The sequence below is a fragment of the Nomascus leucogenys genome, chromosome 5 (genome assembly GCF_006542625.1).
Source record: "Nomascus leucogenys isolate Asia chromosome 5, Asia_NLE_v1, whole genome shotgun sequence".
In the NCBI taxonomy this organism is placed as follows: domain Eukaryota; kingdom Metazoa; phylum Chordata; class Mammalia; order Primates; family Hylobatidae; genus Nomascus; species Nomascus leucogenys.
Window position 1 is genome coordinate 81,621,022 of NC_044385.1, and position 72,089 is coordinate 81,693,110.

A 72,089-nucleotide genomic window follows, 5' to 3' on the forward strand; every position below is an offset into this window, starting at 1 on the left:
TGATTTAATTTATTCCTATTCTCAGAACATTTAGAAGACAAGAAAGACAAAAACACAAAAAGCTTCTATTTCTCCAGCTGCAACTCAATACAATTTGTTCCTCTTTTTCAGATCCTCAGCCTTCATTCCAATGTCTTACCACAAACATCCTGGTTTTTATTTAGAAAATTTGAAAAAACTAAACAGGCTTACTCTCAGACCTGCATTTAGACATAGCCATGATCTTTGTGTCATGGTGATTTTCACTTAAGGAAAACATGTTTGTAGCAAGCCACTCGCACTTAAGAAAAATATATTTATTATGTTTAATTGTAAATAATTATGTAAAGGTAAAAAGTTAACATTAGTGAGATTGGCTTAAATAACCCTCACCATTATGAAGTAGTAAACTTGAACTTACACTCACATTTATTAACCTGAAGCCAGTTGGCTTTCCTTTACAGGATAACTAAATGCCACACAATTCTCTGAGAATGGAAATGAGAATGCCTGGGTATAGCACTAAAGCGGTTTTGAGACTGATACATAAAAACGTCGATGAGGTTAATTCCTGAGGACCAATATTTTCTAAATGTTATCTGCCAAAGTCATGAAAAAAAGAGTGGTATGAAGTAACAATATACAATTTTAGAAAATTTTTTGGGAAATGTAAAAAGAAGGTTCTAAATTGTGTTCAAAATCATGTCAAGTCATCTCTGTTTTTTAACATTGTTAATTTGATAAATGTTTCTCCAAATTTGATAGTTGTTTTATAGTAGTTTACCAATATATTTGAAATCATAGTTTGGCCAATGATCCCAAAGACACAATTAAAAATAGGAAATATTTAAATATATGCTAATCCCCAACTCACAAAAAATATAATTATACACTATAAATGTATCTACTAACTCATGATTGAGATTTCATTTACGTTAGGTTTGTATCTTCTCTCTTTAACAGCTTTATTAATTTCATTTAAAAATTTTCTTAAAACTAAGATAATGAAATAAAATCTAAATGCTCCAAACACAATAATATTAAGATATGTGCCGCTATTTATTTAATGAATTATATAGACAGATTGTGTAGAAAGCACCCCTTAGGGATGTGAGTTGACTGTTTCATTTTCAACTTGATTGAAATACCACATAAAAGTAATATGAGTAGAACAGGCAATAAAATAAATAGAGATCTCTATTCAGCTCTCATTTTTTGCTTAGTCATTTGCAGCACATCATAGTTCTTTAGAGTATTACCTTACTTAAGGCCAGACCTCAGGTTATACATAGAAAATGGCTTAAAGAAAATATATTACATATAGATTAAAGTTTGCTCATTTCCCAGATTACATAATAGCTAATTACAAAAAAGCAATGTCAACCATTAATACACAGATCCTCTAATAAGCTTGGTTCCTTCAACATCATTTGTTATAATGATACGAAAAAAATGAATTTCTGGCATGGGGCCACTGCCTGTGTGGAGCGCGCAAACACTCGCTATAGCTGTATGGTCTCCCTATAGCTGTATGAGGGAGGTACTCAGGTTTCCTCCCACACCCCAAAGATGTGCACATTGGTGTGTCCACAGGGTCTCATTCTGAGTGAGTGTGGGTGTGAGTATGAGTGTGCCCTGCCATGGACAGCATCTTGCCAGGGCAGGTGCCCACCTTGCATCCTGAGCTGCCAGGATAGGCTCTGGCCTCCCATCACCCTGAACTGGAATCAGCAGGTTGGAAAATGAGTAAATGGGTAAATACAAATTATGGTCAAATAAAAATTTGTAAAGTATAGATAATCATATAAAAGCATGACAATAAACGGTGTGGTGGGAACGTGCTCACTAATTGCACCATATTTGTTACTGTTTGATTTTGAACCACATGGTGGTAAGAGGTGCTCTTTACAGTTTTGCTTTGAAAACTTTGATTCCTTGATTTAACCCACCACCAGTAAAACAACCATCACTCTTTCATTCACCAAAAATTGGGTAAAGTATTATCTCACTCGCTTTTATTAACATTTTTAAAATGTGTTTGTAGCTGACATTAATTCAATATTTAATATTAGATGTTTTTGTGACTAGAAATATGCCTGATGAACTTAATGCTTGTTTATATCAATTAGCCTATGGTCAAAATTGTTTTATTATGGGTGATTTTGCATAAAGTCACAGTTTTCAAGAACCTATGAAGGTATTTGATAATAACTTACTGTATTTCTATGTAAACAAATATTTGAACACATCAAGAATTTATAAAACAGAAAATAAAAATATAATTTAAAAGTTCAGTATTTGTCTCTTCCAGAAAAAAAAATAGCTTAGTGGGGTATTTATGATTTCTGGTCATTCCAAATTTCTTTCTTGAAAGAGATATTTTTTAATTCTGTATTTGATCCTAGTTAGTAAGTATCAGTGTGTAGACAGAGAAAGAGAAAGAGAGAGAGATCTGTATAATTTCAGGAAATTTCAAGATATTAATAGATTACCATTCAAATTTCCTTTCAGTTGTGGGTAACATAACTGCTACTTTATGTTACTTATTCAACAACTATTTTTGTTTTGTTTTGTTTTGTTTCAACAACCATTTTTGAGTTGGTACTATGGGACAGTAAAATATGAAGATCTGGCTATATTAAAATAAAAATGATAATATTTTATGTGCAACTAAACATGAAAATATAAGTAAAATAAAATACAAGCACTGCAATAGTCAAATTTTGAATACATTGAAGCCAATTCTAAATTAGTCATATTTTTAGATAGATACCTTTAGATATGTTACCTTTTACTAGAAAATTCAGAATTCTAAAAGTAAACCTGGTATATTTTTCTTGTTAAAAATAGATCTTCAGAATTTTCTTCAAATGTGAAATACAATAAATGATAAAAATTCACAGCAATCCAATTCTGAATATAGTAAACATATTAATATGGCTTTCACAGATGTTCTTGTTACATGAGTTCTTACTGTGGAAAAATGACAACTTAAAAAAAAAAAAAAAGCTTGTTCTCTGACTTTGTGCCTATTGAGCAATAGAATCTAGCATGTTTCTGAGGCCCAGAGCACAAGATCTGTGTGAGACTGGGGGATGTGGTGTCATCTGCGATATGGAAAAGTGAGCAGGGCAAGGTAGAGGAAATAAAGTACACACAGGATATAACTTTGACTTTCAGAATAAAACACTTCGTGTAATTTATTTTACTTGATTTCTCCTTCCCTTTTTCCCATTCCAATTATCTCTCTTATTCAACTCCTATTATAGTTCTCAGCCGCTGGCAAAGTGGCTCACAAGAATTATTCCTTGGAGGCGGACACTCACGCTCATCCCCGGATTGCCCAATAGCCCCTCTAAATTTTGTGGCTTGAGTTCCCAAAGCACATCGCCCTTACAATAGCAGCTGGTGACCCCAAAATGATAAGTAGAAGCAAAATGTCCCAATTGCTTATGGTAACTTTACTTGCCCAAGGTCAGAACAACCCAGTTATCTGTTTAGAAATCCCTGGTGAGGAATTGTACCAATTTTCCCATTCTTGTGAATGAGTCTGAAACTCCAAATGCCTTGTGAAACCGGAACTGTGAATTTGAAAATGCGAATCATCTTCCTGGCAGCAGTGTCTTTAACCTTAAATACTAAACTGAGCATTCTTAAAACTCTAAGGTAAACAATAAAGTATTTGAGTAAAATAGCTAAAAAGAAAATGAACTGAAAAAAAAAGCCCTCTGGGGTTTGGCCCAGTTCTGTATAAATAATAAACCCAAATAGAAGTTACTAGTAGGAGTGAATAAATAGGGAACAACATATTGAGGTGGATATAAACATCACACTAATCAAATAAATGGATTGAATTTCTCTTATCATTCCTGTAGGATGGCAGCCTCTCACTTAGAAAACTCCTAATCATTATAAATGTCATCCTTACCCAGCAAAAATTAGTGACTACCCAACTAGTAAGTTGCTCTGCTGCTAAGGTGTTTAATCAATGATGTTTGAAATAATTTCTTGTTCTTAGGTATAGAATTTTGATATTTGAAGATTGATATTGAAAAGTCAGCTGATGCAGAATACTACTCTTCTCTGTCCGTCTCAACCTCCCCCTAGCCAAGTAGCTGAGACAAGCTCCTATCAATTATTATAATAGCCACCAATGATTGCATGCTTACCATGAGGCATGCATTTTGCATGCATTCATTTAATTCTCCAAAATTCAGAAATTTTCTATTATTTTGCTATTATTTTCTGGCTATGCAGATAAATACGGTGAGGCTTAAAAATATGGCATAATTATCCTGAAGTAATCAATGGAAACTAGGTATTTAAAACCCAGAGGTTCCTGACTTGAAGGTTCAATGTCTGTCCAGTATAAAAGTATGATTCTCTGTTCTATAATCAACTCAATCTTGTGGGCAAGGTATGCATTATAATAAAGAAGAAATTCAGGCAGAATTCAGGCCAGGGTAGAAATTTAGGGGTCATTAGAAGGGGAAATGGCCAAATTTCTGAATTATTTCAAAATTTCAATCCCTATATATAAAGCACCCACTAAGATACTAAGATATTAGAGCTGCATTAGAATGTATACATACTAATGGAATTTATGGAGAAAAATGAAAAGAGAAGGAATCAGAAACACCTAATTTGTAGATTGTTATACATACATATATATATATATATATATATATATATATATATATACACACACACACACAAATATAAACATACATACATATGAAATTTGGTATATATATAATATATATACTTTTCATATAGTGCTTTGATATTGTTCTACTTGGCTGTATAATTTGATAATAAGAAACATGGTACACAATTACTGAATTCATGACTTATATTGCAACACAGCACTCAGGCTAATCAATATAAATAAATAAGTAAATCAATGACGGGCTTGCATATTTTAACACACAAAATATATAAGAAATCTCTAGTTTCTATTATTTTATTTTATTCAGTAAGATTTCCAAAGGTCATTATTATAAGTAATTGCTAAAAAGAAAACATTTTGTTTTAAATTATCATATGTTGCTTTTTGGGAAAATAGAGGATATGCCTAACAATGTGAAGTATTGCTATCCAAAACCATACACATTTTTGTTAACAAATTGCTGTACCTTGCTTTTGTTTTTCTTGAAACACCAGTGCTGCGCTGGAACATAGTTTTCAGTATTTTTGAATAATGAATGACAATATCTTTATATTTTAAAGGCCTTATAGTTTATTTTTAATGTAAAGGGGCATTAATATAACAGTGTGTAGCATACTATATAATATAAATTCATAAGAACCTTATGTCAGCTGGAAACATTTGGGGTGAACCGTTTTGAATTTATCTATTTTTTACTGCTCTTTCTATACCTTATTTTTTGAAAAGTTTCTACTCTGATTTATACACCACTGTATGTTTATAGGTCATCATGCTATCCTAACCTTAAATTAAGGCTATATTTGTGGGGAAAAAGATGCAAATTTTAATTAAAAACTGCCTAATAAAGCACCTAAATAAAGCATTACCTTTGTAGAAAATGTGAACCCTTTTCTGAAAATCAACAACAGAGAAACGCTTCAAATCTTTTAGCATATTTCAATATACTTTACATATTTCAGTATGCTTTGTTAGAAAACCATTCTTATAAAAAATCTCATTATTATTTTGAGATTTTGAAATATCATTCAGACATTTTGATTTAACAACATATAAAGGTTCACAAAAGGAAGTAACTGGAGACCTGGACATTCAGTAGTCTTAGTTTAGATACATGTTCAGTGTGCTACATTGAATTAGTCTGAATTTATTGCTGTGTAAGAAATCCCCAAATTACTGACTTAAAACAAAAATATGAACTTATTATCTCTCATGCTGCTTGTGGATCAAAAATTCAAGTTGTTGGGGCAGAAATATTCTCAATTTATGAGGCCTTAGGTGGAGGATTCAGAATTTGGTGACTAAGTGCTAACTGTAGGCTCATTCACTCACACATTTGGTGGTTGGCCCTGGCTCTAGGCTGGCACCTTAGTTGGAGAGTTGGTGGGAATAATTACACATGGATTCTCATTGTGGCCTGCTGATCCTTACATGTCAGCTAGGCTCCAGGGGCAAGAATCTCGAGTCAGAGAGTGAGAGAGCCAGGTAGAAGCCACATTTCCTTTTCTGTTCAAGCTTTGGAAGTCAAGCCATAGCACTTCTGCCCCATTCTATCCCTTTGACAGTTGCACAGTTCTGCTCAGGCTTAGTGGGAAGGGACAAAGAGCTCCTAACACTTGACAAGTGCTGTCAACATCACATTCTAAGATTATGGAGGGTGACATACATTGTGTAATTGTAGTTTGCTTTTGGGGGCTATAAAAATTCAAATAATCTCAATTAATTTTCTCCTATAAACCCCCAATGTTCCTTCCCGTTGTAATATCAGCTTATAGTCTAGCATCTCATCATATAAAGTTGAGATGCAGATGAATTTCCTCTGCTGCAGTTCCTGGAGTACAACTCTTCAAGTATAGTTCTGTGCATTCTGAAGTTTCATGAAATTAAGAGAAAAGTAAATATGTCCTCCATATCCAATATATAATAGTTGTGCAGAAATGGCATAATTTCCAAACATCACAATTCAGTGAGGGAAAAAACTGAAGGAACACACGAAGTCACTGGTCTACACAAATTGTGGAATTCAGCTGAGCACATGATGCCTGCTGATTACTTGAGTAGAAATCAGTCTTATTTCCTGGGAATGATTGTCCACAGCTGTTTGATACAAACTCCGGCTTCCTGGATACCTTTTGCATATTCCATCTCCATAAGAAATGTCCAATGTTTTAGCCTCAGTATTTTTCTCTGTCTGGTTCTGCTTGCTATTTGGAATCCAAAAGCCTCTTTATATTTTATACTATCTCCACCTTTAATTCTGATCTTGTCATGTTTCTGTAAAATTATCTTTAAAATGTGTGTCTGTGAACCTATAAATTATATAAAAACTAAAAAAGAAAAACCTCCATGAGTTTTCTATGGAACTTACGGGGGTTTGCTCCATTAAATAAAAAAAAAAGACACATATACAAATTTGGGTGGAATATACTTTTCTGTACTTTGGGCTTTCCATAAGGCTGTTGTAAGATGGCACCATTAAGATTCTCAGAGAAATACATTTTTGTTTGAGACACAAACTTGAAATTTTCTGGGATCTTAACAAAGGCACTTATAGCCAAGCCCTCAGCTTGATCTTTAGATTATACTTTCTAACAATGCCTTTGATGTGAGATTAGCTCAGAAGCCATTTTATAATTTTAGCATCATTTACCGTCTAGAGATGCTAAGGCAAAAAATCATTTTCAGACAAAGAAAACTATAGCTCCTTTATGTTTATTCATTCATTCTTTAGCTTATCTCTCTGCTTTTGCATTTTACTAAATGCATTTAGAAGAAGCAAGCCAACATGATCAACACTTAGCCAGGAAATATCCTTAGCTATACCATCCACTTTCTTAGATTGATTTTCTTTTTTTTTGTTATTACAGGTAATAATTTTGTTAAATTTTTTTTACCACTACATAATGATATTGATAACATCCTCAAGAGTCATCAAATTTTTGCTAACATTTTTGAAAGGTCATTTCAATTTCTACCTTCCACTTGGTCTCAAAATCACTGACTCAAATTTCACTATTTGTACATGTGTGGGTGTTTGTGTATGTGTAGGTGTGTGGAAGAACCATACTCTTACCTATGTAGCAATAGACAGTTAAACTCTGTTAGATCAATATATAATGAATTAACCTGAAGTTTAGTTACTTAAACAGTAATGACGTAACAATTTCTATGAAGCAGGAATACAGACAGAATATAGTAAACATTGCTTTCTTCTGTGATGCAATGCCTAAGACATGCATATCTTGTTGAATTGTGCTTTGCTTTTATTGCACTTAGCAAATACTACACTTCCTATAAGTTGAAGGCTTGATATAACCTTGCCTCCAGCAAGTTCATCAGCGGCATTTTTCCAACAGCATGTGTTCACGTCTTGCTTTGGTTCACATTTTGATAATTTTCTCAATATATCAAACATTTTCACTATTATTATATTTGTTATGGTTATCCATGATCAGTGATATTTGATGTTACTATTGTAACTGTTTTGAGGTTCCACAAAACACGTCCTTATAATATGGCAAACTTAATTGATAAGTGTTGTGTATATTCTAACTGCTCCATCGACCAGTCATTCTCTGCCTCCCTCACTCTCCTCATGCATCCTGATTCCCTGAGACAAAACAATATTGAAATTAAGCCAGTTAATAACCCTACAGTGGCCTCTAAGTGTTCAAGGGAAAAGAAGAGTCACACATCTCTCACTTTAAATCAAAAGCTAAAAATAATTAAGCTTAGTGAGGAGCACATGTCAAAAGTAGAGAGAGGCCAAAAGCTAGGCCTCTTGCGGCAGTTAGCCATGTTGTGAATGCAAAGAAAAGTTCCTTGAAAAAATTTTAGAAGTGGTACTGTAGTGAACAGAAACATGGCAAAAAGGCAAAACAGCCTATTGCTGATATAGAGGAAGTTTTAGTGGCTTGCTTAGAAGATCAAACCAACTACAATATTCCCTTTAGCCAAAGTCTTATTCAGAGCAAGGCCCTAACTCTCCTCAATTTTTATGAAAGCTGAGAGGTGAGGAAACTGCAGAAGAAAAGTTTGAAGCTAGCAGAGATTGTTGGTTCACGAGGTTAAGAAAAGAAGCCATCTCTATAACACAAAAATGCAAGGTGAAGCCACAAGTGCTGATGGAGAAGATGCAGCAAGTTATCCACAGTTCTAGATAAGTTAAGCTAAGTTAATTGATTGAGATGGCTACACTACACAACAGATTTTCAGTGTAGATGAAACAGCCTTCTACTGGAAGAAGATGCCATCTAAGACTTTCATAGCTAGAGAAGAGAAGTCAATGACTGGTTTAAAAGCTTCAAAGGACTGGCTGACTCATTCAGACTTAATGCAGCTGGTGAGTTTAAGTTAAAGCCAATTTTCTTTTACCATTGTGAAAATCCTAGGCTCCTTAAGAATAATGCTAAATCCACTCTGCCTGTGCTGTATAAATGAAACAATAAGAGATGACAGCACACCTGTTAGCAGCATGGTTTATTGAATTTTTGAAATAATTTCAACTTTTATTTTTAGATTCAGGGAGTACACATGCAGGTTTGTTACATGGGTATTTTGAGTAATACTGTGGTTTGGGATACAAATGATCCCATCACCCAGATAGTGAGCATAGTACCCAACAGTTAGTTTTTCAGTCTGTGTCCTCCTCCCTCTCTCTCCCCCTTAATAGTCCCCAGAGTCTACTGTTGCCTTCTTTATGTCCATGAGTACCCAGTGTTTAGCTACCACTTATTAGTGATAACACGTAGTATTTGGTTTTCTGTTCCTGCACTAATTTGCTCAAGATAATGGCTTCCAACTGCATCCAGCCCATCCTTGAGACCTACTGCTCAGGAAAAAAAGACACCTTTTAAAATATTACTGCTCATTGACAATACACGTCATCATCTAAAATCTCTGATGGAGACATACTATTGGGGGAACCAGCCCCCAATATTTCAGCATAGGTTCTTTCTATTTTCCCTAAGTGTTGGGTGGTCTGAGGAATAAAGAGAAAGAGTACGAAGAGAGAAATTTTACAGCTGGGCCTCCGGGGGTGTCATCACATACTGGTAGGACCATGATGGTGACCTCGAGCTGCAAAACCAGCAAGTTTTTATTAGGGATTTTAAAAGGGGAGGGGGTGTATGAACAGGGAGTAGGTCACAAGGATCACATGCTTCAAAGGGCCATAAAGATCACAAGGTGAAGGCAAAATTAGAATTACTGATGAGGGTCTATGTCCCACTGTGCATGCATTGTCTTGATAAACATCTTAACAGGAAACAGGGTTCAAGAGCAGACAACTGGTCTGACTAGAATTTACCAGGCTGGAATTTCCCAATCCTAGTAAGCCTGAGGGTACTGCAGGAGACCAGGGCATATTTCAGTCCTTAACCACATAAGACAGACACTCCCAGGCCAGCCATCTATAGACCTACCCCCAGGAATGCATACCTTCTCCAGGTTTGTTCCTTGCTAGGAAAATAATTCAGTGATATTTCTCCAACTCACACATCCTTCTATAGGCTTTCTGCAAGAAGAAAAACATGGCTGTATTCTGCCCGACCCCACAGGCAGTCAGACCTTATGGTTATCTTCCTTTGTTCCCTGAAAATTGCTGTTATTCTGTTCTTTTCAGGGTGCACTGATTTCAAATTGTTCAAACACACGTTTTACAATCCATTTGTACAATAGTGGTCCTGAGGTGTTGTACATTCTCAGCTTATGAAGATAACAGGATTAAGAGATTAAAGTAAAGACAGTCATAAGAAATTGTAAGAGTACTGATTGGGGAAGTGATAAATGTCCACGAAATCTTCACAATTTATGTTCAGAGATCACAGTAAAGACAGCATAAGAAATTATAAAAGTATTAATTTTGGGAACTGATAAATGTCCATGAAATCTTCACAATTTATGTTCTTCTGCCTCGGCTCCAGCTGGTCCCTCTGTTCGGGGTCCCTGACTTCCCACAACACATACAAGAAGCTTAATGCTGTTTTCATGCCTGCTGAAACAGCATGCATTCTGAAGCCCATGGATCAAAAAGTAATTTTGACTTTTAAGCCTTATTATTTAAGAAATATATTTCATAAGTTTATAGCTTCCATAATTAGGGATTTACCTGATATGTCTGGGCAAAGTAAATTGAAAACTTTCTGGAAAGGATTCTCCGTTGTAGATGCCATTTGTGATTCATGGGAAGGCATCAAAAGATCAACATTTACAGGAGTTCAGAAGAAGTTTATTCTAGCCTTCATGGATGACTTTGAGGTTCAAGACTTCAGTGGACAAAGTAACGGCAGACATGGCAGAAATAGCAAGAGAACTAGGATTAGAAGTGGAGCCTGAAGATGGGACTGAATTGGTCTAATCTCATGATAAAACTTGAATGGATGAGGACTTTCTCTTAAATAATAAGTAAATAAAGTGGTTTCTTAAAATGAAATCTGCTCCTGATGAAAATGTTGTGAATATTGTTGAAATGACAACAAAGGATTTAGATTATTACATAAAAAGCTGCCAGCAGGGTTTGAAAGAATTGACTCCATTTTGGAAATAAGTTATAATATGGGCAAATGCTACCAAACAGCAGCAAATGCTATGGAGAAATCTTTCATGAAAAGAAGAGTCAATAAATGTGACAAATTCCATTGTTGTCTTAAAGATATTGCTACAGCCATTCCAATACACAGCAGCCAACACTCTGATCAGCCAACAGCCATCAACATCAAGGCAAGACCTTCTACCAAGAAAAAGTTTACGCCTCTCTAAAGGCTCAGATGATCATAAGTATGTTTGAGCAAGAAAGTATTTTTAAATCAAGGTATGTACATTTTTTAGACGTAATTCAGTTGCACACATTGTAGACTACAGTACAGTGTAAACAATATTTTTATATGCAGTGGTGAACCAAAAATTTTGTGTGACTTGCTTTACTGCAGTATTTATTACTTTGAAGTGACCTGGAACTGAACTCTCAATATCTACAAAGTATGCTTGTACCTCATTTGGGAGTCTTGAAGGCTCAGGATGGGAATTGTTTGAAGACTTGTTCACTTAGAAATTTGGTGGCTGATGAGACACACAAGGAATCAACATGTAGCTTGTGATTCTTACAACATGTTGATTGGGTTCATGCCAAGTATACTTAGAGAAAGAGAAAAAGGCAGAAGCTGCATTGCCATTTGTAATGTTTTATTATCTTTTAGCATTATAAATAATGCAAAATTACTTCTGCCACATTTTACTGGGTAAAGCAGTTACTATGCCCTGTTTAGTTTCAAGTAGAATGTAGGGCATTCCCTCACCTTTTGACAGAAATGTGTCACTATCATAATGTAAGAAGAACCTATAAGATTGGATGTATATTTGTGTGGTCATCTTTGGAAAATACAGTCTACAGTATTGAGTAACATGACTTGGTTAAAAAAAAATACCACGAAACAGAGGAATTCCAAAAGTATGATAAGGAACTTCTAAGAATGGAAAGTTATGCAATAAATAAAATAAAGTACCTTCAATCATATCACCAATATTTTAGAACATATCGAATTATGAATTAGCTTTCTATAACAATTATATAAATAGTACTCTTTATGGTCAAAGATAAATGCATAAGATAATATGTACATTCTTAAATTAGTCACAGTAAAATTATACTTTACCAAGTGATTCCTAGCTACTATATAGAGATTGGCAAATAAAATATTTGCCCATTTCAACAAAGGTATAATTTCACAGGTAGATAAATACTATATATGCTTAATAGTGATTGATCACAAATTGGGCCTAGCAATGATTAGTAATAAAACTGTCAAAAATAAATTCTAAATGAGATGGTTTGATTAAAAAATTTTTTGTAAGGTATCAATACAAATTATCATAATTTACCTGATTCCTTGACAGCAAAACTCTCCATTCTGTGTAACTGGGGTCACAGAGTCACAGTCTTTAGCTAAAGGTTTGAGAAAGTAAAGGTAAAGTAAGAGTGAAAATAATGAATATCCAAGGTTTTAAAGGTATGCAGGAGCTTCACTATTCATTGCTTTTTTTCTATAATCTCTGGTGTATTTCCTGGTGCTTAGAGAAAAGGCAATGAAATTATGGACGAAAGAAAGTTCCAGAAGACAGGAATGTATGCCACTTGTCCCCAGATTTTTTGGCAAAAGACCAAAAATTTTGGATGCTATAGTATCTGAAATGTTATATTCTTATAGAAAATGTAGGATGCAATATAATTTCCCATGAAGTCTGTATACTTGTATACATGCATACCTAAAAATAAAATCCTCCCTCAAAAAAAAAGTAACAAAGAATAAAGACAACAGGTATACACTCTAAGTGAACTGCAGATAAAGAGTGCTTTCCCAGTGAGAAAGCCACATTTTTCTTACTAGAAGTTTTAACAGTACTTATAATTTATTGCATCCTTGGCAGTTAAGATAGGTGAACGGCAGGCAGAAGAAAAATCAAGTAGTCATTATAATTACCATCAGTCTCATTCATCAGCAGCATATCAATGCTTTGTGCAAATGTTGAATAAAAACAATCCACTATTAAGTGTGGATTGATAGATTATTTAACTACCTCACAGCTTTCCCAGTGAATGACCTGGTAGAAGACTTTGGAACTCAGCACAATTTCCATCGTTAGTGTCATCAGTAGCATTCCATTACATTTGCTGCTTATGTGTCAAATATGTCCCAATTAAAGCTGTAAAAATTGTCTCCCACCAGTGCTCAATAAGTCATTAGTCAGTCACATCATGAATGATGGACCAATGGGGATAAAGTAGACAAGATAAGCAGCATTCTGTGTTCTTCCAGAATAGTGAGTAGAACTCTACAGTAATTACCTGGGCTTATTTTTTTCCTGAAATATTTTGAAATTTTCCACAAGTGCAGTGGGATAGAATTATTTTCATGTTGCATGCCTAGACAGTATTGGTAAAGCTGGCGGTTTTTAACTGTTTTTCTACCTGCTGACTTGTCAAAAGGCTCCAAATATCTTTTTCTAATTTTCCAATGGTCCATGTGGGAGTGTAAATGAGAACTATGAGTTAGTGGAGTTTGCTTGAGACCTGCTGTGTACTATGGTATCAGTGGTTATTTTGAAGTCCAGCATTAATAAACATTCAACTCTATTTCCTATTAATGATAGTTCTTTAACCTTCACAACAGGCCTCAGGAATGAAGGAGAAAAATTCAGTATTTCTGACTTTGAAATTGAACAGAGGACATTAAAATTTGAAGCTAAACTGTGTGTGGGCAAATTTATATTTAAGTGGAGGTAAAATATCTCTTTTAAAAAGATTTTCCTGCTGTTATTTTTTTCCTTTTCTTCTTATTATTCTATGTTCCTACACATACTGAAAGCACAATACATGCAGATGTGGGCCATTTGAGATTAATATCAGCAAAGAGGCAAAAGCTCTCAATAGTTCATCATCCTTACTCTACCCTCATGAATATACAAGGAAGACAAAGTCAGGAATCTTGCTTGAGATATTATAAAACTGATTGAAAATCAGTGGATTCTGATTAATCTTCTGTATTTCAGTATTTTTGTCAAAATAAGTTATTTCATATATTTATATTTTTGGAGGAATATTTGGGGTTATGTGTAAAGGAATATTAATCAATATTGCCATGTGTGCTATGTTATCTGGATAAAAAGATGTATAAGAATGAGACACTGATATTGCTGATAACTATATGGATAAGTCATCAGTTAAACTGAATCAATAATTTCATCATGTGTCTGGAATACTTCCAAGCAAACACAGTGTGAAATGCCTTAACGCCAACTGAATACAAACGAGAATTCCTGTGTAGCATTTATGATGTTACAAACAAAAACTACATTGAGGAACTCTTCCCTTTCAAAGTTGTATAAAGCAAAACAACTCCCTTAATGAAATATTAAAGTTAACTGATGTAAGCCTATGAAAATTAAAGTCATTACAATAGTAGTATTATCTGTTTTTCTTAGCTCCACTTCATTGGAGTATATTATGTGTGATTGTTTTCCCTTGATGAGTGAGAGCTTGACTCTGGGAACTATTCCATGGCTTTCACAGAATGATGGGTAATAGCTCAGTGTTAACTAGCTCACTGACTATAAATTTAAAAATCTAGTATATCATCTCTTTCAGTTTGAAGCATTCATCAATGTGGTTCCTAAAATCTTGTTGAAGATAAACATTTTGCCATATTATGTAAATAAACTTAGATTTTCTAAAATTTGTGTCCAAGCACTGGATTTCAAAGCTACGTAGAAAGATTTTGTTGGAACATGTGGTAGGCAGAATAATGAGCCCTTCTGAAAGATGTCCACATACCAATTTCCCAAACGTGTGAATATGTTACTTTACATACCAAAAGGGATTCGGCAGATCTAATGAAGAATTTTGACACAGAAAGGTTATTCTAGATTGTCCAGGTGGGAAGAATATAACCAAAATGGTTTTTTAAAGTGGCACACAGGAGAGTCAGGGTCAGAGAACGAAATGTAAGGATGGAAGCAGAGGTCAAGAGTTATGTCCAGGAACACATGCACTCACTGTCTGGAAAAGGCCTGGAAAAGGCAGTCTTGCCAACACCTTGATTTTAACCTTGTAAGAACCGCTTCAGGCTTCTCAACTCCGGAATTGTAAGAGGATAAATTGGTTTTATTCTAAGCCATGCCATTTGCTGCAACTTGTTATAGCAGCAACAGGAAACAAATACAGGATACAAAAAAGATGGATAAAGAAGAAAGAGATGATTATTTAACTTTCAATATTTGATTTTTATCTTAAAAATAAGATTTTAAAGTTAAAACTTAATTTAACTAAAAAAAGTTACATGTGCAGATTTGTTATATAGTTAAATTGCATGTCATGGGGGTTTGGTGTACGGACTATTTCATCACTCAAGTGGTAAGCATGGTACCCTACAGGTAGTTTTTTGATCCTCATCATCCTCTTTCTCTCCATCCACAAGTAGGTCCTGGTGTCTGTTGTTCCCTTCTTTGTGTCCATATGTTCTCAGTGTTTAGCTCCCACTTATCAGTAAGAACATATGGTATTTGGTTTTCTGTTGCTGTGTTAGTTTGTTTAGGATAATGGCCTCCAGCTCCATCCATGTTATTGTAAACAATGTGAGCTCATTCCTTTTTATGGCTGCATAGTATTCCACGGTGTACATGTACCACATTTTCTTTATCCAGCCTAACCTTGACAGGCATTTAGGTTGATTACATGCCTTTGCAGTTGCGAATAGTGCTGCAATAGATATACATGTGCATGTGTCTTCATGGTAGAACGATTTGTATTCCTTTGGGTATATACCTAATAATGGGATTGCTGGGATGAGTGGTAATTCTGCTTTGAGTTATTTGAGAAATCGCCAAACTGCTTTCCACAATGTCTGGATTAATTTACATTTCCGCCAGCAGTGTATAAGCATTCCCTTTTCCATGCAAACTCATCAGCATCTGCTAATTTTTAACCTTTTAAAGATAGCCTGTTTTTTTTTTTGTTTTGTTTTTTGTTTTTGAGATGAAGTCTCACTCTGTCATCCAGGCTGGAGTGCAGTGGCACAATCTCGGCTCACTGCAACCTCTGCCTCCCGGGCTCAAGCAGTTCTCCTGCTCAGCCTTCTGAGTAGCTAGGATTACAGGCATGTGCCACCATGCCCGGCTAATTTTTTTTTTTTTTTTTAATGGAGACAAGATTTCACTATGTTTGCCAGGATGGTCTCTATCTCCTGACCTCGTGATCTGCCTGTGTCAGCCTCCCAAAGTGCTGGGATTACAGGCATGAACCACTGTGGCCAGCCAAGAGAGCCATTCTGGCTGGTGTGAGATGGTGTCTTATCGTGGTTTTGGTTTGCATTTATCTAATGCTTAGTGATGTTGAGCATTTTTCCATGTTTGTTGGCCTCATGTTTGTCTTCTTTAGAAAAGTATCTGTTTATGTCCTTTACTCACTTTTTAGTGAGGTTGTTTGTCTTTTGCTTGTTGATTTAAGTTCCTTATAGAGTCAGGATATTAGACTTCGATCAGAAACATAGTTTGCAAATATATTCTCCTGTCTTATAGGTTGTCTGTTTTTTCCAAACTTTTCTGACCCATAGCCCGCAGGCCTCATGAGGCCCAGGATGGCTTTGAATGCAGTCCAAAACAAATGCATAAACATTCTAAAACATTACAAGATTTGTAAACAATTTTTTTAAGCTCATCAGCTATCATTAGTGTTAGTGTATTTTATGTGAAACAAGACAATTCTTATTGTAATGTGGCCCAGGGAAGCAAAAAGATTGGACACCCCTAGATCATTCTGTTGATAACTTCTTTTTCTGTGCAGAAGCTCTTTAGTTTAATTAGGTCTCATTTGTCAATTTTTGCTTTGTTGCAATTTATTTTGGCATCTTCATCATGAAATCTTTGCCAGGTCCTATGTCCAGAATGGTATTTCCTAGGTTATGGTCCAGGGTTTTTCCAGGGATAGATTTAGGGTTTACATTTAAGTTTTTAATCCATCTTAATTTTTTTGTATATAGTGTAATAAAGCGGTCCAGTTTCAGTCTTCTGCATATGAACAGCCAGTTATTCCAGCACCATTTTTTGAATAGACAATTTTTTCCCTATTGCTTGTTTTTATCAACTTTGTTGAAGATCTGATGGTTGCAGGTGTGTAGCATCATTTCTGGTCTCTCCATTGTGTTCTATTGATCTACATGTCTATTTTTGCACCAGTGTCATGCTGTTTTGTTTATTGTAGTCCTCAAGTACAGTTTGAAGTCAGGTAAAATTATGCCTCCAGTTTTGTTCTTTTTGCTTAATTGTCTTGGCTATTTGGGCTCTTTTTGTTGTTGTTGTTCCATATGAATTTTAAAATAATTTTTTTCTAATTCTGTGAAGAATGTCATTGGTAGTTTGATAGGAATAGCATTGAATCTGTAAGTTGCTTTGGGCAGAATGGCCGTTTTCCCAATGTTGATTCTTCCTATCCATGAGCATTGAATGTTTTCCCATTTGTGTCATCTCTCATTTCTTTGAACAATATTTTATATTTCTCATTGTAGAGATCTTTCACCTGCCTGGTTTGTTGTATTCCTAGGTATTTTATACTTTTCATGGCTATTGTGAATTTGATTGCATTCTTGATTTGGCTCACAGCTTAGATGTTGTTGATGTATAGGAATGCTACTGATTTTTGTACATTGATTTTGTATTCTAAAACTTTACTGAAGTAGTTTATCAGATCATGGAACTTTTGAGTATAACTAACGGGGTTTTCTAGGTAATTACCTAATTTTTGATCTGCCTTCTCCTCTAAGTGATTATTCTAATGCTGTAAAAAATATTGTAAAAATCAAGTTTTCTCAAATTATTGACAGAGAAGTTAAAAACAATACCAAGAAGTTTTCAATGTTCCGTCTGTTTATATTGTCAAATTTTTCAAAACAGACATATATTAAATAATTATATATTGTACATATTAGTGGTCTACATTATATTGTATTCACTGCAAAATGCTCAACCAGATTTAAAAAATACTGTAAACCTCTGGTATAGAGTAAAAAGAAAGCTTGTTTACAAACAGAACCTAAGCGATTATTCTAATGCTGTCAAAAATTACAAAAATCAAGATTTTCATTATTAAAGTGATAGAAAATGAAGAAAGCCCTCTCTGTAATATTGCTTTACTATTGGGCATATTCAGTATTTATTGTTTCCTACACCATCAAAATATTTCAAAGTGATATTCAAAATTATAGCATTTACTATTTCTGCCCACATTCTTTTTCCCCTTGCAACAATCTCACTGGGTTCTGTCCATGGTACTCTACTACCATGTATCTACTTATCTTCTCTAGAGCTCTGAATTAAAATATTCTTTCTCTCCTTAAAATTATTTTCTATTCTGGATTCTATGCCTCTGGATGTTCCTGATTCTGCAATGACCTGTCACCAGGTTTACCTCATTTCCATAGCTGATTTCTTTTGGTCAAATTGAAGTTTGGGCATTTTGAAGGTTCTGTTTGCAAACAAGCTCTCTTTTTACTTTACACCAGAGGTTTCTAATTTTTTTTTAAATTTGGTTGAGCATTCTTCAGTGTCTGTGTGTGAATATAATATAATGTATACCACTAATATGTACAATATGTAATTATTTAATATATGTCTGTTTTGAAAAATTTAACAATATAAACACAGATTGAACATTGAAACTTCCTTGGTACTGTTTTTAACTTCTTGATCACTTATTCTCTTCACAGGAAACCACAAAACAATTTTCCATGGATTTAAGTACATATTTTTTGTGTTTCTGTTTCCATTCATTTTTTCTATATTAATGGACTCACACGTATAATTCCGCCATTTGCTTAGGTGTCCCAGCAAAAGCTCCAATTCAATATACCAAAAATGTAATAATTTATCTTTCCTACCTGTTTCTGAATCCCTTACTCATTAAAGTCACCACGTGCTCTAATTTATCAAATTTTGAAATCTCAGAATTATTTTTTATTTTTCTCATGCATGTCAGCAAGTTGTTAGTTCTTCAAAATGATTCACATTTTTGCTTTCTCCTATTTGATTTTTTTTAACTTAAGGTCTTTTTTAACTCTTGTCTAACTTATGTACTTTTCAAATTTTTACCTCCAATTTCTTTTTTTATATGGAGTCTTGCTCTGTTGCCCAGGCTGGAGTGCAGTGGTGCAATCTTGGCTCACTGCAAGCTCCGCCTCCTGGGTTCGTGCATTCTCCTGCCTCAGCCTCCCGAGTAGCTGGTACTACAGGCACCTGCCACCACGCCTGGCTAATTTTTTGATTTTTAGAGAGATGGGGTTTCACCGTGTTAGCCAGGATGGTCTCGATCTCCTGACCTCATGATCCGCCCGCCTCGGACTCCCAAAGTGCTGGGATTATAGGCATGAGCCACCATGCCCGGTTTTTACCTCTAATTTCTCTACCTCCTTCCAATTGATCAGATTCTAAAGGCCAAAGCTTCCTCCCAAGACACACCTTTGATCATTCTTTCCTATTCAGAACCACAGGTGGCTCTTATTTGTGCACAATATATTGGGAGTTCTTAAAAAGTGTATTCAAAGCCCTTTCTAATCTCACCTTAACTGAAGTTCCCAGTGACTGCAATGGCCCTCTTTCTTAGAAATATTGTAATGCACAACATAGTATTCTTTATTCAGACATTGTTCTTTCTGTACCTGGTGTGGACTACAAACTGGTTTAGACAATAGCCTTACAGAGACTGCTTAACCAGCTCACAGAATTGTGCAAGCCAATTATTGGTAACAAATCTGTACCCACATGCATACAAACATACATACACACAACACAGAAATACACAAACACTCTTCCACAGATTTTACTTTTCTAATTGTACCCTGACTGATATACTTTGAAAGCCGAAGCCTTTTATCCAATGTGCTAAATATTTTTACTTATAATTTTCTACTGATTTTGAACAAAATGCAACCAAAATTTAGACACATTTTCACAAAAGAGTTTAGATCATCACAATATATATAGGTATAATTACAAAATGTTTTTCAAAGACAAGCTTATTTCTAAAATCTAATTAATAATAAACAAATAGTGCTGCAATAAACATACATGTGCATGTGTCTTTATAGTAGAATGATTTATAATCCTTTGGGTATATACCCAGTAATGGGTAAAATGGTATTTCTGGTTCTAGATCCTTGAGGAATCGCCACACTGTCTTCCACAATGGTTGAAATAATTTACACTCCCACAAACAGTGTGAAAGTGTTCCTATTTCTCCACAGCCTCCCCAGCATCTGTTGTTTCCTGACTTTTTAATTAATTGCCATTCTAAGTGGCATGAGATGGTATTTCATTGTGGTTTTGATTTGGATTTCTCTAATGCCCAGTGATGATGAGCTTTTTTTCATGTTTGTTGGCTGCATAAATGTTTTCTTTTGAGAAATGTGTGTTCATATCCTTTGCCCACTTTTTGATGGGGTTGTTTTTCCTTGTAAATTTGTTTAAGTTCCTTGTAGATTCTGGACATTAGACTTTTGTCAGATGGGTAGATTGCAGAAATTTTCTCCCATTCTGTAGGTTGCCTGTTCACTCTGATGATAGTTTCTTTTGCTGTGCAGAAGCTCTTTAGTTTGAGTAAATCCCATTTGTCAATATTGGTTTTTGTTGCAATTGCTTTTGTTGTTTTAGTCATAAAGTCTTTGCCCATGCCTATGTCCTGAATGTTATTGCCTAGGTTTTCTTCTAGGGTTTTAATGGTTTTGGGTTTTACATTTAAGTCTATAATACATCATGAGTTAATTTTTGTATACGGTGTAAGGAAGGGGTCCAGTTTCTGTTTTCTGCATGTGGCTAGCCAGTTTTCCCAGCACCATTTATTAAATAAGGAATCCTTTCCCCATTGCTTGTTTTTGTCAGGTTTGTCAAGGATCAGATGGCTGTAGAAGTATGGTGTTATTTTTGAGGACTTTGTTCTGCTCCATTGGTCTATATATCTGTTTTGGTACCAGTACGATGATGTTTTCGTTACTGTAGCTTTGTAGTACAGTTTGAAGTCAGTAGCGTGATGCCTCCAGGTTTGTTCTTCTTGCTTAGAACTGTCTAGGCTATACAGGCTCTTTTTTTGGTTCCGTATGAAATTTAAAGTAGTTTTTTCTAATTCTGTGAAGGAAGTCAATGGTAGCTTGGTGGGAATAGCATTGAATCTACAAATTATTTTGGGCAGTATGGCCATTTTCACAATATTGATTCTTTCTATCCATAAGCATGGAATGTCTTTCCATTTGTTTGTGTCTGCTCTGATTTCCGTGAGCAGTGGTTTGTAGTTCTCCTTGAAGAAGTACTTCACGTCCATTGTAGGTTGTATTCCTAGGCATTTTATTTTCTTTGTAGCAATTGTGAATGAGAATTAACTCTTGATTTGGCTCTCTGCTTGTCTATTGTTGGTGTATAGAAATGCTTGTGATTTTTGCACATTGATTTTGTATCCTGAGACTTTCCTGAAGTTGCTTATCAGCTTAAGGAGGTTTGGGGCGGAGACAATGGGGCTTTCTAAATATAAAATCATGTTATCTGCAAACAGAGAACATTTTACTTCTTCTCTTCCTATCTGAATACTCTTTATTTCTTTCTTTTGCCTGATTGCCCTGGCCAGAACTTCCAATACTATTTTGAATAGGAGTGGTGAGTGAGGGCATCCTTGTCTTGTGCTGGTTTTCAAAGGGAATACTTCCAGCTTTTGCCTATGTAGTATGATACTGGCTATAGGTTTTTCATAAATAGGTCTTATTATTTTGAGATATGTTCCCTCAATACCTAGTTTATTGAGAGTTTTTAGCATGAATACTTGGAACCAACCCAAATGCCCTTCAATGATAGACTGGATAAAGAAAACGTGGCACATATACATCATGGAATACTATGCAGTCATAAAAAAGAATGAGTTCATGTCCTTTGGAGGGATATGGATGAAGCTGGAAGACATCATTCTCAGCAAATTAACACAGGAACAGAAAACCAAACACTGCATGTACTCACTCATAATTGGGAGTTGAACAATGAGAACAGATGGACACAGGGAGAGGAACATCACACACTGGGGCCTCTTGGGGGCTGGGAGGCAAGGTGAGGGAGAGCATTAGGACAAATAGCTAATGCATGCAGGCCTTAAAAGCTAAATGATGGGTTGATGGGTGGAGCAAACCACATGGCACATGTATAACTATGTAACAAACCTACATTCTGCACATGTATCCCAAACTTAAAGTAAAATTTTAAAAAAGGAAAAAAAATAAATTAATTAAATAATTTTTAAGGGCAATTGCATACTAGCCTACTGAAGTATTGCTTTGTTTTTAACATTAGACTTATTACAAACAATTTTGTAGTTCAGTTTCTCCCCTACAGAAAGCATGTGTGCTCCTCCACAGACAGAACATGGATATCAGCAACTGTCTCCATTCTGCTGAATTGTAAGAAGGTGAACAACCATGAACAATTAAGAAAATTGCCCCAGAAGAAAACAAAAGGGAGATGCCCAGAATCTGAACTAGTTTTTCAAGATCAAGCAAAGGCACATAATCTTAAGACTTGCCCACCAAGAGGGAACCAGAGGAGCAGAGTGAGGATATCCAGCAATTGCATGAAAGACCCCCACAGTCTCTAGTTGGGTTAATTAGGGTAAGCCATTTTCTCCCAAACATAAAACCACCAAGGGAACAAAATAAAGCTCCAGTGGATGACCCCTCAAAAATGAAGACATATAAATGAAAAGATAAGTTTAAAATAATTGTCTTAAAGAAACTCAGTGAACTAAAAGAGAACTCAGATAAATAGCTAAACAAAATTAAGAAAACAGTACATGGAAAAAAATGAAAAGATTGACAAAGATATAGAAACCATCGAAAACAACAAAACAGAAATATTAAAGCTAAAGAATACAATGGCAGAAATAAAAAATTCAATAGAGAGATTCAACAGCAGATTTGGTTAAGCAGAAGAAAGAACCATCAAACATGAAAATGAATCATTTGTAATTATGTAGTTAGGGGGAAAAAAAAACAAACAACAAAAGGAATAAAAAGAAAAAGGAAAGCCTGTAAGACAAATGAGACACCACACTGCCATGGTGGCTCACGCCTATAATCCCAAGGCTTTGGGAGGCCAACATGAAAGGATTGTTTGAGGCCAGGAGTTTAAGACCAGGCTGGGCAATATAGTGATACCCCATCTCTACAAAAAATTTAAAAAGGTAAAAAAATTTAACCAGGCAAGTTGATGCTTGCCATAGTCCCAGCTACTTGGGAGTCTGGGGTGGAAGAATTACTTGAGCCTAGGCATTAGAGGCTGCAATGAGCTGTAATCACACTATTCACTGAGCAACAGAGACCCTGTCTCAAAAAAATATATATATAGGACACCATCAAATGAATTAATTTATGCATTATGAGAGTCAAGAAGGAGCAAAGAGACAGAAAGGCACTTAATGCTATTTAAAGAAATAATGTAAGAAAAATTCCCAACTCTGAGGAGGAAAATGAACATCTAGAGTTACAAAGTCCAAAGAACTACCAATAAATTGAACATGAAGTCTTTATCAAAACATATTATAACTAAGTAATCAAAAGTCAATGACAAAGAGAATTTTTTAATCACAAGAGAACATCCATAGGACTATTGGAAGATTTCCCAGTAGAAAGCTTGAATGACAGAAGACAGTGGGATGATATACTAAGAGTGCTGAAAGAAGAAAGTACCCAACCAAAAATATTTTATCTGGCAAAGCTGTCCTTCAGAAATAAAGGAGAGAAAAATGCTTTCCCAGATAAGCAAAACATGAGAGTTCATTACAACTGAACTTTCTTATAAAACATTATAAGCGAGTTCTTCAAGTTGAAATAAATGGATGCTAATTAACACAATGAGCATATAAACTATTAAAAAAATCACTGGCAAATGTAAGTATATGGTTAAATTTAGAATAATCTAATACTGTAATTGTAGTTCATAAATCACTTTTTACTATAGTATGAATAACTATAGCTGCAATAAATTGTTAAGTAAGCTGTGATGTAAATAACAAAAATGTCAATTGGAAAAGAAGTAAAGGTATAGATCTTACAGAAAAATAAAAAGTGCAGTTATAAACTAAGATTACAATAATACTGATTCTTAATTTGCCAATGAATTTACAGTTAACAGAGATCTTTATATGATCATATGGCTTTCAGTTACCGTTTAGTGTCCTTTTATTTGAACCTGAAGAATTCCCTTTAACTTTTCTTGTAGTGTAGGTGTAGTGGTAATGAAGTGGCTTTGTTTGTGTTTAGCTGGGAATACCCTAATTTATTCTACATAATTTTAAACCCACAATGCACAGTTAAAATATTACAGACAACAAATACAAAAAAGAATTAAAAAAGAATAAGCAGATATTAAATTGACCTAGAAAAAATAGATTATCAAAAGCTCAATAAAATTAGATATATTAGGGAAACCTTACAATAAAAAGCAAATATTTCATAAATAAGTAACATTAAGAATAAAAGAGATCCCATAGCCCTGTGTCCTTCAGCAGCCAGTCTTGCAGGGGAAGGCACATGCATACTGCCTGATGCCTGGTCTCTCTTTCTCTCTCACACTATTTTTTTTTTTAATGCCTTGAGGCTCACATACTGGGAGTAGTAAGCAACCTTTGCAAGTTATAAGAAAATAGAACCACTTAAACAAATGATATGATCAGGATCTCATATTTCACCTGAATGTTCAAGGTAAGATGCTTCAAGACATCAGCTGTGTGAAATAGAAAAGTTCCATGATAAACTTTCCAACCACTCAATAGCCTTCTCCCAGAACTATTTATTAATCTTTAGTTACTTACCAACAACTACCAAAAAAATCACTTGATGAATGATTACAGTTTCTACATTAGCTGTAATATCTGTAAAGGAGAGCAGATTAAGCCAACTATGGTATCAGAATACCATTATACCATCCCCCTAATTGAAAACAGTGCATTGATTAATGAGTAAAGGCAAATGTCAGACTAATCATATGTGTCCATTCATGGTCTTTTTCTATTCCTTTCTGTCACAGCTAATTTACATATATTCCCATATATTTTTCATTTATCAATGGATTCGTCATGATTTTCTAAAAACTCCTGGCGAAGATACCTAGTTCCCTACCCAAAACAAATTATCATTTTCTTCCTTAGTAGCAGAACTCTAATTGTATTCAGGTAGCAGTGTAAACAACTTTCAAAAAGTGTTTCTAGCCTGCCTTACAGATTGATTTGGCCATATTAAAATTAAAAAAAAAAACTTGCCAACGTACTTTAAAAACAGGCATTGTATAGGATTCTTGGAAACGCTCCTTAGAAAGAGGGTGGAGAGTTCAATTTCACCCTTCCCATGATTATTTTTTGCTTTCCTGATTAGAATAAAGAAATATCAAAGCAATTTTGAGAACCGAAACCCAAGCTAGGGAGACTGAAGCATAAACAGAGTAGGACATTTGTCCATGGTAAACAAGGAGCTGTTATACCAAATCTGAAATGCCTATGCTGGACTTTTTTATGTTTCATGAGGAAAAAGTAAGTTAATATATTTTACATTCCTATTTTTTTGAGATTGTTGTTACTAGACATCAAATGCAATTCTTTTAAGATACATTAACTTTTTATTAGAAAATCAACTTTAATTTTAGAATATGTATTTTTAAAAATTCAGGAACTATTTTCTCCCTTTCTAAAATGGATTTTCTCTGATTGTTCACCTGCAAACACATTTTTAAATTATTTCAGGCCCTGCTGGAATATTTTATGAAATTTAAAGATGACTTATCTACTCCAAGCCACATTTATGATCACGTTCACTGCCTAGCTATTTTCAACTTACAGGACTTACTACTGTAAACTGATGATTTTTGTGTGTGAGAATTTAGAGTATGTAAATTGTTATCCAGTTTGTATAGCTAAACATAACATATAACAATTTACAACATCCATACATGCACAAGATATTCAAACTAAAAATTATCATCATTATTATTATTTTGAGACAGAGTCTTGCTCTGTCACCAGGCTGGAGTGCAGTGGCACGATCTCGGCTCACTGCAACCTCCGCCTCCCAGGTTCAAGCAATTGTCCTGCCTCAGCCTCCCAAGTAGCTGGGACCACAGGGACTGGCCACTATGCCCAGCTGATTTTCTGTATTTTTGTAGAGACGGGGTTTTACTACCATGTTTGCCACTCCGGTCTTGAACTCCTGGGCTCAAGTGATCCACTCATCTCTCAGCCTCCCAAAGTGCTGAGATTACCGGTGTGACCCACCATGTCCAGCCTAAATTATTTTCTTAATACTTTAATGTCAAAAAAGTTACCTAGAGAAGCACCCTTAGAGTGTCACCAATATTATATTTATAATAAATATATATTTTATATATAATAAATGTATATTTCACACACACACACACAGCCCATCTTAATCACGGTCCCTCTAAAGAATAAAAATTTTGGTGAAAATCATGAAATAATAAATCTAATCATAGCTTATTCACTTCCAATTATTACTAAATTTGAACCAAACAAATTTAATTAGCTACCTACACTGTTTATCTGGTTAATCACCTCAATTTAAAAATGACACTTAATCAAGGGAAAATGTGAAAGAAAAATAGCATTTGAGTATATCTCCTTCCAGTGTTTATTATCTTGTATCATAAAGTACTGAGGGAAATTCATAGGTGAATTAATTTACCCACGATTTTCCAAGATCTAGCTGACAGACATTTCCACTTGAAATTTATCTAATGATCTCTCCAATCCAAATCAAACTTACCATCTCCTCCAAACTAGCTCATCTCCCATTTCCGGTTTCTGTATATTACTGTTTCCAAATGTCCAATCTGTAACATAATAAAATATCAACTTTCTTTGTTACCTAAATCAGATTTGTTCATCATGTGTAACTGTTTTTTCATATCTATCACTTATATCCATTTTCTTTTCTACCACACCAGTTTCTGGTCCTAGTCACTGTTCTATACGAATTTAACATTATTGGCTTTTTGTCATATTACCTGACCTAGAATTTATAATGTCTCTCTACTTCATAAAGAACAAATTCCCCTAGCTTAAAGGTGCTCCATAATCTTTACCATGAAATTTGTCATTGTTTTGGGAGCCTTCGCTAAACTGGGGTTCCAGTCCCAGAGCGGCTAGCAACCCCGCCTCAACAGGAAACGAAAGGGAGGCTAGACAAGGATGTTTACTGTACAACTTTCACAGAATACTTCTTTTACCTGGCTAACAGTCTAATACTAGTTGTCAGATCCACACCAAAGCAAGCCCCTCACAGGAAACTTGTTTATCATGGCAGACACTTTTGCAGGTCTTGTCAGACCTGTGTCCAGTTTATGCCTGCCTGTCCATTGCTCTCATGCTGGGAGCTCAACTTCGTGTTACCCCTCACCGACCCATGTCCTAGGTAAAACCTAGCCTGGGGCAGCCCCTGGTTCTTCTGGTGGAAGTCACAATTTCAATGCATCACCAAAATAGGGAAAAAGCAAAAGGATTTTTGCTTATAGATACTGAGCAAGAGAGGTGAAATTATTTGAGAGGAAAGGCCTTCATCCTGGGTCACATGCAGGAATAAAGTATCAGGAAGAGAGAGAAAGCACGTGGCAGCTAGCAATATGTACAAGGAAATAGCATGTGGATCACTTCAGGTTCATGGGCAAATGTCTAAATGGTCCCTTTAAAGGAAGGAGCTGAAAAGCTGGGAGCCCAGCGTGCTAGACAGGAGAGCTGCTTCTAAATTCTAATCTCCGGTCACTGGCTTGAGCCATCTGGGTGTGATGTAGAACTGGAAACTATGTCAAGGATGACTGAGTCCTGCTTCTGGCACGAGAAAATTAAACTTGTATTCAAAATAGATGCTGAGACAACATAAAATTATAATAATTCACTATAGTCATCACCTGCAAACATACATTATCTGTTGTAATCAGGTAGTGACGTCTCTGAAACTTTCATGTGACTTATTTTAATCCCAAAAAGTGTATGTTGCTGTAAATTGTGGTTTATAGCCTTATATGCCCCTTCTTGGGTCTGCCTGTCTAGTGATGCTCTCAGATCTTTGTGTTTTCTTAAATTTTTCTTATTCTCCAGTCATATTTTTAAAATACTCATCTTTCTGTTTTCAGCCCTTCCTCACTGCTTCTAATCAGTTATCTAATTTGGTAGATAATGAGAGATGAGTGGTTTTATAGCACTTAATGGAATTTATTCTGTGTGTTTTGTGGGTGAGCTTCTCATTTAGAGACTCAATCCCTATTTTGTTGTTTGTTATGCTGTTTGGTTGCCTGTTTGGAAGCTATCAGATGTATGAACACTTATTTGGAAATGGCATAATCAATAAGATGAAAATTATATTACTTATCAATAGGAACAAGAATAATATTAAATTTATGAACATGAAATTAACATACATTCAGTGGTGGTAATATTCCCAAGGACCCTTAATAATATCTAATGTAATCTTCACAGTAATGTTTGAAAATAAGTATTATAATACTTTACATAATACTTATGTAAACATAGATTTACAAAACAGAAAATTAAAATTGAGAGGTTATTGCTTGCCCTAGGTAACCTACTCTGGAAATGGCAGTGCAGAAATATATACTCAAATGTATTCAACCTGAAAGGCCACTTTATTTCTATAATGAAACCTCAAATTTTTATCAGCAGTGAGGGAAAATGAGAGACATTGTTTGAAAGTCAGGTTGAAGAAGCGTTTTCTCATATCACTACGGTAGCACAGTAACTTAAAATCCTGGAAAAGAGGACCATGAGACACTCTATTTTTAACATAACAAATAGAACAAAAGGAAGTATTAGTCTTCTCTGTGCCAGGAATTTCAAGGAGCTGAAGTTTTCTCAATTTCTTCCTCTCACTTCTGGAAGCAATAGCACAGCATAATAAGCAGGTGCTGTGGACATGACGACAACTAATTTGAAGAGTAGACATTTCTCATTTGTTTCAACGTAATAATCTGCAAAATTTTTTAAGTTTTGGTGGACTATAAATATGATGAAAATAGGATTTGTGCATAATTTAATTTGTTTGGGGGCTAACAGACATAGGTTTCTTGCACTTACAGTGAATAACAAATTAACAGGATAATCTTAAGCAATTAACCCAGTAAAAATACAAGGATTAATCAATCCTTTCCATTACTGATAGCCTTGTTTGTTAAAAAAAGTACTGAGTGATCCCACTTATATGCGGAACCTAAAAAAGCCTAACTCATAGGTCTACCAGGGTTTGGGGGTGGGAGAGAGAGGAAAATATTGGTCAAAGGGTACAAACATTCAGTTATAAGAGGGATGAGTTCTGGAGACCTAATGTACAGCATGGTGACTATAGTCATATTAATATAATACATAGGAAGTATAGTTGATTTGTGGAAATGGTTGCTTTTTTTTAATTTTTATTTTTCATTTATTGATTGTGTCTCACATAAGTGGAAACAAAAAAAGACTTCAGTGGGGCAAACTCTTCTTAAATTTCTCCTTTACAATCTTATTCCCTTACCTATTTTTTTTTTAGAGAAGTTTCACTCTTGTTGCCTAGGCTGGCGTGCAATGGCACGATCTTGGCTCGCTGCAACCTCCACCTCCCAGGTTCAAGTGATTCTCCTGCCTCAGCCTCCCGGGTAGCTGGGATTACAGGCAACTGCCATCACACCCAGCTAATTTTTTTATCTTTTTAGTAGAGACGGGGTTTCACCATGTTGGCCAGGCTGGTCTTGAATTCCTGACCGCAAGTGATCCACCCACCTCGGCCTCCCAAAATGCTAGGATTACAGGCGTGAGCCACTGCGCCAGGCTCCCTTACCCAATTTCTACCCTTTAATTTGCACTGAAGAGACTTTCAGTTTTCTTACTGCCCCCTTCACCCTGTCTCTCCCGCGTGCACATGCACGCACACACACAAACACATACAGTAACTATGTGAGATGATCAGTGTGTTAAGTAATGGATTGTGATTCCTTTCACAATGCGTATGTATATCAAAACATCACATTATATGCCTTAAATACATACCATTTTTATTTGTCAGTTATCCTTTGGTAAAACTAGAGAAGAAAATCCCTTACGTAAAAAAACAAACAACAAAAGAGAATATAAAGGAAACTGTGCCAATTCTATTACTGTCCTAAGTGATTTTTAAATAACATATAGGAAACAATTGCAAATATAAATAATTTAAAATTTATGTTATGTTTGTTGTTGTATTGGCATTCTGCTAGGAATTTTAGATTTTTGCTAATATTAATGGAATTTCATGTAATAAAATATGAGTGGATTAGTCTTTGGATTTGTAATATATATCTCAGTTATGCTTGTTGGCACTATAAGTCATTTACCTGTGTGGACAAAGTCAGAATTTGAGGAAGCAAGTATAAGATATTCACATGTTGAGATACAGGAAATATAGTTAATTTGTGGAAACAGTTGCTTATTTCTTTAAACTTTTCGTTTTCATTTATTGATTGTGTCTTGTATAAGTGGAGCCAAAAAAAAAAAAAAAGACATCAGTGGGATGTACTCTTCTTAAATTTCTTCTTTACAATCTCATTTCCTTATCTAATTGCCACCCTTTAGAAAAACAAAATGCACCTATACCACGGAAATTACTAATTACTAATCTAGGGCTTGAATTCAGAAGTTAGGTCTGGCCAGTCATAAGTATTCAGCATCACTGATGACTCTGTCATGAAGAAAGAATTTCTACAGGAATACAAATAGAGGCCACTACCCTTTGTGGAGTAAAACAGAATTCAAATTTCAAAAGTAAATCACAACAGGACCAACAGACAAAACACCAAGCTTGTAGACATATGTTCATATTGATGACATTTACTACTTTTAATTTACTTTTGATATATTTATTAAATTTTCCTTATAATCATTTAAACCTAATTGACTTAGTGCTGCAACTAAATTACTTTCAACCTCCTGTAGTAAAATATTATTTTAGGATGTTCAGGCTACTTTATAAAGCAGTAGTATACAGTAAGTGGTAATTACCAGTTGGAAAGACCCTGAGAAATCATTCAGTATTACCTTTCATTTTGAATATGACAATTCCCTTAAAAAGTTAAATAAATAATCTGCCCATGTCACAAAACTGTTTATTACCCTAAACCAGTACCCTAAACAGATCTATCACATGTATAGATCTTTCATACATGTGAAAAACTGGCAAAAAAAAATGCACATACTTATCTTATTTCATTCTCCATTTAAGAGTTCTTTTAAAAACACATTGAAAGTGGCTGCACTTTCTGTTCTTTTCTTTTTTTTTTTTAATCATCAATCAATTGACATCACACAATATCTATATTTTAAAGAATAGAGGAGAGAGTCATAGTTTTCTAGGTATTTTCTGAAATTTCTTGAAAGGATAATAATGACACTTCTTGAAAGGTTACTAAGAAAATACTTTAAAGTCTTATCTAGGATTTATAGACAAATAGAGAGTTGATGTATTCCTCTGATTAATTAAGGCCCAAACAGATGCATTATCCACAGGTTGTCAATTTTAGGAAGGAAGGAGCAAAAAGAAATTCTTTCTATTTTGTTCTTTCCGTAACATTATTCTGCCTAGAAAAGCTGCTTGTTAATCTGCCATGAGTAAGAGACTTCAATTTTAGTGTTACTTAACTATAGTAACACTTTATTTAGGAAAGTATTTTGATTTGCAAAGTCTTAAATGGAAGCAATTATTCCATTTTCTGGCAACATGCATCTGCATATCTAAAGGCATAGTCAAGTCCTGAGGGTACTACCTCATTATGAAGTGTGCTAGAGTAAAAATTATTCAGAACAAGAGGGGAAGAGAAAGTTGTAAAGTCTAATATGTTTTCACATAATGTGTTATTTTTGTTAAATGTATTTTTTGATCAACATAGCATATCAAGTCATGTCATTTTTAGTTTGCCACAACATATTTTAGAGTGCACTAAATTAAGGCATTGATATCTAGTTAAGGATGTTATAAATCTGCATCACCATCATACCTTGTTCATGTCATTAATTTTATTATACTGTGATAAGAATGTTTTTCCTTATGTAACAAAAATTAATTAAAATACATTTTAAATTCAACTCTACTGTTATTTATGGATGAAATATATCTACACTTTGTATCAATATGACAAAACATATATCAGAAAACATTTACTTTTCTAATAAAATAATGTTTTACCTGGAAAATGTATGCATAATCAGTTATTAGAAAGCTTTTTAACTTTTTCTTCAAATTTCCTGTTAAAAAGAAAGAGTGTCAGATAGAAATAATCACAGATAATCTCATATGGCAAGAAAAAGTCATATTTACTCGCATGGCCATTGTTGATGCAGAATAATGAATCTCAAAGAGAAATAATCCAAAACAAAACATTTGATTTAAGGGAAACAGAATGTATGAGTAGTATCATATTGCTCTAGCACTTTTTCAATAGCCAGGGTGTCTCCAAATAATTATACCTTTTAAACAAAACATGCATATTTACAACAAGGCATGCAATAAAGCATTCTTTTGAGCATCAGACAAGTATGAAGAGTAAAGTAAATCTTGGAACCATTAAACTAAATACTACTGTTGACAGAAATGACCTAATCATTTAGCATGATGGCTACTGTCAGTAGGAGGTTGAGAAGTGCTAAATTTTGTATAATAACAATTTTACTTACTATTAATAGTACTCGCATAACATTTTTTGCATATGCACAAAACTTTTTGTATTTTTTCAGGGTTGACCTAAAGGCTAAATTTAGGAATACTGTGACTTAATCTGTAACAAATACACAAATCTAATTGTTAGGGTAATCTTGAAATACAACAAAGCACCATCAGAGTTATTTGGTGAAATACATAAAAATATGTTCTGAGATGCATTGATAATAAGCCTGTCTATAATATACAATTCTTTTCAGTAATGTGTTTTCTCAATATCTCAAAAAATTAGTTTCTAAGGTTTATTCTATAGGATTAAAAGAATACTATTTATTTACAATTCAAAATTTACAAGAAAATTAAATGAATGCAAGGAAAGTTAATCTTTAAAATGATATTCATGTAAGTTATACTTACTGAATTATACGTAATCAAAACAAATTACTTTATCTTCAAATGAATGATAACTACAAAAGCATATTAGAGTTTTGCATTAAATTTGTGTAAGTCCAAACCAGGATGGGGTAAAAAAGGTCTTACGTAAATAGAGCACTATATATGAAGGAAAAACGACAGTTTGAGCATCAGTTCATTGAATATGACACAACTTCCAAATTCTTCTTATGATATCCGCCTTTGTGTACATATATATTAAAAATTTAGGCCGGGCATGATGGCTCATGCCTGTAATCCCAGCACTTTGGGAGACCGAGGCAGGCAGATCACCTGAGGTCAGGAGTTTGAGACCAGCCTGACCAACATGGAAAAACCCCATCTACTAAAAATACAAAAATTAGCCGGGCATGGTGGCACATGCCTGTAGTCCCAGCTACTTGGGAGGCTGAGGCAGGAGAATTGCTCGAACCCGGGAGGCAGAGACTGCGGTGAGCTGAGATCATACCATTGCACTCCAGCCTGGGCAACAAGAGCGAAACTCCATCTCAGAAAAATGAATAAATAAATAAATAAATAAATAAATAAACAAAATTTAGCAACAATCAATTTTTATTGAGGTATAATTTGCATGCTTAAAGACAAGGACCTGGACCAGACATTGTGGTGGTGTTTTTTTCCTCTTAAATCTAGTGTACTTTGATTTCTTGCAATATGATTATATTATTTAAAAAGGCAGCACAAGTTTAGATTTCTTCAAATGGAAATGAATTGAGGTAATATTTGTTGTGGTTGCTATTGCTTTATTGCTGTAGCTTTATTAAATAAATTTTAAAAAAGCCTACGTTTGAAGGGTTCAAATGCAAGATCCTGAGCTATAAACTGAATGTACAAAATCAGTAAGGTATGAAATAGCTTATTGTGTTTAGAGAAATGCAGTGTTTTCAATATAAGTAGGACATGCTATGTCAGCTTGTGTTTGAAGGTATATGTTCTGGGCTGGAGCTGGGAATTTGAGGAAATAAAAGTTAGATTGACTAGAGCCTGATTATGATGGATATTACATGCTATACTAAGGAGTATGGGCTTTGTCCCCAAAGCCTTAAGAAAATAGTAAATGATTCTCAGCACCAATTAATGTTTGGGTTTTGCACTTTTTCACATTGTACTTTTTATTTTTTAAGTTTTTAAAAAAGTGTTCACTTTTAACACAATTTAAAGGAAAACAAAACATAAACAAAAATGAGTTCTACTCTGATTATCTGTTGTTTGGTTTTGTTAGAGAAAGAAATAAAATAATTTATAATGGAGAAACTAAATCTATTAACCATTGTTTAATAAAATATATTTAATACCACAGGAGATACACTTTACTTCAGATACTGATATACTTTCGCCTACTCATACAGTTCTTTCTATTAACAGTTCCCTTCTAAATAGAAACAAAGATTTTTATTAATGATTCTGTAGAAAATCACATATTGTAGTAACTAAAGTTAAACTATTTAAAATAATAAATAACATTGTTTAGTTGAATAATAATCTTCCAGGCACAGTGCGAAGTTTTTCATATATATTTAAGTTAATTTTCTTATTAAGGAGAACTCTAGGAAGGAGTTTGCCAAGGTTTAGTCTCCCTGCATACCACCTATTATACTGGCAGACATATCCTTGTCTGTTTTGACTTGCCTCTTGGACATTCAGGGACATTTTTTGGGGGAAAAATTAATTCCTTACTCCTGATACTTCCTTATATGTGTATAAAGATTCAATAGTGAAAAACTTCCTGACCCTGCTTTACCATTTCATTTTGTCACTAAGAAGATAAAGCAATGTTTTTGATTGGTAAACTAGGGAAAAAAATAATCATATATTGGCCAGATGCAGCTTTCTTTCTACTCGAACCAAGAAATCATCAGGGAGTAAATCAGGGAGTAAGTTTTACCCTCTCTTGCATCCCTAGTTTTTCACTCTGTGTTTTCTCTTTATTGCTGCACAATTAAATAGAAGATACAATTTAAACTTGGGTGTAGCAATACAATAGAAATGATTTTTTAGGAGGCAATTGCTTTAAGATCCAAGAAGTCATAAGAAAGCAAAACAAGTCTTGTATAAAAAGTAAGGATATTTTTAATCCTTCAAACCTTAGCAATCAACATAATTTAACAGACATTACAAAATGACACATTTTGCCTTTAAAATCTAGTGCTTTCAGCTGTGAAATACAAGACATGAATTTATTAAATGAGGATAAACTAATACAAATTAAAAGTTCAGCCTTAGCCATGATATTATCTGTTCAACCTGACCTGTCTATTTTTCTCCCATTTTTGTAAAACACACTATCAAAAGTAGAGAATATGTATTCAAAGATAGCTCTCAGAATCAGGGTCAGAGTTCTATTCTGAAGACTTTAAAGCAACAAACATACAAAAGTGTTTCAAGGGCATAACATTCCCCACAGAAGACCTCATTAGTTGCTTCTGGTCAACCTGAGCATTCTACTGAATACATCTGTCCTCCTAGATGTCCAAAATCCTACAATCTGCTTAGTCAGCTATATTCTTAAAGACACAATATGAAACATTGAAATCAGCAAATTAAAAACTCAGGCCTTAAACAGAAAATTCAGAATAAAACAGGAAGAAATGATGAAAAATGTCTCTAATCCAGGAGGTGCTAAAAAAAATTACATGAATTAATCATCAAAAGCACAGAACTGATTACATACAGAAAGTTATAAAAGAAAATGTGTTTAAGGTAGAAGTTCCATACAGCACCTGGGGGTGGATTATAATGTTTTCTTTTTAAAACAACACACTGATATAGTGGGACAATTCATGTATCATTGGATTTGATGACTTAAGCTCCAGCCTTACTATTTTAATTCCATTAGAAGCCAAGTTCTGATCCAATGCTCTATTCTGTTAGAAATACAACAGAAAAATACTGTGCCAAATTCTGGTACAGTATATGTAGCCTCTCCTCATAGAGCTCATCCTGCCAACAAAACACTCAGTCCAAATCAATAAGTAAATAACACCAGGAAAATATAGTTGGAAATGAATTGAAACAGAGTTACAGTGTAGTAGACAAAAATAAATCCTTTCACAAAGCTGAGAGCTTCCTGCGTTATTTCAATCGTGGAATGCACCTGCATATAACTCACTTAAAATTGTGGCATTTGTGAATTATAGATCTTTCATACATGTGAAAAACTGGCAAAAAAAATGCACATACTTTATCTTATTTCATTCTCCATTTTAGAGTTCTTTTAAAATCACACTGAAAGTGGCTGGACTTTCTGTTCTTTTCTTTCTTTTTTTTTTAAATCATCAGTCAATTGACATCACATAATATCTATATTTTAAGGAATAGAGGAGAGAGTCACAGTTTTCTAGGTATTTTCTGAAATTTCTTGAAAAGATAATAATGACACTTCTTGAAAGGTTACTAAGAAAATACTTTAAAGTCTTATCTAGGATTTATAGACAAATAGAGAGTTGATGTATTCCTCTGATTAATTAAGGCCCAAACAGATGCATTATCCACAGGTTGTCAATTTTAGGAAGGAAGGAGCAAAAAGAAAGGAAATAAAATTTTACTTAATATATAAAAATATCAAACAGCTTTCTTTAATAAAAAGCTTTACTGGTAGATGTTATTATAAGTTAATTGAGAAGGCTAGAATAAATGGTAGATGCCTACAAAGAAAATAAATTAACTGAATTGCATACTAAATAAAATTGAGAATAATCTTGAACAGAACTATGCTACTGAAAATTTCATAACTAAACATTAATATAAATGTGATGATAAAATTATAATCTAGATCACTAATCAGATTACCTAAATGATATTGCTAAATTATGCCAAGTTGTAATAGAATCATGGAAACATTCACACTAACAAGATTTTTATAAGAAATGATTACTTCCAATATTAAAACAAAATTGATAGTAACTAGGAAAAAAAGCAATTTTAAAAATAACTTTAAAAAATGATGCAGAAAAGCTAGAGAATACTATGATTTTACTCCACATGGTAAATGTGCTACAGTTTTATTATTGTAAGTGTCTAAGAATTGAAATTCTTTATAATTAAAAAGGTATGTGTATATATACACATACATAGGTGTATGTATACATATATATGTGTGTATATATTTATAAATATACACATGTGTGTATACCCATACATTTATGTGATAGATCATGTGCACACATGTACAGCTGTGTGTTCATGCATTTCATATATCTTTTCACATGAGTATACATATACATTTACATGCATACACATATGTGCTTATGCAGACACAAGATGGATAGATTGAATGTACACTGAATGATGTAAAAATGGTACAGGATAAGAAGTAGCAAAATTGACTTAAAACCTAATGTGTTAAATCAATTATAATTGAAGAACTTGCTACCATACACTATGAGATTGAATCTTACTTAGTATGTTAACTACAGATATGATCAGTGTACAGGTAAAACAGTATACAGGTGAAACAGTGTTCTATGATTAGGAAGAATATAAAACCCTTTCTATATTGCCTCTGGTCATATTCTCCTAGCTTGGTCACAAAATTGGGACTGTTGCCTTTTAAATCTTATTCTTAAAAGGGTGTATTCCTGAAAAGCAAATAGGTATTTAAAGTATAATATCCCAACCTTCTTCTATTCATTTCTCATCATCATCATCAATTATTTAAAGTTTTGTTCTATGTAAGTCACAGGAAAATTAATTATAAGAGGAAAACAGAACAGCAACATTTTATAAATTCTGTCTCAAACATTACCAGAATAAGATCGAAATCTCCGTGATGTTGGCAATGCACAGAACTGGAACTTAAATAAGGAAGAGTGTCTAGGAAAAAGGAGAGTATTCAAATTCAACTCAAATAAAAATGTTTTTAATAATAACCAACTCATAGAAGTTTGATTTTCATTACATCTGTTCAAGAGTTCTGTATATGTGGAAGGCTTTCCCTATTAATGGTTTAGTTCAAATCTCTAAAGGCCACAGAGTGTATGTATTAACATGTTCCATAAAATGTGATGATGTACAAAGTGCAGACACTACATGGCCTCACCTCTTTGGGTTTGAGTATGCCTTTGTCTAAAATGGGGCCAATAATTACTAATTTTCAAAGTTGAAATTAATACAAATATGGAAACACAGGTTTTTCTGCCTAGGTATTCCATAGTGTTATCTATGACCGTTATCTCCTTCAAATTAATGGATTATCATGTGAAAAATAAATACTTTTTATATGTATTTTAATAAATTGTAGCACTCAATTATAGTACAGATAATATTTAGTCTTTACATTTTTAATATCAAATTATTAAAGTTAATATTTTTTCTAAGGACTAACTTTGGTTCATTATCATGTTATCTCAAATTTGTCATATGATGAAACGCTCAGGATTTATTCTAATTCTATGTTCAGTTATGAAATTTTAAACATGTTCTTTATAACTTTTATAAGTCCTATTGAGGGGTGGAGTTGTCGGGACTTCCTGGGCCGGTTCAGGGACTTCCACAAAAGGCCCCTGTGACTCAGCATTTTGAGTTCTTAGCCAATTGAGTGAAGGGTTCAAAATTAACCACTCCAAGAGAGGATTGAAAAAAGAACCATTCTCAATTGACAAAAAGAAAGAAAGGGGAGGGAGTAGCACAGGGATATAAGCCCTAGCCACCTGAGCGAGCAACAACAACCCTTCCAACTACCCTTCCACTATGTGGAAGCTTTCCTTCCACTTTGTTCAATAAACTGCACTGCTTCTCACTGTCCTGGTCTGTGGACTCTTTTTGAGCTGTAACACTGTGAAGGTCTGCAGCTTCATTTTTCATAGTTAGCGAGACCACGAAACTATCCCATCAGCAGGAAAAACTCCTGACTCACGCTTCTTAATTCCTAGCTTTGAATTTATGTGTTATCTTCAAGGTTGTTGAAGTTCCATTTTGAAAATTAAAAATAAATAAATAATAAATAACTAGAGAATGCATAGGGACCACTGACTTAAATTTCCAACAACACCTACATAATCACATCAAATTATCAAAGCCATGTATAAATGTTAAATTTCATAAAACAACTTTGATGAGTTAATGCTTTTATCTAGCTTTTGTCCATACTTTAGATGAATTGAATCAAGCCTACTATACTCACTGACCCAGCTAAATGTATACTTTGCAAAGGAGTAATAAGAAATGTCCTGTGTGGTGTGTGTGGCCATGTGCCAATGTGAATAAATGGTGTGTTGAGTGTACAGTGGTAGCCAGACTTTAGAATTTGCTTGAGGGTATTAGTTTGAATAAATGTTTATTAAGGACAAACTACTTCAACTGATACTTGTTTGCATAAGTTTTCCTTAGGGGTTAGGTGCTTAAAATCTCCTTCAGGGATATTGCTTTGCATAAGTTGTTTGCATTTAGATTCCTTCCCTCTAGGAGATGTTAATTGCTTGAACTGTCATTAAAGTGTGGAGATTTAGATCCTGTTAAAGTAATACCCTGGAATGTGACTGAGTGCAGCTGCTGAGATGAATTAGAATAAGTTTGAATCTTGGAGGTTTGCTCTAGGATGGATAAATCAATCTTGTGAATTGTCTTACTCCACCACTAGAAGATAAGTTCCATGCAAGCAAACTTTTTGCCTCCTTGCTGATTTTTCTCTACAACCTAGGGAATATACCTGGCCCATGGAAGGCACGTAACTGTCTGTTAGATAACTGAATGAGTAGAGTAATTTTTAGTAGGAACTATTTATCTCCTTAGCTGGTATCCAAATAAAATTAAATAAAAAGTTCTTTAAAACCAATATTTTATTCTCTAAATATTATTCATACCATGAAGGGCATGCCAGATCTACTTCTGTGCACTAGTGATGAGTATGAACACAAAATATCTGAGACAGGTCTCTGTCAATTTAGAAAGTTTGTTTTGCCAAGGTTAAAGACATGCTCATGACACAGCCTCAGGAGGTCCTGACGACATGTGCCCGAGGTGGTTGGAGTACAGCTTGCTTTTATACATTTTAGGGAGACATAATACATCAATCAATACATGTAAGAGTTGCATTCGTTTGATCTGGAAGAGCAGAAAAACTTGAAGCAAGTTGGGACTCTTAGCTTCCAGGTTATAGGCAGATTTAAACATATTCTGATTGGTAATTGTTTGAAAAAATGATTATCAGTAGAAAGGAATGACTGAGTTAACATGAGGGGTTGTGAAGACCAAGGTTTTATCACGCAGATGAAGCCTCCAGGTGGCAAGGTTCAGAGAAAATAGATTGTAAATATTTCTTATCAGACTTAAGGTCTTTATTGATCTTAATGCTGGAGGGATATAATGAGGCATGTTTGACCCCCATTTCCCATCATGGCCTGAACCAATCTTTCAGACTAAATGTTAGGAATTACTGGCCAAGGAGGGAGTCTATTCAGATGATTGCAGTGTGGGGTACTTCAAATTTTATTTTTGATTTACATTGCATACCCATGATTTTAAAAACTTTCTTTTAATTTCCTCCAATGCCTCTACTATTATGATTAAATTTTTTGATCAACTTGGTTAGGCTACAGTACCTACTTTGTGGTCAAACAACAATTGAGATGTTCTGTGAAGATATTTTTTAGATGTGCTTAACATTTATACATCTATCTGTCTATTTTAATGGGTTTAAATATATGGGGTCTAAGTGTAATTTTGTTACATGCATAGATTCTGCAGTGGCGAAGTCATAAGTTTTAGAGTATACATCACCCAAAAAACATACAGACATTAAACCTATTAAGTAATCTCTCATTATTCACTCTTTTTCTACCCCCTTAAATCAGTAAACCTTTGAGTAAAGCAGATTAACCTTCATAATGTGCAGGAACCTCACCCAATTAGCTGATGAATTCAAGACAAAAGACTGAGGTCCCTTGAAGGGGAAGGGATTCTGGCTTCTGACTATGTCTGCACTGAAAATTGCAGTATTAACTACTGCTGGAATTTCCAGCCTGCTGGCCAATTCTGCAGATTCCAGACTTGCCAGCTTCCAAAATCAAGTAAGCCAATTTCCTGAAAATAAATGTCTTTCTCTATCTCCCTCTCCCTCTCCCACCCTTTCTCTTGTACTTCCTTTCCACTCATCTCTCTATCACTCTCCTATTGGTTGTTTTTCTGAGGAATCCTGACTAATGCGCCTTAAGTAAATTTTTGGCAGTAAGGTCCCTCATGTAGTAAGGATGAGCATTTTGATATGTTTTGTCTTTGTTTATTTATTAAAAAGATAATAATCTTACTTGTAATCTAACTCTGACAGGGCTTGGTGATATGGTAGGACAAAGGTATTTTTGCATATGACAACTTTTCACAACCTTGTAGCCCAAATTAGCAGGATAGAGAATAATAACCATGAAGAAACTGGTGATATGGATAGGAGGCAGAGGAATACTAGACAGAAAAAGGCAGGGTCTTTGGCAAGGGTTTTACCCTCAAGCCTGGACCCGCGGCCCTAAATGAGAACTTCACATCCCCATTTTCCCACCCAAATGTCACCTTTTGGCCTGCCATACACCTTTTCCTGTGCCCATAAAAACCCGAAGCTCCACTGGCAGAGTGGTGTAGCAAAGAAGGAGAGAAGAGGTGTCTGAATGTCAAGAGGTGAAGAGGCAGCTGGACACTGGAGACTATTGTCAGAGAGAAGTTCGGCCAAGGATGGTTGGAGAGGAGTTTGGCCATCCCCAGCTGAACTCCAGGGAAAGATTAACTTCCCACTCCATCCCTTTTCCAGCTCCCCACTCCACTGAGAACCACTTCCACCACTCAGTATAATTTCCCCATTCACCATCCTTCAAGTTAGCATGACCGTTTTCCTCTTGGGCACTGGACAAGTGACAGAGAACAGCTGGGATCCTGGCTAAAACCCAGTCTCAGGCCTGGGAACTCAGCCCTAAGTGAAAACAGCTGAGCCCATTTTTCTTCCCAAATGATTGCCTTTTTGGTCTGCCAGACCCCTATTGTGTGCATATAAAAAGACTTCCTCTGGCAGAGCAACAGGAGTGGGTGATGTAAGTAAGTGGTTGGAGATACAAGCTGCTGAGCCTCGGGCTTACAAGCTGCTAAGAAGTGAGCAGAAAAGCAGCAACTGAGTATTGGAGACTATGGGTAAATGTGGCTAACTTCAGAATGCACAGTTTCAGAGATGGCTGGGCTTCAGGGAAAGATCACATTCTTTCTGCACCATCCCCTTTCCAGCTCTCCTTCCACTGAGAGCCAATTCCACTGATTAATAAAGTCTTCCGTGTTTATCATCCTTCAAACAGTTTGTGTGACCTTATTCTTCCCGTACACCAAACAAGAACTTGGGTGCCAAAAAGGGCAGGTGCACGAGGCTGTCACCCTGACCCATCACTGAGCTGTTAACACTTAGACATCCATGGACTGCAGGCTGAGTGGAACGAGCCACTCCAGTTCCTGCCTATGAAGAGTCAAGATCAAGGGAACAATCCCGTCTCACAAGGCCCCAGGTGTGGGTGCAAGAGGCTGTCACATTGACTCTCCACTGAGCTGTTTAACACTTAGCCATCCATGGATGGCTAAAAGAGCACTAATTGTAACATATGCCCTCTGGGGCTCCAGAGGTCACAGGCAACCTCTAGATGCTGCTGTGGGCTGGTACAGGGTTTGTTCCTGCCAACACCCAAAGGCACTGGCCCTGCCTCCTGTACCTGCTCACCTGCATGCTCACGGTCCCGCAAGGGGTTTGAGCACAGCCACTGACTAAATAAGCCACCCCTGTCACAAGTCGTGCGAGGGGGTCAAGATAACTCTCCTGCCTCACTGAGACCAGGCCAAGGCAATGCAGTTTTGCATTTATCACTTACTTGGTAATCTAGCTGGGCTACACCCTTTAATTAGTCACCAATTTGGCAATACATTGGGACCAAAATAAGTTAACATTTTAAAATGTAAAAATTGATAAATATTCCATATCATAATGTGTTAATGAACAAACCAAACTGTGTAAAATATTTAAAGAGGTTTATTATAAGCCAATATGAGTGACCACAGTCCAAGGAATATTCTCAAGAGGTCTTGAGAAAGTGTACCAGAGGTGGCTGAGTTACAGTTTGGTTTTCTACATTTTAGGGAGACAGGAATCACAGGCAAAATTATAAATCAAGACATGAAAGTATACATTGGTTCAGCCTAAAGAGGCAGGATATCTTGAAGCAGGGGAGCTTATGGTTCATAGGTGGATTGAAAGATTTTCTGATTGGCCATTGGTTGAATTAAGCTTTGTGTAAAGACTTGAAGTAGGTAGAAAGGAATCCTTGAGTCAAGCTAAAGGGGTTGTGGAGGTCAAGGCCCTTGTTTTGTAGATGAAGCCTCATAGATAGCCATCTTCAGAGAGAATAGATGGTAAATATCTCTTTCCAAACCTTAAAGGTATCTGACTCTCTATTAATCTCTCCTAGATTTGGGCAAAGGCTAGAAAGAAAAGGCCTGGATGCATTAATGAAGATTTTCTACAGACAGAAATTTCCCCCACAAAAGAAAAATTAGCTCTGCAAGGCTATTTCAAAATATGTCAGATAAATACATTTTGGGGTAAAATACTTTGATTTCCTTCAAGGTCTGCCATCTGTTATGTGATGCTTTACCAGAGTCAAGTTGGAAACTCAGCCACATTATACTGGGATAATTTTAGAAATGAGTTAGTGAGATTATACGGTTTGTAGGTTGTGACTTAATCCCTATCTTGCATGGTCTTAGGTCTTGTTTATAATCTGGTGTCTTATTGCACAATAAGTCTGTCCTGTAAGACTTATGATCTATTTTAACCTAAACTCCAAAAGTGAGGGAATATAATGAGACATGTCCAACCTCCCTTTCTGAAATGGCCAGGGATTCAGTTTTTCAGGTTTCTTTGGGGGGTCTCCTTGGCCAAAAAGAGTCCATTTAGTCAGTTGGGGAGTCTAGAATTTTATTTTTGTTTTACAAATGATACCCACCATGAACAGAGCAGTGTCTCCCAATGATGTCTCTGTCTTAATCCCAGTAACCTGCGACTAGGCTAATTATACAAATAGTATTAAGGTTGAAGATGAAATTGAGGTTGTTAGTTAGCTGACCTTAAAAGAGGGTGATCATCCTGAATTTACTATGTGGTCCCAATGTCAGTCATCACAAGTGCTCTTGAAACTGTTAGAATGGGGCAGAAAAGCAGATCAGAGTGATAGGATATGAGAAGGAGTCAATCTACCATTGTTGGCTTTTTAAATTCAGGAAATGGGCCACAAACCAAGAAATACAGATGCTTCCAGCAGCTGGAAAAGGCAAACAACCAACTCAGATTCTCCCTAGCATCTATAGAAAGAAGTACAGCTCTGCCAACACATTACCTTTAGTCCAATGAGATCGTCATCAGACTTCTGACTTACGGAAATATAAGAATAAATTTGTGTTTTTCAGTCCATCAAGTTTATGGTAATTTGCTACAGACGCAAGAAAAAATTATTACAATAATGATGATAAAATAATGACTACAATAAAATTAATCTTAGCAATAATTTTTGTCTATATAATATATGCCAAAAATAATACTATTTGAGGAGGAACATTACTTTGAAGACAGTTTTATTTTCATACTATTCATTAAGCTTTACAATAAAAATGGCATTACTCCTTTCAGGGATAAGATTAAGTTGCTATGTGTGACAATTGATAATTTTTTTATTTGCTTTTTGCTACTTCTTTTATTCAAACAATATCTTATTGGTCATAATAATGTCTACAATTTACTAAGCAGCTGAAATATTACAGATGTTGTGCAAGGCAATTATTTCCTATAATACAGTTTTCCCTGATATATCAGATTAAAGATAGAGATTATATCTTGACTCACCATAACCTAATACACATTATTTCATTATGTCTACATCCATCTGCAGGTTTTAGACTTCCAGTTCTCTCTAACACCCTCCACCTTAAAATTACTTTTGGAGATTTCTCTCTCTGTCTCTTCTCTCTGTCTCCATTCATCATCCCAACTATTATTTTGCTGTTATTTCATTCATTGATTCCACAAATATTTTGAGGGTTGTATTATGCACAAGTTGTATTGTATTCCAACTGTTGAATACAGAGCAGTGTACAAAGAAAGTGATATCTCTACTTCCATGAAGTTAGTATTCCAGTAAGAGAAAGATATAATAAACAATAAACAAGTGATTGTGGTTACTTTGGATTGCAATAATTACTACTTTTATTTTTGTAATATGTAGTGAATAAGAATGAACTGTGTGTAGTTTGGGGAGATGAGCATATAAAATTTTTAAAAGAATATGCTTTTGAAGTAAAATATAGTGTTTTTTCCTTAAGACTTTGGGTCTAATTGGTCTCAGTAAACATAGTGGTTTTCAGAGTGAAGGTATTTCTCTAGTTATTCTCATAAAGAGATCCAAGAATTGCATGGTCTCCATCTGTTTCAAAGTATCAAAAATGTGATTATATCAGGACTTGCTACTTGTTTTTCGTATTTGAATCTATTCATCCTTTGATCTTTTTTTTTTATTATACTTTAGGTTTTAGGGTACATGTGCACAATGTGCAGGTTTGTTACATATGTATCCATGTGCCATGTTGGTTTGCTGCACCCATTAACTCATCATTTAGCATTAGGTATATCTCCTAATGCTGTCCCTCCCCCCTCCCCCCACCCCACAACAGTACCCGGTGTGTGATGTTCCCCTTCCTGTGTACATGAGTTCTCATTGTTCAATTCCCACCTATGAGTGAGAACATGTGGTGTTTGGTTTTTTGTCCTTGCGATAGTTTACTGAGAATGATGTTTTCCAGTTTCATCCATGTCCCTACAAAGGACATGAACTCATCCTTTTTTATGGCTGCATAGTATTCCATGTGTATATGTGCCACATTTTCTTAATCCAGTCTATCGTTGTTGGACATTTGGGTTGGTTCCAAGTCTTTGCTATTGTGAATAGTGCCGCAATAAACATACGTGTGCATGTGTCTTTATAGCAGCATGATTTATAGTCCTTTGGGTATATACCCAGTAATGGGATGGCTGGGTCAAATGGTATTTCTAGTTCTAGATCCCTGAGGAATCGCCACACTGACTTCCGCAATGGTTGAACTAGTTTACAGTCCCACCAACAGTGTAAAAGTGTTTCTATTTCTCCACATCCTCTCCAGCACCTGTTGTTTCCTGACTTTTTAATGATGGCCATTCTAACTGGTGTGAGATGGTATCTCACTGTGGTTTTGATTTACATTTCTCTGATGGCCAGTGATGATGAGCATTTTTTCATGTGTTTTTTGCTGCATAAATGTCTTCTTTTGAGAAGTGTCTGTTCATTTCCTTTGCCCACTTTTTGATGGGGTTGTTTGTTTTTTTCTTGTAAATTTGTTTGAGTTAACATAGTGCTGGAAGTTCTGACCAGAGCAATCAGGCAGGAGAGGGAAATAAAGGGTATTCAATTAGGAAAAGAGGAAGTCAAATTGTCCCTGTTTGCAGATGACATGATTGTATATCTAGAAAACCCCATCGTCTCAGCCCCAAATCTCCTTAAGCTGATTAGCAACTTCAGCAAAGTCTCAGGATACAAAATCAATGTACAAAAATCACAAGCATTCCTGTACACCAATCACAGACAAACAGAGAGCCAAATCATGAGTGAACTCCCATTCACAATTGCTTCAAAGAGAATAAAATACCTAGGAATCCAACTTACAAGGGATGTGAAGGACCTCTTCAAGGAGAACTACAAACCACTGCTCAATGAAATGAAAGAGGATACAAACAAATGGAAGAACATTCCATGCTCATGGGTTGGAAGAATCAATATTGTGAAAATGGCCATACTGCCCAAGGTAATTTATAGATTTAATGCCATCCCCATCAAGCTACCAATGACTTTCTTCACAGAATTGGAAAAAACTACTTTAAAGTTCATATGGAACCAAAAAAGAGCCCGCATTGCCAAGTCAATCCTAAGCCAAAAGAACAAAGCTGGAGGCATCACGCTACCTGACTTCAAACTATACTACAAGGCTACAGTAACCAAAACAGCATGGTACTGGTACCACAGCAGAGGCATAGATCAATGGAACAGAACAGAGCCCTCAGAAATGATGCCGCATATCTACAACTATCTGATCTTTGACAAACTTGACAAAAACAAGAAATGGGGAAAGGATTCCCTATTTAATAAATGGTGCTGGGAGAACTGGCTAGCCATATGTAGAAAGCTGAAACTGGATCCCTTCCTTACACCTTATACAAAAACTAATTCAAGATGGATTAAAGACTTAAATGTTAGACCTAAAACCATTAAAATCCTACAAGAAAACCTAGGCAATACCATTCAGGACATAGGCGTGGGCAAGGACTTCATGTCTAAAACACCAAAAGCAATGGCAACAAAAGCCAAAATTGACAAATGGGATCTAATTAAACTAAAGAGCTTCTGCACAGCAAAAGAAACTACCATCAGAGTGAACAGGCAACCTACAGAATGGGAGAAAATTTTTGCAACCTACTCATCTGACAAAGGGCTAATATCCAGAATCTACAATGAACTCAAACAAATTTACAAGAAAAAAACATCCTTTGATCTTAAGCATATATGGGTAGTCAATGCAATCATTGTCATTCCTGTTTTAAATCATTCTGTAGAAGATGCTGCTGTTTGCCCTGAAACAGTGGTAGGCTTCAGGTTGAGCTGATCCTCCATGGGCAGCTTAACTTCAAAATGCGTTCACATTTTTTTTTTTTTTTGGTCCTTTCGCTTGGATTTCAAGATATAACCTAGAGGCAAATTCCAGAAGCCTTTTTTCTTAGCCTTAAAATAGATTCCATATCCCTTTCTTTCTCACTGTTTATACTTCTTTAACATTTACCTAACTGCTCCTATCTAATTATGTGTCTTCTTAGAAGTTCCAGGAGATAATCTTGAGACAGACAGACCAAGTTTGGAAACCCATCTGCAATGTTCCAAAGATTCCTTCGCGGCTAGTTAACAACCTGACCACTGTTGAGATGATGTCAGCCTGAGGTCCAGGTGAACTGGGACCCAAGACAGCCACCAGGGCAAGACACAGGGACATTGTACTCAACCAAATTCTTGCATGCCTTCTTTGTCAACTTTCCCTTTTTAAATCCCTGCTTTCCCCCACCAAAATCAAAGCAGTTACTTTGGATAGGAATCCAGCTACTTCCTTTAGTTCTGGTTAATAAATTCATTTTCTACCAGACCTCACCCTTGGTTTTGTTTTGTTTTGTTTTTGAGACGGAGTTTCACTTGTTGCTCACCCTGGCGTGCAGTGGTACAATCTCAGCTGACTGCAACCTCCACCTCCTGGGTTCAAGTGATTCTCCTGCCTCAGCCTCCTGAGTAGCTGGGATTACAGGTGCCCACCACCACACCCGGCTAATCTTGTGTGTTTTTAGTAGGGATGGGGTTTCATCACGTTGGCCAAGCTGATCTCGAACTCCTGACCTCAGGTGATCCACCCGTCTTGGCCTCCCAAAGCGTGGTGATTACAGGAGTGAGCCACCTTGCCTGGCCCTCACTATTGTTAATTGGACTCTGCAAGCGGCAAGCATTCAGACCTATGTTCCCTTACAGTTTCAGGGATTGTCCTAATTTACCGAAGAATAATTCTATCTCCATTGAAAGTGACTCATTCAGAAATGTAGACTTATAGCACACAGGCTGTGGATATAGTAGACATCGTTTCTTGAAGGAATAAGAGTATATAGATTGCTAGCCATTGAACAGAAGCCATATTTTTGTTTGTTTCTTTTTGAGTACATGGCTGGGTTATATTTCCAAAATTCTCTTCTAATTTTGTTCATGTAATTAAACATTGCCAATAAAACATAAAGAGCAAAATGAATGGGTGAGGTTTACCTGTCATGTTTAAAGGATAGTCCTACCTTTGAGTCCTTGTTTTTTGTTTTGTTTTGTTTCTCTATTCTATGGGTTATGATTATGAGTAATAGAGGATAGTCAGAAGAATCTTGAAATCATGTGTTAGTGATAGCAAAGGTGCTTTCATTCTTTGTCTCTGAACAGACCTCGTAAAGAAAAGTGGCTTGCCAGACTGATATGTTCACTGTGGACTCAGTACATGAGAATCAAATAAGCGCCATAGTTTATATTTACTTTAAACCACTGAAATGCCGTTGGGTATATGTTATCCCATCAAACACAGTATGTGGCACTGATGCAGTTAGCAGGATCTGAAAGGAAGTTTTCTAGGGTGTGTGGAATAATGTTTCCTAACCTTAAAAAGTAAGTCACTAAAAAGACAATCTGTTTTCTTTGCATATAGGCCTAAAAGTATCATCATTTTGCCATCAGAGAGAAAATTAGTCCTATATAGTTCACAGAGGTACTTGTTTGCTAGGATTGCCATAACAAGATACCACAGACAGTGGCATAAAAAATAGTAATTTATTTTCTCACAGTTCCAGAGCCTGGAAGTCCAAAATCAAGGTGTTGGCAGGGTTAGTTCCTTCTGAAGTCTTGCTGCGTGTAGACGACTGTCCTCTCCTGTATATACACGTTTTTGTTGTTGTTTGTTTTTTGTTTTCTTTCTACATGCCTGCAAACAAACTTCCTCTTTTAGTAAGGAAGGTAGCCATTACTGGATTAGGGCTGACCCTGAAGGCCTCATTCTATCTTAATTGATTTTTTAAAGATCCTATCTCTAAATAGAGTCCCATTCTGAGGTGTTAGATATTAGGACTTCAGCAAATGAATTTGGGGGAGAGGGGAGATACAATTCAGCCCATAACATCATGAGAGTAAAAACACAAAAGAAAATGTAGAAAGATAAATCCAGAGACTGAATTAAATTATACTATAACTCATCACATTCTTATCTAAGGAATTTTCAGTGATGTTAGCTAATAAATTCCCTTATTTTCATTAAATCTGAGTAGTGTTATATTTTACTTCAAAACAATTGCTTACTAACTTTGAGGAACATTGGAACCAATTGAGCGACTTTAAAAAACGATGATGCCCAGATTACACCCCATAAACCAGTATTTTATTAAAAGGTGATCTCAATACACATCAAAGTATTAAATCATGAAGGCTAAAAAATCTTAATATATACAATTTCTTTAATTCATTTTTATTTTCTTCATATGTCATATTTTATTTTTAATAATCAAACATTGCATAGGTTATTATAGTTTACTTGATAATATTAATACATTGGATTTTTAAAAGAAAAATCTATAGAGAACATTTAGGAAAGTAAAGGAAGTATATATTTTGGCTATTGATTTTCTGAATCTTTATACTTTGAAATTTTTTTTTTTTTTTTTTTTTTTTTTTTTTTTTCTTGAGACGGAGTCTTGCTCTGTCGCCCAGGCTGGAGTGCAGTGGCGCAATCTCGGCTCACTGCAAGCTCCGCCTCCCGGGTTCACGCCATTCTCCTGCCTCAGCCTCTCCGAGTAGCTGGGACTACAGGCGCCCGCCACCACGCCCGGCTAATTTTTTTATATTTTTTAGTAGAGACGAGGTTTCACCGCGGTCTCGATCTCCTGACCTTGTGATCCGCCCGCCTCGGCCTCCCAAAGTGCTGGGATTACAAGCGTGAGCCACCGCGCCCGGCCTATACTTTGAAATTTTTGTACTGAAATATTTTTCAATCATTGAATCCAATTTCTGAGTGTCCCAGACACAAATACATAACATTATATTTTTGACATAATACTTTAATTTTCTTTCATGAAACATCAATATATCAGTTATAATAACAGTGCAGAGGATGCTGATTGTTCCCCATGTTTGTTTACCCTCTATTCCTTAGTGATTGAATCTCTGATATTTACGTTGGCCCATTCTGGAAATAGAAACATTTTCCGGGTTCTCTTAAACCCTTTGTGGCCTTATGATTATGTGTTTTCAAAGGGATTTAAATTAGAAGTGTTGTGTGCAGCATCCAAGAATTTTTAAGAGGAAAAGGGGAAGCTTTCTCAACAACTTTTCCTGCCTGATTCCTGAAATATGTTCAATGCCATTTGTTAGACAGGGGAAAACAAGATCAAAGAAATTTTGTGTCTGATAATGGTAAAGGTACCCTATCTTTGCTCATGTTTTTGTGAAATTGATTCCTATTACATATAAGTGAAATTTAACTGAGGTTTCCTTAATCTCTTAGCCAAATGGGGCTTTTGTGTTGCACACCTCTATGAATACCTTTACATAGATGGAGAGAATATATTGAGGGATATGGACATTTCATTGCTAGTTTTATAGTGGATAGCATACAGGCTCCATTATGAATAAATTCACTGGGGTTGTGCATTGCAGAGACTCTATTGCCAAATCAAATTTTAAAACAAGTAAATTATTATAATCAGTTTTTACCTTGTTATGTGGTGACACATTGGACATTAAATAAGATTTCTTAGACTCTAAGAACCCATCAATCCTATAAAATTTTAGTAATTCAATTCCATGACAAAAATGACTTTGAAACTCTTTACATTATGCTTTGTATTTCACTGTCATTACTGATCTGTAACTCTTATTAAGATACAATTTGCTCCTCCTCAGCTGCCCTGGGACCTAGAGTAGCCATTAGTGAATACCTCAGCACTGATATCCGTCTCCAGTATTGATCTGTTGTTGGCAGATTCACTTTCCTAACAGAACACATCATCAGGGTTTTGTGTTATGTTCATCACAAGGAAAGAACCAATACTTGGCACACGTACTGCTTTGACAGAAATTAGTTTTCCAGTTTATTGAATGACATGAATGTCAATGATATTTCGATGACTATGTTTGCTACTCAACTGATATAAATGTTGCTGAAGTAAAATAATTTTAAAAGGATAAAGGGAATATAAACCTTTCTCAAATTCCCATGAATATAAAATCATCCAACCTATTCACTGAGAGAATTTAGAGATTATTCGAATACATATACATTTCCTCCTCCCTATTTGCAATATCTGTTACCAGTAACTTTAATTTCATGCAATCACTGGTTATTGTGAAATGATACTTCCATAATATGACCTTTGCTGTTTTCTTTTTGTGTAAACATGCTTTTGACAAGGATTAGATAGACAAGAATCCAAAATAATCAGATTTTATGAGAAAAGAATGCATCAATATTTTGCTCTTTCAGAATATAAAATAAATATTTTGATATTCATATCTTGACAATGTTTTTTTCCCAAACCTTTTTTGGTTTTCAAATTACTGGTACCAGAAAAAACAAAAAATACTGGCATTAATTTAGTTTCTACTTTTGGAAATATTTTTCTAATACCTTAAAATCTCTGTATATTCTTGGGAATAACACATTATGGCCATTATTTCCTAAGGAAGTGGAAAAGCTTATAACTCTACAAAATAATACTTCATATTAATAAAATATCTGCTATTTCCTAAACTCTAAATTTTGCACTTTCCACTATTTAGGCAAATTACTTTTCAAAAAATTTTATGATTATGTGGTACAAACTTTTATTATCATCACTTGATAGAGGAAGAGAATCAGAGCTTAAAGTAGATAAATACATGCTTGGGTTTGCGTTAGTGCATTTTCACACTGCTATAAAGAACTGCCTGAGACTGGATAATTTATGAAGGAAGGAGGTTTAATTGACTGACAGTTTCACGTGGCTGGGGAGGCCTCCGGAGAGTTACAATCATGGTGGAAGGCAAAGCAGAAACATGGACCTTTTTCATATGGTTGTGCCAAAGAGAAGAGTGAGGTGCAAAGGGGGAAGAACCCCTTATAAAACCATCAGATCTCATGAGAACTCACTTACTAACACAAGAATAAAGTGGGGAAAACCAACTCCATCATCCAGTTACCTCCACCTGGTCTCTTCCTTGACAGGTGGGATTATGGGGATTATGAGGAATATAATTCAAGATGAGATTTGGGTGGTGACACAAAGCCTAACTGTATCAGGGTCATGCACTTTAAATTAGAATGCTGGAATTTGAATTCAGACTTACTCTAGGTCCTTCTTGTAAACTGTTGCTGCAAGAAACAGAAGTAAGCCTAGAAATTCAGCCAAATGGTTAGAAGAAAAAACTTCTCTAGTTAAATAGCTTAGTGGTTTTGTTGACTATGCAAGTAATGTATATGTTATGAAATACATTACCATAGAGAAGTAATTCATATATATCAGTGGTTAGCCTAAATATTACCCAAGGGAAAAATCTGGCCTCTTGCCTGTTTTTGTAAATAAACGTTTATTGGAACACAGCCACATGTATTACTTTCTAAATATTGTCTATGGCTACATTTTTGCCACAAGAACAGAATGTAGTAGTTGTAGCAGAGGCCATATGGACCACAAAGCGTAAAATATTTGCTATCTAGGCCTTTACAGAAAATATTTGTAAACATTTGATATAGATTGTTATTGAAGTTAAATAATATTTCAAAGAAGCTATTTTAACTTTTATAAAATTGTGAAGCCGAAAGGCATGTTTCTAAACTTTCAATAACAAAAAGTAAATATTTCCCGGTCATATTAAAGAAAAGGGTGAATAATCTTTCTTGTCTTCCTATGGAAAATAATATTACAAATGTATTGTCATGTAAAGGGATAAAAGATGATGTAATTAGAATGTAGAAAATATACAGATATGTCCAGAGGTTGTCCTTAAAATATTATGTTATGTGTCAGAATTTATATTTGTTTATGGTATTTTTTTCACCCATATCACAATTTAATCTTAATGAGGACAAGTTTTTTTTTGTTCTTATTCACCACTTTATAGCAATGATGAGCACTCAGCATGTAATAGATGCTGATCTATAATTTGATGAGTGAAATACATTTATTTAAATGTGTTATACTCTGACACACCCAGAAGTGGAATAAATAAAAATATCAAATTATACAGAAAATCTTAAACACTACCAATGTACTTACTATAAAAAAAATCTAAATTAGTGAAGAAATTTTAAAAAGTAATTTCTAGTGCTATATACAATTGAAGCTACATAAAGACAAAAAGATTAAAATAAAAAGGAATCTCAGGACAAAGGCTTATCTGGAATAATGGATTAAACAAAGACACATATAAAGGCAAAGAGTAACAGACACAAGAACTAAACCAGATGAAGAAAGCCATGAAGAATAAAAAATTTCATTTCAAATCCAAGAAGAAATTTATATCTATATTTTCTATACAAAATGTAAAGATTAGTTATATTCAAGAAGTTCATATAGCTATTCTAGATAATTAACCGTAAGTACCTTTACAACACCAAAAGTTGTTTTTCCCTTAAAATCACTAAAGTTAAGGGTCACAGTAGGAAAATCTCTATAATTCAGGACTCACAAAACAAACAGATTATAAAAGCCCTCATTCAATTTAGCTTACATCAAGAATATACTCATACAGGTGGTAATTTTCATAGACAGGTAAATTAATTTAGGAATTAGAAGTGGTTTTACTATACCATAGATTCAACTTGATAGTATACATAAACTTAATTTTAGAAAAAAATTAGACAAATATGGCCAGAAAACTGCTTCAGTTTTCCACTATGCTTTGACGGTGAGAAAAATTTTTTAACAGCCCAGATTCTTTTTTATAAAAGTCATTGATAAAATAATGATTCAAAGTGCTGTTTCAGCTGGCACCTGCCCACATGTTTATCTAAAACTTAACTAAAATGAGCCAGTTATGCATATAAGACATAATTAGCTCTCAGCCAGTTGTGGAAATGTTAGAAACCCTAAAAGGGCATTTCAGAAGGTGATTTTCTACTTACAAAAAGAGTAAAAAGGAGGGAGAAAATTTTAAAAGAACACATATGTTATTGATTCGTTTCAAACTCAGGTCTCCAAAAGACAAAGCCCTCCACAGGATTGAATGACAACATCATAAGCTTCAAAGAAAATGCAAACATTTGTTTGAAAAACCAGTAAAATCCTAAGGTAACTATATTTTGTTATAAAGTTCTCTCTATGCCTCTTTGACACCACAATTTCTGTACTGAAATGTTTTCTATTAAAGTCCTAAATTTCATCTCATAAAGGTATCATCAACATTCTGCATTTCATATATGCATTTCACCAAAAGTAGTGTAGATTTATCCTATTTATTAATAATATGACCCTCTACAATTCTAATAGTGTAATAATTGCACTATTTTTCTGCAGTTGAAATAAATATTACAGTGGCCATAGCTTTTAGAAGAGAAAAAATATTAAAGTGAAATATTGAAAATTACATAGATATTGTTTTACATGTAGAATTTTCCCAATTTTTATTTGAAAAACGATATTTGGTATCTTTCTAATATACTAATAGTTTGATCTGCAATTTGAAAACAATAACTACTTCACGTAAATTAACTCAGGACGTAGAAAAACGTAAACCATTTATTTTATTAAAACATTCTGTGTACATAGCTAAAATTAAGACAAATAGCAAAGAAAGATATTGTTAGAGTAGGTAGGTAGTCAGGCATGAGCAGGGCAGGAAAGGTCATCCTGTTCATCCCCTTCCTTGACTGTTAAGCGCGTCCGTGTGAAGAGACCACCAAACAGGCTTTGTGTGATCAATAAAGCTTTTTAATCACCTGGGGGCAGGCGGACTGAGTCTGAAAAAGGAGTCAGCGAAGGAAGATAGGAGAGGGGCAATCCTATATGACTTGGGTAGGCAGTGAAAAATTAGAGTTGAAGGTGGTTATCTATTGTTAACAGGGGAGGGTGTCACAAGGTTCTCAGTGGGGAGCTCCTGAGACTCATTGTCCAGGGGAGGAATGTGACAAGGTCCATTGATTAGTTAGGGTGGGGAAGGAACAAATCACAATGGTGGAATGTCATCAGTTAAGGCAGGAACTGGCTATTTCATTTCTTTTGTGCTTCTTCAGTTGTTCCAGGCCATCTGGATGTATACGTGCAAGTCACAGGGGTTATGATGGCTTATCTTGGGCTCAGAGGCCTGACACCGACACGACATGTCAGGCAACCCTCAGGTGATAGTCAGGCAACCCTCAGGTGATAGTCAGGCAGTTGTTAAATTGTCTCTTTAAAATGATACTTGGTCACAGCCAATGCCAGGGAAAGGCAGTCTCCCAAGAGATAAACACCTGAAGCTGGTGATCAGCGACTTCCTGATATGATCTCAGGAGTTAAGTAAGTGGGCTCATGCATGCACACTAAGAGGCAAAATGGTGGAGTTTTTCTGGTATATGACCTGCCTCTAAGTATACTCCACTGGTAAAGGAAAAACGCCTCAAGTGAGCATGCATAGAACTTCAGTAAATACACTGGGCATGTGGCCCCTCCAAAGTACTGGAAGACCACTCAGCATGCGGACAGCCCACCCCAAGGGAAGAATCGGGGAAGAAGAGACACAGACACCAGAAGAATGCCAACATATAAAAGCCCAAGTCAAAGGTCTAACTGCACACTCAAGTCACCCGCTTGGTCTTCTTCCAAGTGTACTTTACCTCCTTGTGTTCCTGTTCTAAAACTTTTTAATAAACTTTCACTCCTGCTCTAAAAATGGACTCAGCCTCTTACTCTGCCTTTTGTTCCCTTGGTTGAATCATTTCTTCCAAGGAGGCAAGAATTGAAGTTGCTGCAGACCCTTATGAATCGTTGCTGCTAACAATACATGCATTTACCATCTAGGGAAGCTACGAATGAATTATTTGAAAGTGCTAGTCAAAGTGAACTAATTTTCATTACATTTAAAATATATTATAAATGATATATAACTAAATGATATACAACTGAAATGAATGAGGCGAAAGTCTCAGTCATTGAGGTTTATTAAGCTAGCTTTCTGGCATGTTTTGGGAAAATACAAGCAACGGACCTATCTGTGGCTGTTTTTCTGAAGAGGTGTTCAGAAGGTTTAGTATTTATATATTTCCTTAAAGAGGGAAGGCATGTAGGAAAAGGCATAGGTAGGCAATAAAGTGAATGCTTACATTTCTGTTGGACTTTACTTAGAGCCCAGTAAATCTACTTCTGCCTAAGATAAGGTGAATGTTTGAAGAGAAAAAGGACAGTAAAGGGTCAATTATGCAGACATGTCTGAGTAGGTAGAGGAATGAGTCTTGCCATTGTTTTGCATCAGGGAAGATAAGCTTTCAATGGACTTTAACAGTGTGGAATTGAACACTTTAGATTTAGGATCTGGGCTTAGATTACAGACCTAAAGATGCAGTTGGCATATTCTTGTTAATGGGGAGTCTGCAAAAAATTTTATTTATGAACGATCTGTGAGGGCAGTCATTCACAGATGCCCAAGGCCTTCTACTTTTCCATGGGGATCTAGCGGATACATAATGTTAGTAATAGAAAAGAGGGTGTTGCATGACAGCCTCCAGGCTTAACCTTCTCTTTAGCATAAGAAGTTTAGGAATCCTGAGATTTTTTTATTTTTCTTTACAATTTATACCGAAGTTCATTGATTTTGGAAAAAAGAAAATATAGAGCATATTTGAACTATTTATAATTGTTTAGATTTTGTAGTTTACAGAATATCTTGGTGTCTATTACAGTATTTTATTAAAGCCAAAAAATTATAGAAAAATATTAACCTAAAAGCAAACCATCACATAATGAACACTTATTTCAAAGACATGTCATTATAATTTAGATAAAATTATTCTAATTTCTTAGCCCTCTGAAAAAACTCATCACATCATTGTAATCATTAGTATTTGATTTTGGGAAAAGCTTATTTTTGCAATTCTTGAACTTATTTTCACCGAGACAGGTCTGCATGTGTTTTTATATGTTTGTATATATGTGTATATTATATTAGTCTGGCTTGAAATATTTAGTCTAGTCTGTAGATTCGTATCTTTATAGGGAAGACTTTTGTGGGGGCCAAGGCCCTTGATCCCCTAAAGGTTTGCTGAAAAATCACTGACATGAAGCAGACCAAGTAATAGGGAAAAAGTATACAAATTTATTTAAACTGTATACAGGGGTGCACTTAGAAATGAAAACCCAACTCCTTAATCAGGTAGAGAAACTTACATTTCATCTTGAGGTTATAGAAAGAATGTAGGCTCAGAACATGGCCCAAGCAAGGTTTTATTGGCAAGATTGGAGGTTGAAAGAAAGAGGCTTGGTAAGCAAAGGTGGTCTTGTTATGTAGATGAATCCTCCCAGGTAGCAGACCTCAGAGAGAATAGAGGGTTAATATTTCTTTTAGGACCTTTAAAGGCGCCAGGCCCTCAGTTAATCTTTCCCAAATCCAGGCAAGGGAAAGGTTGACAACATTAATGAAAGTTCTCACCAGATCTAAAGATGCAAATTTTCTCCCAAAAAGACAGGTTTGCAGGGTCTCTTCAGTTCCCTGGTGCTGTGGCAGCTGTTTCAAAATATGTTAAAAAAAAAAATTGGGGGGGTAAAATGTTTTGATTTTCTTTACTTTCATATATTTCAAATATTACTACTAATAATTGTTTAGTAATTATCAAGCAATATACAAATCCTAGGCAATATTCTAAGAGCTTTACTCCCCCTAGAATGTGTCAGTTATCAAGATTTGGTCATATTATCATATGACTTTGTTTAAGTTATGTTGATTGTCTTAGATAAAGGAAAAGTTCAGATACTGTAGTTTTTGATGAGTAATACAAAAATACCAGACTTTCCCATTTCAGAGAATTTCCGTGGGGCATTTGGAGACATTTCTATGTGGTTAAGAGTGAGTTGTTGCTCTTTGAGACTCTGTTACAAAGCAGGAGGAATGTAGAAGAAGGGAGAAATTCAATCTTTGGAGTTACACTGCCAGAAGTTAGTCTAGGTAATGACACTGATTATGTTGGGTTTACACTCTTTGACAGTTTTAAACCTCACATTCCTCATCCATTGAATACAACTAATGTTTATATTGATGAAATAAAATTTATAAAGCTTAATATGTTTATGACATCAATAAGAAATACATGAAATATTATGTATTATTATTTAGAAGATCCAGTCTGCCATCATTTTAGCCCCCAAATTCGCTTAAACCTACATTTCTTTTAAAAGAGAAAAAAGTCATGCAATTAACTAGCTTCTAATTAGTCTTTATTTTTCTGCATGAATTAACTTCAAAGAAGGTTGGTGTATGTCAAGCAAAAAATGAGAAGGTTCCTAAATTTGGAAAGAAGAGCTTTATATCTCATAAAGGGTTGCAGGGTGGCCATTCTGACTGGCTGGGAAGCATAGCTTCTGGCTAGAAGCCAAACACAGAGACATCAATGCAGGGGAAAAGGAAACAGGAATCTATGCTGAACAGGTTGGCCAAAAATACATATTCAATAAGCTATAGGAGTCATGAATATTTATAAAAAATAAAAATAAAACACATGCACATGCCACTTGTACCTCTCCATGGGACCTATGTTCAAAAAATGGTGGTGTCAGCATGATCCGAGGGTAGAGTCTTTGGCCCTGTGACATCAAAAGGTGAAGCAGGGGACAAGAAAATCCAGGTTGTGCATCTTCCATAGATTGGCCAGAAGCACTCTGTGGTTGGTGATACCTTATCAGGAAGGAATGCTGGTCAGTTGTTTTGTTTAAATTGCAAAAGAGAGGGGCAGCAGCAGGCGGTTGGTTGATATTGGGGTGGAGTGCTTCTTTCCAAAAACCTAGTTTCTGTTTGACCCTTAGGAAAGAAAGCCTAACCGTGGTTATTGAGGGAAGGTATATAACGAGGCATGTCTGATCGCCCACTGCTCATGGCCAGGAACTCAGTTTTCAAGGTTTCTTTGGGGTCCTTTTGGCCAAGAGGGGCTCTGTTCAGTTGGTTTGGGTGCTTAGGATTTGATTTTTATTTCTCCATTAACGCTTTCAAATTATTAATGTAGCTCCATATTTATGAGTTGATATATTCAAAAGAGATAATTCAGCACTGTGCTTGCTTGACTTTTTGAGAGCAGGGATAAAATAACATTCACTTCTACATTTTTTGGAGTTGCACATTACTGAGCACATTGTAGTTTCTCAATATACATTTGAGTACTGGGCAAATATATAGATGAAAAAATATTTAAATAAATTATTTCTAAATTTTATTTTTACTGAAACCAGAGACATAACAGCATATTGAAGCAGGGCTCCAAGGCCGGATGTGGTGACTCATGCCTGTAATCCCAGCACTTTGGTAGGCCAGTGCAGGTGGATCACATGAGGTCAGGAGTTCCAGACCATCCTGGCCAACATGGTGAAATCCCATCTGTATTAAAAATACAAAAATTAGCCTGGTGAGGTGACAGGCACCTGTAATCTAAGCTATTCAGGAGGCTGAGGAAGGAAAATTGCTTGAGCCCAGAAGGCAGAGGTTGCAGTGAGCAGAGATCACGCCATTGCACTCCAGCCTGGGCAACAAGAGTGAGATTCTGTCTGAAAAAAAAAAAAAAAGAAGAAGAAGAAGCAGAGCTCTGGAGTCAGATGGCTAGAAGTGAAATTCAAGTTCTTCCACTTACGAATTCTGTGACTGGTTGAGTAACCACTACTGTACTCATCAGCACCTTCTGCTGCAATTAGTGACCTCCAGATCTCAGTGGTTCACAAACACAAATCTTGGTTCCACAGAGTTTGTCTATGGCTATGCTTCTGCTCTGTTCAGCGGAATTCACTTCTACTTTACTCAACCACCTATATTGAGTGCAGATCTTCACATGCAATTTTTTTCTGGAACTCAGGCTGAGTGAGAGAGTTCAAGAGGATCAAGGAAAAACACATGGCACTGCCTAAAGCTTTTGCTCGGAACTGACACGCTATTACTCTACCTCACATACTGTTGGTTAAAAAACTTAAATGGCCCAGCCCAAAGTTCATACATATAGGAAAATACTTCATCTTCCTATCGGCAGGCACGGAAAAGTCTCAGGGCAATGGGTATGAGCACATATTCATATCACAAGGAAAGGCAAAAAGGTCCAATCTCTAACACTGCTTTGGCACACATTTTCTCCCTAATTATTTTAATAAAAGTACAGAATTAATAGAATTAATGTTTGAATTAAGGTGGCTATTATAAAAGTATACAGTACAGTGACTGACAGAAATTAAATACCACATTAATAATTCCCGTTAATATTATAGCTTATTGTTCAGTGGTCTCACTGATATTATGTTCCTTCCTATTTGGCTCACAAAATTACTGAATAGTTTCTAATTTGAAGCTTGGGATGCATAGTCTTTAAAATGACCTCCATGATCCCTACCTTGTGATATGCATTCCTTTTGTTATATCCCCTTTTCATGCATAGATGTGCAATCAATATTGAAAAGAGTTATGACCTGGAATAAATTGGCATTGTTTTTACCTACCTGATAAAAGGAGGTGATTTCTAAATTCCTGAAAATACGATAATATGAAATATGCATTCATTAAATTTTACTAACCCCATTTATAACTCTTTTCCATTAAAATTCTGTCAGGAGGAAATAATATTTAATATAACATGTGCCTATGTAACATGTCATATTAAATAATATTTAATATGCTATGTTCCATAGCCACATTTATTTCACATATTTAGGAATACAAAAGAAATTTAAATCCCAAGAGATTTTAATATGGACACACATAATAAGAATGTGTTCACAAGCAAGTGTTCCTCTCTATTAACACTAAGAAATTGTCCTTATTCCACAATTATGGGGTTTTTTTGCACATTTTCTGTGATTTATGGAATCTTGGTATTTAACAAGATATTAGAATTCATCTTGTTTAAACTTGCATATGAATGATGATCTAACTTTTGGTTGCATATTGAAACATCCACAGTTCAGTACAATTAGGAATGGTTGGTCCCTATTGTGGGCACCCACCTAAAATTTCTCTAGGCTAAAGATCACAGTTTATTAAAAAAAATTAAATCTTTACTCACAATGTGTACTCCATTGTGGGCACATTTCTGACTTTGTCCTTCTCCCTTTAGAATCAATTCTTTTATACACTAGGATATAATGTTGCTGCTGTTCTGACAAATAAATTTTCTATCACATAATTCTTGGTTTTGGCTTTTGAGGACATTTTAGTTTCATACTCTTCACCAAAGCTTTGAAAGAGCAAAAACAGCATCTCTAACAATTTTAATTTCCCTGGAGAACTACTTCCTTAAAACTCACTTTTCTGTTGTACACTAATGGTAGCATTTGTTCCCATTAATGATGAAATGACAATTCTTTTATAAGTGCCTTTCTGAAGAGCAGAAGGATAAACCCCTTGGATTTCCTATGGCTTCCTCCAAACATTCTGCATGCATTTGGCTCTTGCTGCTTTTGGTAAAAACATTGATGTCTAAGATGAAGAACAACATATATTCAGATTACCCAGTTTCCAATAGAGTGAAGAAAGTAAAAAAAACAAAAAACAAACAACAACAAAGCTATGTTCATAAGAAGGAGTGACTAACAATTCACAAAATAAAGTATCCAAAAGATGTTGAATAATTTTTATTTGTCAACCCAATTTGACATCTGGGTCCTCATTCTGTGGGAAATTAGATGTTAGTTTCCTCTCTAAGTTTCTATTTTTTCAGCCTGTTAACTGAAAAATCACACAATTAGAATCTTAGAAAAGATTTTTAATAAAATGTCTTATAAAAGGTTATAGCCTGAAAGGTGGGCATCCGGCAGACTTGGAAGCCCAGCCTCCAGCTAAGACAGAGACAGACAGTTTGGGAGAAGAAGGGGTAAGAGGGAAATTTAAGTTGAATGGGTCGGCTAAACATATATATATTCAATAGATTACACGAAGAGCTGTAATATTCATGAAGACAGTTCTGATACATGCCTATTAAACAAACATGCATGTAACATACAACCCATGTTTACGTTGGGGTGGAGATTTAACATTTAATTGTATTACAATTAGGTCCTATATGTCGAAACGTCTTTTCGGGACACAAAGGCACTCAGGTGCACACCCTCTGTAAACTGGCCAGAACCAGACCATGCTCATGGATGTATTATCAGGAGAAAGTTACTGAAATCAGTCTCTTGTCCATTCAAAAGTCTGGTTAAGACTTGTGGAACAGAGTGGCACAGTTAGTCTGTGTCTGATGGTTGGTAAGCTGCAATCACATCAACGTTGCTTATCTCAATGCCAGTGCTTGTTTAGAAAAAAACCTTGGGGTATTTAGAACACAGTTGATTTTTAAGTGTAGGGGTGATTGTCGTGGCCTTAGGTCTTGTTTATAATTTGATACCTTATTGACACAGTGAGTCCATTTTGTCAGGCTTAGGGTCTTTTTTAACTTTAATGCTGGTCAGTTGTGTCTAAACTGTACAAGAGGGGGTATAACAAGGCATGTCCAAACTTCCATTCCATCATTGTTGGGAACTCAGTTTTTAGGTTTCTCTGGGGTCCCTTTATTCAAGAGGGGGTCCATTCAGTTGATTTTAAAGCTTAGGATTTAATTTTAGTTTACAAGTTCCATCTCCACTTTCCAGTGTCACGGCATGCTCCAGGAAAATTATTTCATATCAAGAGTGTAGGGAACTACATGCCCCTCTGTTCTTATATGCCAAAGAATTATCATTTTGTTGCTTTCCAGATGGTGCTTCTTCCAGGTGTGGTAAAGAAATGGGAAATTTTTATGTGCTTGCTTATGTGCTTATGTTCCTACATGCACTGACTCATCCCATTGCACCTTTCTATTTTACTAGGGGATACAATTAACACATCGTTTTCTGCCTCTGGAACCACACTCTTCACTCTCTTCCACCAAGCCTAAAGGAATCTTTTTTTTTTTTTGGGCAGACGAAGAAAGCCTTGTATTTTCTCCTTTCATCCAGAGAACCATTCTCAGTCCTAACACTTTCTTTTTCTTACTTCATACATATGTAGTGGTATACTCTTCAGCCATAAAAATAACGAAATCCTGTCATTTGCAGCAAAATAGAAGCTGGAGGACATTCTATTAAGTGAAATAAGCCAGGCACAGAAAGACAAATATTGCATCTTCCCACTTATATGTGGGAGCTAAAAAGTTGATCTCATGATTCTGAAGAGTAGAATGACGGTTACCAGAGGCTGGCAAATGTAGGGGAATTGGGGAATAAAGAGAGGTTTGTTAATAGGTACAAAACTACAGTTAGATATAAGGTATAAGTTCCAGTGTTTGATAGGAAAGGAGTGTGACTATAGTTAAAGATAATATATTATATATTTCAAAATAGCTAGAAGAGAAGATTTAAAAATGTTCCTAACACAAAGAAATGATAAATATTTGAGGTGATGGATATCCCTACTGCCCAGGTTTGATCATTACACATTGTATGCATATATCAAAATGTCAAATGTACCTCATAAATATGTATAATTATTATGTATCAATAAAAAACACTGCTCACAGAGTTTTAAAAAGTCTATCTTAAGTCCTTAACTTTTGATAATGAAAGTCAGAACGTCTCACACACTGCTTTTACTTTCCACACTTATACCTTCCACCATCCAATAGAGTGCCAAATAATTGCTTGCTTAAAATGTAGGGGTGGAAGGAACAGGTTAGAAATAATGAAAAGTTCAGTACAAAAATTGACAACAATGTAAACTTTAAAATAACATCCAGAATACTTGCTTTAAAAGGAATCAAATATTTCATTTTTGTGAGCTTAATTAATTTCAGTTATCTCAGTCTTTTCTGTATACTTCCTATACTCCTCACTCAGTGTTCCCTGAATACCCTCTGCCTTGAATGTTTGACCTTACTAAGATATTTCATTCATTGACCCTCTCTTGTACATATTTTATTTTTGCTTAGTTTATATCTCATGGTTTATTTATGTAATCACTCATTTGAAAATCTTCTCAACACTTGACTCTTCTTCCATTGGATTTCACATGCTTTGTCAATCTTTGTTGAAATACATTATTCTTTGCTGGCCACTTAAACTCTCTCTTCCATCACTACTCCTAGATGATTATGTAGCCCCATCTTTTCTCCACTTGATTATAAAACTAATACAATCTCACTCATTTTGTTTTCCATTCTTTTCTGTTAATATTAATCAAGTGACTTTACTCTTTTTAAAGACAAATTTCTTCACTCATTCTTTTATTTTTCTATTGTTTCTCTGCGTCCTTATCTTTTTGTTTTCCTTTTTTTTTTTTTTTGAGATGGAGTTTCACTCTTGTTGCCCTGGCTGGAGTGCAATGGCGCAATCTCGGCTCACTGCAACCTCCACCTCCAGGGCAATTCTCCTGCCTCAGCCTCCCAAATAGCTGGGATTACAGGCATGCACCACCACACCTGGCTAATTTGTGTATTTTTAGTAGAGACGGGGTTTTGCCATGTTGACCAGGCTGGTCTCAAATTCCTGACCTCAAGTGATCCTCCTGCCTTGGCCTCCCAAAGTGCTAGGATTACAGGTGTGAGCCACCACACCTGGCCTTCTCTACATTCTTTTCTAAATTGTATTTCTACTAGAGCATACATCTCAGCATGCAAACTTGATACCCTTACTTATAAGTAAATAAGTTCATAAAACACAATAAATCCTCCTTTGTCCCACATTTCCTGTCACCTGTAAGCCTAGATCATTTTCTATTCACAGCAAGAGTCCTTGGAAGTATTGTCTACCCTCACTTTTTTATGCCTCCATCTTCCTTCATTCTTAGTCCTTTCCAAGGTTTGAGACTTTTATCATGAGTGTTTTCCCATACCTACTCTTCTTCAAGCCACAAGTAGTCCTCCTATTTCCAAATGTAAACATTAAAGCATTGAAATTTAATTAACTATTTCCTAGGCTTTCTAACCTCTTATTTATTTTCTTTCTTAGATCTTAATATTATTTATCATGCCATATGTTTTACATATTTTTGTTGTTGTTGTTTCTTATTTGTCTCCTTTCTCTAGAATTTAATCTCCACAATTGCAGGAATGTTCGACCTTTTTCTTCATTACTGTTTCTCTGGTGCCTGAGGAATCCCTAACATAGAGTAGAGTTTAAGTTTATTTTTCTCTATAGAGTAATTGAATAAAGGGACATTACTCCCTGTTTTTATATTACTAGTTTCTTAGATTTATTGAATATTAACTGAAACATTGTCCTCCCTCTTGGCTTCTAAGGCAATACACAATTCAGTTTTTCTTCCTAACACATTTATTTTTACTTTTCAGTGTTACTTGCTGAGTTCTTGCCCTTTTATCCTATTCTAAGGTTTAAGACTGTAACCCGGGTAAAAATGTTTTTCTATATATTCTCTCCCTTATAAATTTTATTTGTATTATGATTTTAAAAATTAACTTAATGTGGATGATTTTAAGTTTGTAATCTCATTCCAGACCTTTCCTCAGTTCTAAGATAGGTATCTATGTGTCTGCTTGACAAATTTACTTGGGTGTTTTCTAGTTGTCTCTAATTTAGCATGACCATGATAGAAATTTTGATTTTCTTCTTTCTAATGAGTTGCTCATCCAAGATCCTTCATTAGAGTGAATGATCTCACCATTCACCTGATGGCACAAATCAGAACTCTTCGAATCTTCTATGATTACTCACATTCTCTCTGATTGACCTGCTCCGCTATCAGAGGCACATAGCATGACAGTCAACTGTGAGCTTAAAGGTCAAGCCCCCACTTCTTCCATAAATATATTTCAAATGTGTTCACTTCTCAACATCTTATAATTTCACTAATGCAAGCTACATCATCTTAAATCCTGAACCACTTTAATCATTTTATCACTGTTCTTATTTCCTATTCTGTCTTCTCTTTACTCAACAGCTAAAGAGTACTTTAAATACATAAAACAGATAATGTAATCTCCATGTGGTCTCCATGTTTAAATAGTTTCTCACAGAAGTTGAAAAAAAATCTAAATTCTTGAGGAAGATTTGCAAGATCCTGTTTGATCTGGTCTTGTGCATTCTTATATAGTGCTCCCTTATTGCATTTGGCTCAAGTACACTGTTTTTCCAGCAATTCGTACAAGAAAGCTTCTTTTTGGCCTCGCTGAACTTGAAATTATTTTTCCATAGATCTGTAAACTTTTGCCCTCTACTCTTCACATGGCTGACTCTTCATTCTAAACATCCAGTTTAAGTATTTCCTCCCGGAGAATCAGCCTCTGATAAACTTGTCCAGAAATAGGCTCCTTATTATTCTTTCTAGGCAATGACATGCTTATTTCTTAGCACATCAAAGCTGTACTTTTTCTTCTTTTCCTTTTTTTTTTTTTTTTTGAGATAGAGTCTTGCCGTGATGCCCAGACTGGAGTGCAATGGCGCGATCTTGGCTCACTGTAACCTCTGCCTAGTGAGTTCAAGCAATTCTCCTGCCCCAGCCTCCCAAGTAGCTGGGACTACAGGAGTGCGGCATCAGGCCGGGCTGATTTTTGTATTTTTAGTAGAGACGGGGTTTCACCATGTTGGCCAGGCTGGTCTCAAACTCCTGACCTCAAGCGATCTGCCTTCCAAAGTGCTGGGATTACAGGCGTGAGCCACTGCGCCCAGCCCAAAACTGTACATTTTTAATTACTTTTTTTGTTGCTTGCAGCTAATTGTAATGCCAAATCCATTTTGGACAGACCATGCCTTTCCCATTCACAGTGGAATCTCTAGCACCTAACCGAGTATTTGGCATAAGATTTCTGACCATGTCAAGGATCACTAAATAGTTGTTAAGTAAAATAACAAAAAAAACTTATAAAATGCCTTTTAATAATTGTCTTATAATAAAGATAATTAAGATGCCATTTAAGAAATAGCCTCTGCCTAGGTAATTTTTATTCATGAAATATTTAACAATCCTAGAGAGTAGCCCTGTTTAGTCATATTTTTCTGTAATGAAACTAAGATGCAGAGAGATTCATTTAATGGTATTCAAGAAGAAAATGGTCTAGGCATGTATTAACTCAAAAGCTTATATTGTAATATATGATTATAAGCCCAAATTTCAAACCTCCATCTCTATAGAAGTCAATATTATTGAAAGGACTTTTGCCCTTCATTCCATCTTACATCTTTATTCTTTCTTTTTTACATTCAGAGTAGAAACAAGTACTTCTTATGCCTTAACATTCGTTGATATGTGAGGATTGTTATACATATTTTAAAACGCTAAATTAGGACTTTGAATAACAGTTCGTGACAAAATCTTAGGACTGCTTATATGAAAGTATTGCTATAACTTGATTTTTCAGCATGTTGTATAAAATTGAAATGGTAGTTAATCAAATGTTTTGGTTAAAGTTTATTCATGTTGCTGTAAGTGGTTCTGTTGCCCACAGTCCTAAAGTGTTTAATATAAAAGCAGCTACCTGGGAAAATGTAAATCACTGTTATTTTACATTACTAAGGCATTTGTAACAGACTTTTCTCCCACTTTTATATATATTAACATATAGCAAAAGGTACTTCAGTTTAGATGTCCAATAGCTCTTTCTAGAAATAATTTGCTTTTTATCTTCTGATAAACATTATAATCAGAGTAACATTTTACAGTGAAGATCTGTATTATGGTACATGACAAAAATTTCTACAAAATCAGAAATATCATAAAATGAATGGGATCTCAAGATTTTTGGTTCATTCCTACACCATGTATCTGTAAACTTTTATTTACAGAAAAATCCACCTCTGAAGAATCCACCTCTGAAATAAACCTGGCAAGTAACTATGCAGTTTCTACTTGAAATGTTTCAGTCCATCAGTATTTTATAACTAAAAAAGTATAAAATCATAATTTTAATTTATTTAACATTACATTTTGCTAAATTACATACCAAATAATGATAATATACTTTGTATCAATTAATTTTTACTATATTTATATTTTACATATTAAGTTTGTTTCCCATATTGTCTTTATGTTCTTAGGTGGAACTTGGAGTTCATGCTTTGTATAAACTTTTTCAAAATATGGTTAAATAAATCAAAATACTGTAGTAAAGTGCATATAAAAAAGTTTTCTTAGACAAAAAATACTGACATTGTGATTAACTATGTTATTGGTGATTACAAATTTCTGGTAAATATTATGTGTTTTCTTATTTTATTAATATAAATCTAAGGAATAAATTAGTAGATACCAGTAGTATCTACTACATGATGTAATTCCAAACACACATATATTCTCTTCCTCTCTTAATATTCCATAAGTAAAGGAATATAAGAACTGAAGGAATTGGGAGGTAGCGATATCAATGGATAAGAGATTTCAAAAAATGTTGATAACTAGCGACTAATGAAGCAGGAAAAGATACAGCTTAAATTATTGGTCAGAGGGACTGGGGCGGAAATAGAAGCATATTATCCCTGTAGGATACCATATCAGCTCAGATCTTAGGACACACAAGTATATAGAAGAAGTGTGTGAAATAGGAAAGAAGAAAGAAGATTCACTGACACCTCCCATACATAGTCCCATATGTACTATACTTTGTCCAATTATTTGTCATCCCCAAAAGAGTAGCTTGATAAGAGAGGATTAGATTCTAAAAATTAAAATTAAAAAAAGATTAGAAAAACTTGAGCAGCTATTATTCTAGAACAAAGATGCCTGTACTTAGCCATCTAGGCATATCAATGTTTAATTGCTGATGCTCTGACTTTTATTCCTGAAGGGCAAAAATTTCCAGTTGAAAAATCCAGTCATGTGACTTAGATTTCTAATCAATTTTCTAAAAAACCTCACTCCTAAATATAAATGTTATGCAATGAATATATATATGATGCAATGTTTACCATATATTTGAATAACTCCAACAACAAGAACATGAAAATCCAGATAAAGAAAGAAAAAATACATAATGTGACCCTAAAGAAGACAAATAATGCAAGAAACACAGCCAAATTAATAATGAACAAGAAAAACTCCAACAGGATGCTGCATTAATGTTGTAAGAATTGAAAGCTACATAAAATAAATATTTAAGAAACAGAAATAGGTTTTTGAAAAACAAAAATCAATAGAATGTTTGAAGGAAAACTAAAAGAAAATATCCCCAAATCAAGGAAATATATAAATTATTATATCATTTATATTATTTAATATGAGAAAAAATAAGCAGAGGGAACTAACACATAACAAAATACATAGTAAATTATAAAGTAATTTACAAAATAATTATCAAAATTTTCAAAACTGGATGGAAAGTTTCCGCACATATATGAAGAAAAAACCTATATTAAGATACATTCTTCTGAAATTAAAGAAAACAATGTTTCCTTAGAGAAATAATGTTATTCCCTCTATAATAATAACAAGCACATTATTATTTTTTTTCCAAGAAAGGAATTAAAATCAAGCTAACACCATTTTTGTAATGAGCTTTGCTGTATGCCAGATATCTGACTGGAGCAATGTCTTTCTTAACAAGTTACTTTGAATAAGTTTTGATAAATAAGAAAATACACCTGAGGGGCCAGGAGTGGTGGCTCACGCGTGTAATCCCAGCACTTCGGGAGGCCAAGGCGGGCAGATCACCAGGTCAGGAGATCGAGAGTATCCTGGCTAACATGGTGAACTCTTGTCTCTAGTAAAAATAAAAAAAAATTAGCTGGGCGAGGTGGCAGTCGCCTGTAGTCCCAGCTACTCCGGAGGCCGAGGCAGGAGAATGGCATGAACCTGGGAGGTGGAGCTTGCAGTGAGCCGGAGCTTGCAGTGAGCCGAGATCACACCACTGCACTCTAGCCTGGACTACAGAGTGAGACTCTGTCTCAAAAAAAAAGAAAAAAAAGAAAATACACCTGAAAGGCAGAAGACAAAGAAACTAGAAAATGTCAATACAACCCAGAAAGTAATGTGAGATTCTCTTCAGTAGCCGAAAAATCAGTTGATAAGGATGGGAGTAACAGGGTGGAGTTGTGGGCATACAGATTTTAGAAGACAAAAAACAATTCCAGAGATTTGTTTAAGTCCTTGGGTAAACTTTGAGGAAAATAGGTGAAAATCATAATGATATAACAAAATAAATCATAGTGCATTAATTGGCTTTCAAGTAAAAATTTGTACATGATAGTCAGTAAATGGCATCTTTCCATTTTCAACTTTTGGATTTACACAGTATATATCTGAGACTGCAAACTAGTTGCCCAAGTTGGAGATTCAGTTGAAAGATAAGGATTTTAGATCTTAATGCATTTAATATTTTAATGATTGTGATATTTCATATAAATATTATTTTTTCCAAACTCTCTCCCCAAATCAGAACATAGGAAGTCATATCTTATGTCACAAATGTACTAGTGTAAGATAACTGTTGTCTCTTTTAGATGAAACTTGCCTTCTTTGGTTCTCCAGTGTTCCCCAGACTATAGCAAAAGTAAAATGAAAATTGCCGTTTATATTGTTTAATGTTTTCAATGAAATAGACTAAAAATTCATTATTTTCTTAATCATGTGTATTAGCTTGCACACAAATTACCACAAACTTGATGGCTTAAAACAATAAAACCTTATTCTCTTACAGTTGTGGAAGCCAGATGTCCAAAATTAAGGTGACAGCAGTGCCGCGCTCCTTTTGGTGACTCTAGGGGAGAATTCTCCCTTGCTCTTACAGTTTCTGGTGGCTCTAGCAATTCCTTGTCTTGGAGCTGCATCATTCCAATCTCTGTCTTTGTCTTCAAAAGGCTTATTCCCTGTCTCTGAGTCTCAAATTTTTCTTTGCCTTTCTCTTCTAAATACATTTGCCATGGGATTTAGGTACCATAGAAAATCTAGGATATTCTGCTGGGTGCAGTGGCTCATGCCTGTAATCCCAGCACTTTGGGAGGCTGAGGAAGGCAGATCACCTGAGGTCAGGACTTCTACCAGCCTGGGCAACATGGAGAAACCCCG